The sequence below is a fragment of the Anarhichas minor genome, unplaced genomic scaffold, assembly GCF_050575085.1.
Source record: "Anarhichas minor isolate MPS153535 unplaced genomic scaffold, ASM5057508v1 ptg000002l, whole genome shotgun sequence".
Taxonomy (NCBI): Eukaryota; Metazoa; Chordata; class Actinopteri; order Perciformes; family Anarhichadidae; genus Anarhichas; species Anarhichas minor.
The window spans coordinates 7,433,812-7,505,900 of NW_027466448.1; the positions used below are offsets into that span (position 1 = coordinate 7,433,812).

The 72,089-nt window shown below is 42.5% G+C and overlaps 2 protein-coding genes across 16 annotated transcripts; one reads left to right on the plus strand and one right to left on the minus strand.

Moving 5' to 3' along the window:
- Positions 1–384: 384 nt before the first annotated feature.
- Positions 385–36,455, minus strand: LOC142946412 (putative E3 ubiquitin-protein ligase HERC1). Of its 15 annotated transcripts, none has more exons than XM_076087647.1 (80): positions 36,379–36,455; positions 32,557–33,595; positions 31,667–31,762; positions 31,391–31,573; positions 31,069–31,281; positions 30,772–30,870; positions 30,573–30,669; positions 30,334–30,477; positions 29,971–30,098; positions 29,289–29,433; positions 28,974–29,145; positions 28,637–28,771; positions 28,199–28,364; positions 27,815–27,940; positions 27,135–27,368; positions 26,776–26,928; positions 26,555–26,687; positions 25,990–26,193; positions 25,607–25,828; positions 24,981–25,154; positions 24,663–24,777; positions 24,425–24,542; positions 24,016–24,217; positions 23,578–23,878; positions 23,417–23,465; positions 23,289–23,334; positions 22,475–22,728; positions 22,011–22,208; positions 21,735–21,855; positions 20,777–21,017; positions 20,479–20,645; positions 20,177–20,329; positions 19,987–20,084; positions 19,771–19,866; positions 19,331–19,498; positions 18,967–19,206; positions 18,779–18,862; positions 18,343–18,559; positions 17,891–18,185; positions 16,834–17,537; positions 16,470–16,683; positions 15,662–15,831; positions 14,950–15,033; positions 14,206–14,392; positions 13,953–14,080; positions 13,540–13,763; positions 13,105–13,364; positions 12,907–12,959; positions 12,606–12,803; positions 11,051–11,216; positions 10,728–10,959; positions 10,162–10,390; positions 9,780–10,081; positions 9,511–9,638; positions 9,106–9,233; positions 8,672–8,899; positions 8,027–8,154; positions 7,729–7,928; positions 7,443–7,557; positions 7,122–7,253; positions 6,850–6,948; positions 6,434–6,607; positions 6,058–6,342; positions 5,864–5,929; positions 5,581–5,706; positions 5,340–5,478; positions 5,006–5,187; positions 4,723–4,878; positions 4,502–4,624; positions 4,247–4,349; positions 3,763–3,932; positions 3,520–3,658; positions 3,252–3,421; positions 2,937–3,106; positions 2,570–2,735; positions 2,379–2,455; positions 2,005–2,257; positions 1,747–1,899; positions 1,026–1,331; positions 385–931 (listed from the first exon to the last, which is right to left on the minus strand). In XM_076087647.1, the coding sequence occupies exons 2-80, from the start codon at positions 33,562–33,564 to the stop codon at positions 746–748; spliced, it is 14,448 nt and encodes a 4,815-aa protein (XP_075943762.1). In that variant the 5' UTR covers positions 33,565–33,595; positions 36,379–36,455; the 3' UTR covers positions 385–745. The 15 variants fall into 15 exon arrangements, with proteins under 15 accessions (XP_075943762.1, XP_075943801.1, XP_075943781.1 ...); XM_076087686.1 differs by having other exon boundaries at positions 30,591–30,669; positions 36,337–36,445; XM_076087666.1 differs by having other exon boundaries at positions 24,031–24,217; positions 36,337–36,445.
- A 1,370-nt stretch (positions 36,456–37,825) lies between these two features.
- Positions 37,826–39,621, plus strand: esm1 (endothelial cell-specific molecule 1). The gene is given in 4 exon segments (XM_076101806.1): positions 37,826–37,863; positions 37,865–38,307; positions 38,769–38,912; positions 39,008–39,621. Coding segments are annotated over 4 exon segments (720 nt in total). The 3' UTR covers positions 39,103–39,621.
- The last annotated feature ends 32,468 nt before the right edge of the window (positions 39,622–72,089 follow it).

Consider the following 72,089-nt stretch of genomic DNA (forward strand, 5'->3'; position numbering starts at 1 on the left):
ACTGCCAATACATAGTAGATTACTGATAAATAACAGCAGCACCTAAGGAATGTTTTAATGTCATGGTATAATGCAGAATTGTACAGTAATCTTTGATTACTCTGTACCACCAAAACCACACTTTATATTGCTGCCAGCAGGTGTGGCTTTTGAACTCTATTAACAATTGCCATTTCCTTTTTTCTGTTGGTCTTCTGTATGCACAATATAAAGTTGGCATGTATGTGAAAGCCCACCCACTAAGACAAGCAAGCTTTTGCATTCACTTACTTAATAGAATATTCACTTAATTCATAATATGAATGTAAATATATATCTTGTGTATATTCTTCAGAAAATAATTCACTAAAATTCTCATTTGGATGCAGAAATCAAACCAAAATACTTATTTAAACACTCTTTTATTTTACAATAATACTGTCTGTGTTGGACAGGTCATTCAATTATTACATATTTTCAAACAAACAGGCACGTTAACTCCTTTTTTGTGGCTTATTCACCTATATATTTTAAAAACTCTTATTCCGTATCCCTGTAGTGTTGATTCAGAGTAAGCACTGCATTAATTACAACACCTTTCACATTTGGAAAACCAAAACTACACATTTCTTTAATTTCAACCAACATATAAACAGTACAGTACACTACCTTACAGGTTTGGCGAATAAAAGTCTGTGTTCAGTGCATAATGTGCATGGCATGGGAGAAGATACATTCATCACCAGGTTGACCACAGCTGGCCGCTTCACTCCTCTGTGTCGGAGCTGTCTGCTGCGTCGGTGTTGTGGGTCAGCATGTAGTTGTCCATGTCGATGGAGGGGCAGTTGTGGATGGAGTAACGCAGACGCTCAGCGAGGACGGCCTGGCTCGTGTAAGGGGGCAGGCGAAACAGGAAGAAGCAGGTCTGTGCAGTAGGGAGGCCGTTGACGGGCTGAAGGACATGATAGTGGGAAAAAGTTTAGCAGTTTGTACTATTGATATGTTTGCCCTTGTCAACTTGTTATTTTCATTAGCGATGACCTCACCCTATCGACCTTGATGATTTGGAACTTCTGTGTGATATCAGCTGGGTTGGAAGGCAACCTGGACCGGCCAGAGACGAAACGGAGGAAAAGCACTCGCTCCTCATTGGTGAACTCCTCCAGGCTCTGCCAAAACCAGCCAATGAGCTGGTGGCTCTCGGTGATGTCACGGTACCGCACCAGCTTCTTCAGCATCTCAACAGAGACCTCTGGCAGGCCACAGACCAGCTGCTCCAGCTGCTGTGCTGTCAGCAGAGAGAGGAGGGGCACGGGGATGATGGTGGACATGCCCTCTCTGACTGCTGCCACCTGGACACAACAGAACAACGTCAGCTTTGATGCTTCTGAGGACGAGATGAAGGGAACACCAGCAACAACAGCACAACAAACAGTCTGTCTAGTGAGCCATAATGGAAACTGGTGGGCAGACCGGTGCCCACCTGGTGCCCACCACTCAAATACATGAGTTTCAGCTACAGATACAGTAGAGGGAAATACACACTCATTTCATATTGTACAATAAAACGGTGTATGTAGGTCAGGTCTGTTTGGTGAATTTAGATGGTGGAAATTAGTATAATAACTCTTATTTTTTTTTTAAACCAGCCACTGTTGCATATTTTAAAGAAATAATATGCAACGGTTTGCATGCATATATAGGTTATGTGGATGCATTTGAAGAGATCGGCTAAATCCACCAAAATCAATCTCCAACATTTCAAACCTGTGAATCCATTTCATGGAGCCTGTAGTCCAGAGCTCTCTCAACATATTCAGTCCGGTTGGCGTAGGTCAGGGAGATGTTCTGACCTCCAGGAACTACAGGTACCAGCCTTCCATCTGCACTTTGGGCCATAAACAAGTCCAGCGGGATCATCTTTATACAGAGATATTGCAGGAGTGTAAAAAACAAAGTGAGGGGTTGGATTACAGAGAATGAAAAGGTGAACTCAGCAATTAGAGGATGTGCATGGTATCTCACCACATGGAAATTGTCCTCTGTGATTCCACTGTTTTCCAGGTGACGGATGCCGTGCAGGGCGCGGTAGGTGAGCAGGTCCACCTCCTCCAGGTCAGGCTCACCCAGTGGCATCGAGCAGAGCTGTTTCCACACCCAAGGAGCCAGATGTAAGTCCAGAGGTTTCTTGGTGCGAATAGCCACAGCCATGAGGATGCCCAGGAAGCGAAACTGGACCATGTGATCATCTGAGAGAGACGCTGGGTTCAACAGGAACCTATCAGGGTACACAGCCAACGCCAGAAGTAAAGATGATTTTTTTAAAGGTTATGTTAAGTTATGCTTAAAAAGGTACCGTTTTTGTTGGGGTTATTAAAAGATAAGTACAAAATGTGCACCTGTCAGTGTTACTGCCCACATCTGCAAAGCTGTTGGGAGTATGAATCAGAAGATCCACCACGCCAGACTGCAGCTCCTGGTGAAAACATATTTTATATCGTCAATTTAGAAGCAGCAGAGAATATTCCAGGCTTCATTTCTAGCTCGTCTCTGTTGCTCTTAGACCTTCTCTGCGTGGTTTCCGTCCTACCTGGCACATCTCAGTTATGGTGTCATCAAACACTCCCCCGGCATCGTCAGCTCCCTCTCCAACGAGCTTGACCTTCCAGGCCCGTGACGGAAGCCGCAGCTCCGGAGGATTCAGGCTCACCACTTGCTTGGCGATCTGCACAAAGATGGGCTTGCTCGAACGCCCTCTGTGGAGTGTAAGAGAGGGGGGACATCGATCAAAGCTTCGAGGAACAAATACTATCAGATATAAAAGAAATAGAAAACTGCAATATAAAGAACGGACGGAAGTCTTGAAATGCTAATATTCCCGTTGGCCAGTTATTTTGGTCACCTCCTGTTTCTCCACCAGCTGACCCCTGCAGACTGAATATCATGGTCATCCTTACCTTGTGGAAATCCGTTTCACAGTGATCTGTGGCCCATACGTTTTGCCCTGGGTCATTGTCCTGCCAATGGAGCGCACTAGAGGCAGAGTGTTGACCTTGGGTGATAGAAGACCTCTGAGATCACCCCGGATGATGGCTGTCGTCCCTGAACTATAGCGCGACATGAACAGCTGGATAGAGTGCAGGACAGGGAATGAAATAGGAGGAAGCGAATGAGGCATTAAGATGAAAAAAAGACAGCGAGGCACAGAGAAGGCTAACAAGCAGCAAGTGAATAATTATGAGAAAGGGCGGAAAAATTAGATCAGAGATTACCGGATTCTTGGCGTCCAGGTTGAGCAGCCTCCAGGACTTGTACATGAGATCAGAGAAGTGGTAGAGTACCCTGAGGCGCATGCTGAGGACATCAGGGCTGCAGTCTTTCAGAGTGTTGTACTGGGGAGGAACTGACTGGGGAAGGCCTAGCTGGAAACTTCCAGGGCCACCTGGAGATGAAGGTGACAAACGGGGTCCTGAGTGTGTTGCCTTTCATGGATTATAGCTACAAAGAGTATTTGCTTGCACTGCAGGACTGAGTGTGTACCTGAGTTTTTCATTGAGGTAGAGGGGGTTGTCCATGCTGAACTGTGGCAGCGGCCACCGGAGATCTGTCTTATGTTTTTCCCCTGGAGGGTTGTTACGAGCGTGGGCTCTTTCACTGGGTTGGAGTGGCCAAGGCCAAGCTGGAACACACGCATAAAAGTCAACAATTGTGCTTCTGATGTGCAATGAAAGCACACTTCAGATTGTCAAAGTGTATGATTTCATTCCAGAGGATGTTGTTTACCTGTCCCTCACTGTTGCAGCCCCAGGCATAGACGTCTCCAGTGGAGGACAGGGCGAGCACATGTTCACAGCCCACAGCGATGTCTTCTATGAACAGCCCCTCCAGAGACGGCACAAGCTGGGGGCGGGATTTATTCCTCAGCATGGAGTCCGGCAGACCGATCAGACGCTCTAAGTGACGGAAGGAAGCCAAGTAACACACATTGGCATATACAAGTGTGCTCAAATAATAAACCAAGAAACTTGTATATTCATTTCCGCATGCAGCTTTCATCGTGCCAAGTTAAGTTGGTGAATTGATTTAGAAGAGAACATTCCCTCCCTGTCACGCATCAACACTTGAATTTCAGATCAAGTAATTTATACTTAAAAAAAATGCTGCATAGTTATGACATAAATAAGAAACACTGTAGGTGTCTCAAAAGCTAAATGGAGGCACAGTACAACAACACAGTTGCAGAATCCACCTTCACAGTAAAACGTACCTTGTCCAAATGTGTAAACATGTCCATAACAGGCCAACGCCACAGAGAACTGAGTTCCGCAACTGACCTTCTTAATTCCTCTGTTGCAGAGCTGTTCCACTTTCTGAAATTATGAACAGCCAAAAATAATATTTCATCTATACTAAATAAAAGCACTCAATTAAGATAAGTGAATACATACTTAAAGCAATTGGATACAATAGAGGGAATAACAAGCATGACTTTGGTATTCCCCATAACCAGGTAATAGCATACCTGAGGGTAGTATTTCGCTGTAGAGGAACCAGTTCCCAGTTTGCCATAGTCCCCATCTCCAAATGCCCACACAACCATTCCATCGAGGGACAGCACGAGTGTGTGGTTGAGACCGCATGACACCTGAGAGAGGTAATTAAGTTGTCGTGTTATATTTTCCTATTTTACTGTGGATACTGTATAACCATCCGAGTTCAAAACAAACATAGTCCATTTCTCACCTGTCCCACATGATATCCCTCTAGGGCAGCCACCCTTTCAGGCAGCATCTTGTTGGATGTTGACCTTTGACCCAGGCGACCAGATTCACCACTGCCGAAGGTGAACAGCTTCCCGTCTGCTGTTACCACAGCTGAGTGCCGGAAACCACAAGCAAGCTGGGAAGAGGAACAAAAGTCATCAGTTCAGAAAACACAGAGATAAAATGATTTGTCTGTTAAAACTTAAACTTCTTTTAAAACTTTTTTCCTTTCCCGTCGGAGTTCAAAGCAGGTTCATCTCTACCTGAATGACCTCTTCTCCTTGTAAGGCCTCTATCTGTTTAGGTCTCCTCTGCCTTTCACTGTTGCCGTGGCCCAGTTTTCCAAAATCTCCATCGCCCCAACTGAACACCTCCCCAGTCTCAGTCAGGGCCATCGAGTGTCCGTCAGATCCACAGGACGTCACCAGCTGAGTCACCACATACCCTGCCCACAGATTAGAGAGTCAGTACAGCTCAACTTCTAAAGCTGAGAAAAATAAGCTACTACATTAAACTGAAATACTGCAATATGTTGCAATACTGTTCTGTTTTGGATAAAAACATTGTTTGAGGCACACATTTGGATGAATACTGTACCTTGAAAAGCAGAGATGATAGTGGGGACATAGACATCATCAGAATTTCCCTGACCCAGTCGGCCATACTGTCCTTCTCCCACAGCCAATACAGTCCCATTGGACTGGACCAGGAAGGAACAGTTCTGTCCACACACAACCTGAACGACAACACCCGCAAAAGGGAGAGAAAAATTAGAAAACAGTAGAAATCCTGGGCAAAGTCTGTGTCCTGTGTAAAAAAAAAAAAAAAAAGTTGCTACCTGTTGTGTCTGTAACAGAGAGGGTGCAAGAGTAGGCATCATGAGGTTGGTTCCCATTCCTGCCAACTGTCCGTAACGTCCGTTCCCCCACAAGTAGACTTCACTTTTCCCCCCAAGTTGCCAGTCCTAAGAAACACAGCAGGTGAAATAGAAATTACAACATATTAAAAACACTCTCCAGCTAAGATAAAATACGATCTTAATGTGCAGATGAGATGAGAGAGACAGAGAGAACATTTGAAGACATTATCGTGTGTGCTGTGCACCGTTTCAAAACTGTTACCTCTGGTCTGGTGGTGGCCCATGACATCAGCTGTTCATCCATCCTGAAGCTCCACTTACTGTTGTCCTAGTAAACAGAGAAGTCTCTCAATACCTACATTGGGAAACTTGTGTATATTGCAGTCAATTCAGATTCCTGAAACATATCCAACCATTTTCTAAACAAACTATAGCTCAAAGACGACCATCACTCACTAGTGCCTTGCTGATTTCAGTGACATCCACCTCCTGAAACTCAGAGAGATTGAAAGATTCTGGGAAGGCGGTACCGCTGGCAATAGCCTCAGCGCTGCGGACAGTAGTGGCGTAAGTGGCGAGCCAGCTCCACTCTGGCGGGCAGGAGTGGGCATCAGGACTTGTGTGGTGCGGAGGGCGAGGGTAACGGCACAAGTGTTTCTCTAAGGACAACCCAACGCTCAGGGAGGCCAGGCTCTGCAGGAAGGCACTGTGGACCAGCTGGTCACCGGCCGCCACATGGGTCTGCATTAAGAGACGGAATTTAAAATCAGGTCTCAGCCGAGGCCCACAAAACAACACAAAAACAACTTCAAAGCATAGTTGCAGTAATGACCCGCTCGTAGCTGTACTGCTCCTGCAACAACAAGGGCAGCCTCTCCAGAAAGACGGCCAAACAAGGCGCTCGATTTAGACCCAGGATGTTCTGGCTTCTGAGGACCATGCGACAGGAAGCTAGCACGTGATTTTGACTGATCCAGTCAGGGGTGCAGCAGATCAACAAAACATCCTGGAAAAGACACAATGACAACAGAACTGTAAAGTGACACAGGAAAGAGAAAATGTTGCAACTGCAAACATGTTTTTACAACTCCTCTTATTGTAATTAACTGATAAATAACATTGAAGGTAACATTAGTATAGAATAGTATGATGTATGCTAAATATGACGTTAAAGCCAGGAGACTGTTTGAATTAGAATAAAACAGGAAACGAGCCTTGGAAATTAACGTTATGAGTGATCCACATTACCTTTGACCTCCCAAAGCAGGCAGCTACACCCAAATTTGGTATCCAGGTAGTACCGACGACCGAACCCAAACCTGTAACAGTCTGCAGGACTGAACCATCCTGCAAGATGCACAGAGATGCCGGAGGGTTAAAACTCTGAAATGAGACCTCTTGACAGACGTATGTTTGAATAATAGACAATCATGGTTTAGCTGTCTGGTAATGTTGACTGTTAAAGAAAGTAATCTTCGCACTGACTTCAGGTCAAGCAAACAGTGAATGTTGCTTCTGACCTGTAAGGACCAGATGTTGAGCAGTCCCCCGATCCCTCCAGAGACCAGAGCCAGTCCACTGGAGCAAAATGACAGCGACTTCACTGCTGTGATGTGGCCATGAAGCACAAACACACACTTTGCACTCTCCTGCTGTAAAAAGAAACAGAACTGGATGATTATATGAGCTTAAATCAGAGGCGACTGTTGCAAACACCAGCAGTAAAAATCAAACTAAATGAGTGACTGGCACATATAATCCTTATAAGCTTTAATCATACTACAATTTAAGGTTATTTGTAGCACCAGGGCTGCAAAAAAGAAGCTATAATCCAAACTGACCTTGACTTCAGTGCTTTTATCTTGACGCTGGGAGCTGTTCAATATGTTGGGCGAAGATACAAAAGTCCCGCCCTGTGGCAGTGTCCAGACATGCACAGAGCCATTCTGACAACCTCTATAGAAACATGGAGAGAAATAAATGAGAATTTACAACAAACATACCACCATTAATCACCCTGCAACTAGATTTCCACTAATTCCATCTCCTTCTTTGTACTGTAGTGTTGTTAAGTTAAGGGTAATGTTAGAAAAGAAGCACAACATTCGATTAGTTATGTGAACTCACGCAGCCACCATGAGCCTGGGATCAGGTACTCTGCCGGAGAGTGGGCACCATTCGGCGATGTTAACGGTGCTGGAGTGGATGAGGGAGTGGAGGGTCACCCAGTTTTCCCCAGAGCGTCCCAGTATCTTCACTACCTCTGACCTCCCCAAACAGAGCAGCAAGTGTCCTGTGGGGTCCCATTTTAGAGAACCCACACTGTCCTGTGTGTGAAGGAGAGGGGAGTGGTCAATAAGAGGAGAGTGGGAAATGATGTACATTTTATGTCACATATGTCGACTGACATACGAGACAGACAAACCTGAAAGACAGACAGCACGACAGGCTGCTCATTCTCATAGGCCTCAGTTGTGGACAAAAGGATCATTCCATTGGGGTAGCCCACTGCAAAAGGCTGGTCCTCACTGTGCCAGGCGACACACTGGGGAGCTGGGAAAGATGGGAAGAGAAGATCAATCTCTTTGATATGTAGTTTCACATTTTGAGAAATAAACTTGTTCCTGACGAGACTTGAGATGTGAAGATTGATACCACTCGCTTGTCTGTGTAATATTAAGCTACAGCAAGAAGGCAGTTAGCTTAGCATACTGAAAAGAGAAAGAGTGAAAGTAGAGGGAAACAGCTAGCTGTACAAACCTAAATAAAACTCCAGGAAGTCACTGTGTCCAGTCAAAAAATAGTTCCAGCATGTAACTCACTGTGAACCTGCTACTTGATGTTTCTAAATGTCTGTTTGTGTAAACAAACAAAATGTCACGTGTTAATGTGAGCTTTAGACGTGCTGGTTGGTGAAATTGTTTGTATCCTTTGCTTCCAAATTGTATTCTCGGGCTATAGCTTTATATTCACTGTACAGACATGACAGTGGTTTCAATCTCCGAGTAAGAAGCTATAGTTTTAAACAGTAACAGTATGTGTGTGTTTGTGTGTGTAGCAGCCTCCTCACCCTCTTTCCTGTGGCAGCGGGTGAGTTCGGTGCTCGTTACATGCAGGTCTATCTGCTGCATTGTGACCTGCAGCCAGCAGAGAGAGCCATCCAGCCGGGCCACCAGCAGACTCTCTGCGGGTCTGTTCTGACCGGCCGTTGACTGGTCAAGAACCGACAAGCTGAAGGTTTGAGCCCAGCAGAGGGCTGTGACCCGAGACACCTGAGCCTCCACATGACAATGAGATCCTGAAGTAACACAAAAAATAAAAAATATATTGTAGAAAGCACTGTGCTAATTAATGGGCATATTACAACATTTTGTAAATAGTTTAAGCAGAAACATTTCAAGTTACAACCGAAAAAAGTTGAATTACAAACGTGGGGTAAAGCAGGGTCCTGCTTCGATAGTTAAAGTTACGCCACACTAGTGAAGAGACAAAAGTCAGACTTACCCCTGATGTTCATGATGGTGATGTGTTTGTTATCTGGGGCAGCCAAAAGGTTCCCCCCTGTGCTCCAGTATACAGGAGCCATGTGTTGACATCTACCGGGCCTCTCGCTGCTTGATCTGTCCATCTTACTGGAGAGAGAGAGAGAGTCAGAGGAAGGAAAAGTTTACAACTATAAGTCATCCAAGTTCTTCGATAGAATAGCAACATCTCTGCTCTTCAGAAATGTCTTAGCTTGTTGCTTCATCTACAAGAAACAACAAACGTATTATGGATTTGACTAATACTACAGTATTTAATTTAAAAGTGACCTTCAATTCACTGGTATAAATATGAATGGATGCAAAATGTGCATGCCGCTGTAAAATTCTCACTGGACAAAACACTACTGAAAGAAGCAGACCAAACCTGGTAATGCAGGAGAAGGTGGTATGTAATTCCACATTGTTCTGGCTGATGCTCCACAGTTGCACCACCTTGTCCTGAGAGCATGTAGCCAGCAAATTCTGGTCCCTGTTCCAGGAACAGCTAGTCACCTGAACAGATCCGAAATAATAGAAAGCTCCTTTTAAATCTCACCTCTCATGATAGGTTGTGAAATACCAGGCATTTTCCCACTTTTTTACTGAAATGTAACGGATGAAGTTATAATGCGGATGACATTGCGAGTCCCTCACCTTGTTGTAATGTCCTTCCAGCCTCTTGAGAGAACTTTTGCGCAAGTCGCCAGCCAGGTCGCTGTACGTTTGGGGCCGATTAGGACCGTCCCTCCCCGTGGCAGCCAAAGCCTGCACCAGCTGCTTTGCTGCCCACTGGCGGTGTTTACTGGTCAGCCTGGCAGACAGCACACATGCTGCCAATGCATTAGCCAGCTCCAGAGGGCCCACTCTGGCACTCAGGTGGGGTAAAGGTGAGGGAGGCAAGGACGAAGAAGACACCCCTTGGTTTCCTGTGTCTAGTTCACATATGAAGAGGAGAGCTACGATGAATAACAAACTCACAAGATTTCAAACACTGTAAGAAATAATTATACATAACGGCACAACTGCTTCCTCTCACCATTGGCCTCGTGTTCTGTCTTATCTGGGCCGTGGCAGATAGCACCCTTTTCGGTGAGCAGGGACACCAGGTTTTGTGTCACCAGGAATGTGGGAGGCGTCTGCTCATTGAAGTCCTTCTGTTGCTGGGCTTCCTGGGCTGCAGCTGTTTGACTGGTGTTCAGACGACTTCTCTGCTGCGGGTCAGTGATGGCCCCGATGTTCACCCCTGTAGCTGCTGCCATCAGTTCCTACAGTACAGGCAATAATGTGAAAAAGATATTTAAGAACCTCCATTCATTTGCTAACAGTTACATTTGTTCACAATGTATTAATCCTTCGAAAGCCAGGATAATTACATGTTTAAATGGATCTTAATTTCATAATTTATAATAAGTAGGGCTGAACAATAAACCAAATGTATTAACAAAAAATTGTTAAACTGAACCTACAACAACCAGTAATATTTGAGCAGGTTTTCTACCAATAATTAGTTCAGTCTAGAAGTCCACTGAACCATATCTCCCAGCCCTAGTAATTAGCATAATAAAATGTCTATAATAAGTGGATAAACTGAAGAAAACTGACCTGAGTGCATATCTTCACTAGCTGCCTGTAAGCAGTAGGGCTGTGGGACACCACAATGCCGATGGCTGAGGTAAGAAAGCTGAGGCAGGGGGAGTTGTTGCGCTCTGCTGGCTGTCTGTCCACACAGGTGTGAGCCCTGCCCCCTGCTGCTAGAGTCATCAGACGAACCAGGATACGGATATCTGCCAAACCCAAGGACTCTAGTCCGTTAGAGTGGCTGCACACTGATGAACTGGAGAGGAAGATTAAAGAAGACTCTTGAAACCACGTTGAATTGATGGAGGGAAAACAATTTGCTTTAAGGCGATTCTGGTGGAATGTACCTGGAAGCAGTCTGAGACAGTGCTCTCATCACCATGCTGTAAGCTAGCAGAATCTGGGCCGTGGAAGTGACTCTTCTTAAAGCCTTTAGTCTATCATGAGAGTCCCTCAGTGATACTGCCTGCTGTCCAAGGCTCAGAGAGGCCTTGTGCTCAACAAGGGCATTCCCTGGTGAAGAAAAACACATAACAAAAGACATGCTACTTTGGTAAATCGGTGGACGAATACCTTATACATCTCAATAAACTCACACATATCATGTGGGCATGCAGAAAAGTCAGAATAATGGATCACATGGGACAAATGGGAGTACATTGCTGTGTGCTTCAGATGCGCAGCTATGATGAATGAGTGATGAGTCACCATGCTGCAGTGAGTTTGACTGTGGTTGGACAAGCACAGAGGGAATGTGGGTGGGTGTTACAACAAGTGGGCTAAATCTTTCAGCAGAGCTATAGTTACAGAAACATTCACTGCAACATGAACAAGAGGACAGTTAGCTACAGAGTCATATGGCCAGCAATGTGATATTCAGAGGTGTGTGGATGATTGTGATTGGCTCGGTGTCACACTGTCCTAGACTCAGGGCAGACCTGCAGAAAAATCATGCGGAGGCAATGTCGACTGATGCCAAGGTGTGTGTTTTGTTCACATTGAGATCTTTAGGTTGAAGGAAGCTATTTTTCACCACATTTATCATTCAATTCTTTACAGTGTACTTTTCAAAACATCAAGGCCATGCCCCTTTTTGGGGGGATATAAAACTAAGGGTTGTCATTCCAATTTGTTTGGATTATAATTTTGACAAGTTTGTATGTATTTATTTCTTTATTCTATGTATAATAATCATTTTGCATCCTTGTCTGAACCTGAACATTCGCGATATATTAATAATTTAAGGTCGATCGTTCTGCCGTCTTCCCTTTCCAAGTGGATCAATGACCCAACACAGTCGCCAGATATTGCTTATTCGGACATATACATTCTATACAACCTGATAACAGCCAACAGTTTGATCTAGACTAGGTGAGATTAAGTTGGAGACGACAGTCTGATGCTGCTATGCTGTAAGACTTTACTGCAGCAGCCTCCCACTGAAGCCAACTATACATCAGCAGTAACTGTCACCAGCATCATTTAGCAATTTACACTGACAGCTAATATTCACCCTGGATTCTTTTCTCTCCTTATGCGACAGTGCGATCCTTCCTCTAAAAGGGGGCATGGCCTCGGTGAGTGGCGCATGATGACGCAATGCCAGTCTTTTGTCCTTGAAACAGCCCCAGCTCTGCCCTTTAAACAGGATACTGCATGTCTGTTCCCTAATGAACAGGCCTGCATAGAACTGTTTCTTTCTTCAGTACTGCACCATAGATATCCTCACTATCATGCATCATATATCAAAGCACATCATTTTAAATTGTGTCATCTTCAATTCTGTTTTAACTATAAACATTTTTCTGAATTAAATATTTTGAGACACTTTTGAACTCAAAGTGACTAGAATGCATTTGGCAAATGACAGGACTTTGGTCTTTCTCTACCAAAACGTAATACCTTTGGAAGCTGCCGCTCTCGTCGGGTCAGCTGAGCTGTAAACCAGGGCTCCGAGGGGATCCGGCTCAGTGAAGGCAATGGGGTCTGGCACCAGCTTCTTTTCAGTCAGCCCCAGTGGTCTCAGTAAAAGCCCAAAGTCCTCCAGTCCTGTCAGCTTGTCTGCGTAACACTCGTCTCGGTGGCTGATTTCCCAATCATCTGAGCAAACGCAAGCATCATTCATATAATGAAATTAACAGAAGAATTATTTTCAAGATGAAATTGTTCTGTTGTACAACTTTTATTCTGTGACCTTCCCTACCGTCAGACGTGCTGTCCAATTGGCCAATCAAATCAGATGTCAGGCCTTTAATCCTGAAGCAAAAGGAAGACAAATAACATGCTCTATAACCAATCTACTCTAACCAACTGAGTCTATAAAAGCATGAGAACAAGAACCAGTCTGGAGGCATCACTATTGGCTGCATGCATCCATAATTTCCTATATTATCTACTATACCGTTCATATTTAGAGCTTGGATCGCTCAGGTTTGCAGCCAGATACTTTTCCCTGCAGGAGCTGCAGAGGAGGTAGAAGGGGAAGTTGGAGCCACACTCCCCTTTGAACCAGACATCCACGTAGGCCCCGGTGCTGTCGTAACCCTTACGCGCAGCACTCTGACCGCAACCCGGGTGACGCCGCTTTATGTGATTGTTAAACTGCAGGGTAAGGGTGCTGCACAGCTCACACTTCACCATCTGACTGTGTTCTTCTCCAGCCTAAACGTTTCAAACAAACCATGAAACAAAAAAAAGGCCCACAAGCAACACAGTGTTTTGTATATTTTGAATTCAAAGTAATCACAAATGGTATTTTTGTTTCTGTTATGGCATGCAGCCTTGGTGATGACAACATGTGTGTGTGTGTGTGTGTGTGTGTGTGTGTGTGTGTTACCTCCACTATCTGGAGCGCGTCTCTCTCCAAGCTGAAGAATGAAGGGGTGAGCAGATCCTCATAGGTTTCTTCATGGTATGGGTCGTCCATGTAGCCCAACTCGGACTCCTCAGCAGAGTAGGGATGAAACTCCACCTGCTCTGGCCAATCACTGACTGACGTGTGCTGTTGGTACAGCTCCGGGAGGGGGTTGGGTGACGGCAAGTCTGAAAAGATGGTGTTTGCTTCAAATGAAAATGAAAAGAGTTAAATGTATAGTAATTGCGAGGTTGATCACAATAGTTCAATCAGGTAATGGGAGCTCGAAAAGCAGCATGTAGACATTTGTGTTGTTCTTTTTCCCTTTCTGTTTTTTACAATATCTGCTTTTTTTTGTGCACAAATTATTTCTGGGTCGAAGCTGTGACTCTGACCTGCCCTTCGAAAAGAAGTCCTCTGACTTGGGCCTGAGCGTCGCCGGCGTGCTGGAGGAGGCCGGTTCCTAGTGAGGTGGACATCCAAGAAATTCTCCCTCTCTATCCAATCGAGCCCAGGCAACAGACTATAAACAAAACAACATACAGCCCATCATTCTACTGCTTGTATTCATAACAGTGATAATATCATAATGCCAGTGTCAAAGAAATAAAATAAAAACAATGCGAGTATGTTCCTCAAATCCCTGACCTTTCATTGATTTGACTGGTGGGGCGCTCAGGACATTGCACCGTCTCTGGCCCATCTGGCGACGGGGTGTCAGGAGCACCCTCCGGTCTAGCTGACTCAGCTGCCTGCTGCTCCTCCATCAGGGGGTGCTCTAGCATCCAGCTGGCCAACACCTCGATGGTTTGCGAGTCCAAGTCACCTGCTACATCTGGGAGGGACCACAGGGAAGGTGAACTGTCAGAGTTCAAAAAGAAAAGATGGATCATGGAGTGTTGCATCTCTAATTCGTGTTGGACATCACCACCAGATGATCACGCTTCTGTGTGCTGTCTGAGGTCAGACTGGCACATCTGCTCTGATGATACAGAGTGTTTGACAAGGGTTAGTGTGTGAAATGATGAACAAATTAAAGTGAGAGAAGGTCTCGAATTTGATTAATGTGGAGGGTTTGTGATTTAAACATGTTGAAAACATTAAAATGTATAATGATTGATATAAATATATATATATTTTACCTGCCAATAGCACTTTTCAGAATGAGAATTTGTTCACAATGTAGTTAAATCGCAGACTTAGAAGCCGATATATTCTGTGAGCAACATTTTAGTGAAAAGCCTAACTGATTTCCACCATGAGCAACAGCATCATGTTAATCTTTACGACTACAAAAAAGGCTGCGGCGCACAGTGAAGGACAGATGTTAAAACACAGAAAGCACATGAAGCAAAACGATTTTGTGATATCAGACACTCCACAGAGCAGTACCTGCTGCCTCCATGGCCCAGTAGATATGTCTCATAGAGAATCCCATTTCTAGCAACCGACTGGTGACAAACATTTGTGTCCGTTCTGGTGATTGAGGAGAAAAGAAAAAGTACACAAAAAACAGAAAACAAAAACAAGCCCACGGCTACATTTTGAAATGTTCATACTGTGCATGAAGACTGTCGTGAAATAGTCAGAATGAAAGAAATATTTTCGCATTTTGTTTTATTTTTTCCCCCCCCTCAGTTTATGCTCTGCTTCATTAGTTTAAAGACTTACAACAAGCAGCAAAAGTAAGCCAACATAACTGATGATGAAAAAAAAAAATTGTGCCATTTATGCGCGTGAGGGCACAAACTGTGTCACGCATGCATTTGATAATATAAATATCATATCTGTGCAATAGCAAAGCAAAACACGTGCCGTGTTGAGACATAGAGCAGGACATAAAAAGACCATGCAAGAGACAGACAGATCCCACCGAGTAATCATAATACCCCTTAGTTTTACAATAACTGAATTTTTTCAAATCATATCAGTAGCGTGTTTGAATATAAGGGAAAAAGGTTGTTTTTTAAAATCAACTGACCTGCAGGACCGCAAGGATTAGCAGAGCTATTCTCTTTAACACAGTATGTCGTTGGTCACTCATTTTTCAAATTCGATTTCTTTGTATTGATGTCCGACAGATTATCTCTGCGCTTGTTCTTACCCAGGCTGCTTCTGGCCTGTGTGCTGCAGGGACCTGGTTCCATGAAGCTAGTCTGCTGCTCTGTGAAGGCGTCACAAGAAGCAGAGCTGGCCAGGCTGAAGCACGGGTGCAGCACGGGGGGAGCGCTAACCAGGCCGGTAAGCGTGGGGAAACGAGTTAAGACCATGTGCCTGGAGGGGGAGTCAAGATACAGTATATACAGTAGTAACACAGTGCACGTGGTGCTATACTGCCACTTTTCAGACCTGACCTGACATTTGAAATGTAATGTTTCCGAAGGAATAAGGTGAGATGCCTACAAATCACAATGAACCAAGCATGCATCCCTGTATATCAAATATTGAAATGCTCAAGTCCGGTATTTGCTTTATGAGAGACTTCTCACTATCTCTGGGCTATTCTTGTCAAAACTCTCCTCACTGGACGGCTTTGATTTGATTTTCTGTTTGATCATATAGCACTCAGGCTGTTTGTTTGCCACTTGAAAGCATGACTAACACCGACACTGACTCAGCTGGCCGGGTTAATAGAACAACAAGCAGGCAGAGCTGCAGCTGAGGTTAAAGACAGTGCAGGCAGAATCCTAACTCTCTCTTTTTCATATACATCCTAACTCACCCACTCCCTGGACTTCAGAAAAGCTGCTGCTGCCAAAAGATACAGGTCTGTAGCAATCAGTAACAACACGAGAATGGAAGATAACTTTGGTTGCTGTGTTTGTGTCTATTCAGCAATGTTCAGTACGAATTACTCAACCAACAGTTACATCAAATGAAAATCATTCATGGTTAATCCATTCTATACTCACTGGAGGAGGCTGATGGGAAAGAAGGGGTTGAAATTATCAAGGCCATCTGCCTGCAGGTTTGTTGGCAGAGAGGATGCCAAGTCGGTGTTAGAGGACGAGGCAGAGGCTCTGTTTGATTGGCCAAAGATGGCGGTGCCTTCTGAACCCGCGCTGTACAAGGACACAGAGCTGGAGGACTTGGAAATGGGCTGAGAGGACAAGTGGTGGCCTGATTCTGCAAGGAGGAGAGGGAGGCCAGATCACACCCAATAATTGACAGAAAACTAACTGGCAAGTCTGACAGTTAATTATTCCAGCTTCTGCAACACAGAACTAACGAACTAAAATAACAAGTGTCTTAAATATAATCCATAAATCTAGATACCTTTGTGTTCTTTGTCCTCCTGCAGTCTGCTAAGGGCTCCTTTATAGATCATGACCTGAGCCCTTTCCAGGTCGACCAGAGACACGCTCTGTTTGATGGGACAGGGCCTGACTGCCCACTTCACCATGCTCTGCACCACATACTGAAGCACTGATCTCAGCTCAGCACTCTCATCCCACTGGTTGCTGCTGACCTTGGCTTGATCAAGGTTTGAGCTGGAAAGGGGACTCATTGAAGAGGAAGGGTCATGTTTAGGCACTAGGAGCAAATCGGATAGCTTCTCACAACTAAAAATGACAGTCAGGGATTTCAAAGCTCCAATGAGTAGGTATGAGACTCTAACTGCTCTCAGTTCATGTGCAAAGGCATCCACTTTGGAGGTCTGAGATGTTTGGGGAGGTTGGGGTGGACAGGTCAACTCCTGATGGTCAACAGTCTTTGTGGCATCTTTGGTTGTGGACGGTGACGGGAAGGGGTCTGTCTCGACCGCCTCACTTTCTCTCATGTTCTCCTCTGAGTATTTCCTTTTGGAGGCTGGGTAAGCCCCCTGCCATCCCTGCTCCTCCAGCAGCCCCATCAAATAAATCAGGTCTAACAATACCGTCGGTTTGAGGCCTCCGAGCGGGGTGACATCGCAGCGGGATATGTCACAGGGCTCCAGTGAGACGATTGGCGTGTCGCTGGGTGACCAAGAATTCATGGAGCTTAGTTATTGGGAAGGATGGGAAGAACCCACAGATATAGCATGGAGTGACACCAGGACGGATTCAACAGGGGTTAATGGGTTTAAGAATGAAGAGGAAGAAGCAAAAAGAAAGTGAGATCAGGGGGGTTAATGAGGAAAATAAAGTAAGATGTTAGACAGATTGCTTGGAGGAAAATTAAACACTGACAGAAAATAATTATACAGAGTAATAAGAAACATGCTGAAAGGACAAAGACAAGAAAAATATAAGAATTGTTTAATGGAAGTTAATGAGAAATATCATTTGAGAAACATATGCAATGACATGTCGTGTCATAAAGTAGGGGGCGTATGAATATATATTTGTAATACCTGACAGAGAGGTCTGCCTCCTCCCACTGGAGCTTGGCTAGAGAGCTTCCTTCTTTCAGGACTCCCAGCAGAATGGCCGTGCGCCCACTAGGCTTGTGCAGGCACAGACCTCCAGCCCGGAGACCGCTGTCCACTCCTCCGATCAGGGCCAGGACCGGCCACACTTCAGTGCAAAGAGCAGCCAGCTTGGCCTCCGACAGGCACCGACGATGTCCCAACAAATCCCCTGTGTCATCTCCAGCAACGTCTCGGTCTCTTTCATTCCCTTCCTTCTCAGGGTGTGTGGGACTGACGCCTGAATGTCAGACAGCGAGTAAAAAACAAAGAGCTGAAAATAGATGACGATATAAAGGTTTCCTGTGCTAGCAAAGTGTTTAAAAAAGTAGAGCAAGGTCTATTAAAGAGCAGTCTAAACGGGCCTGTAAGTGACCACTGCCGAAGCTGTGTCTGACCTGGATTGAAGTCATCCTCTTTGAGCAGGGGACCGATGAGCTCCAGGTGGGTGTGGATGTACTGGTTGATGTGCGAGGCCCACTGGTCGCACTGATGGAGCCTACGGAGGAGCTGCACTGTTGACTCCAGCAGCACCGTGGTCCGAGGGCTGCAGAGAGGCTCCCCGGGCAGAAGGTTACTGGGCATGCCTCGCATCTTGAGGTCACGCAGTGCCACCTGTGAGAAATACAGAGGCACAATTCTGTAACATGTACCCATTGTTTCCTCGCATTCACTCTGCCTTCATTTCACTGTATGAAGGGCCAGCTGTCTGTGCTCCTCTAATCTAGTTCTAAAATGACTAATGCCTGCCTACACAGAATTAAAAGATGGGGGACAAAAGTGCCACTTGGCCTATTGAGTAAGTGCCTATAGTATGCACAGTATATCAAGTACCTTCTCTCCGGGATTACTGCTGTAGAACAACACACAAGGATACAGCTCGGAGGCGACCACACCTTCAAATGCCAACTTTGGTTCCTAGCAGAAAAACACAAAAAACGCAGAGATTGCAAAAAACTACAACCCACATCAGTCAACAAGAGTAAAAGCCCTGAATACTGATTGTGAATATTTGGTCAGACCTTGTCATTCTTAGCAAATGATATGGTGTGAGCCTCCATGTCCAGGATGCAGGTGACCGTGTCACCTTGGGTAAAGGAGGGAAGTGTGCGGACCAGTTCCCCTCCATGGTACAGGTTGCCACTATAGGCCCGATACAGCCACATGTCAGTGGTGGTGTGGTGGTTGTGATCTCTGACTGGCCAGCGTGAAACGCCAATACATGTGGCCTCATTGCCTCTGTTCTCTTTGGTAATATAGAACTGAGGAGAGAAGTATTGATCAGTTTGTTAAACATGTTCTCCGTGCACATTTCAGTGGTACAATCTGGACAACAATAACTGTATCAGCGTTTTCATTCTTTATGTATATATATCAGTTCCTTACCTTCCAAATGAAACAGCCAGCTGTGATGGCAGTGGTTGCCAGGCCGTACCCTTTGCCTCCCGAGCCGTGGGTGAGGATGTTCCCGCTCTCCAAAGAACAGCAGATTATCTTGTGTGGGTCGAAGGAAAAATCTCCAATGGGAATACATTCATCATAGCTGCCAGGGTTCTGCAAAACATGAGTTGGAAAACAACTGGTTAACAACCAATGTGCAATACCAAAGCAACACAATATGACAACCTGGGCTGCACGGTGAAGGCGGGTCCTGGTTGGATCCAGGCCCCCTTCACACCCTTCTGAGTGGAGTTTGCATGTTCTCCCCTCGTCAGTGTGGGCTTCCCAAAGACATGCGACTTAGGTTAATCGTTAATAGTATTATATAGTGTTCTTATTGTAAGAATGTCTAAGGAGCTGACAGCGTTGTAATACTGCTGTATTACCCGCTTTTCTTTTTCAGCCGTCTCCTCGTGGTTCTTCTCAGCCAGTGGTTCCTTCCACATATAAACAGACAAGAGCTGAAAGAGTTGTTTAACAATCTACAAGAGAATGGAGAAAAACTACTTCATTATTACATTCACATTTTCAAACTCACAATTGTTGATTGTCTTCATTAGCTACTTCACTTGCATGTTGCATTTAACATTTTAACATCATACCTGTTGAATTTGAACCGGTTCAGAACAAGCAGGTAACAATCTTTCTAAAACATGGAACGCCAGGAGCTTAGTGCGGAGGTTCTGGAAGCACGAGGATCCTGAAGAGCGGACGGTGGAAATAAACAGGGAATTAAACTGTTCTGCACTTTAAAATCACATCAATGCTGTTTTTTTATTTAAATCGTCTTACCTGAAGAGCACTTGTGTGAAATAATGGCCATGATTGGATCAATCCATTTGACAAAAGTAGAAAGTCTTTTCATTACTCTTAATGACAGCACACGCCTCAGAAACACCAAGAAATCTGCAAGCTGAGATTCAACCACTTTGCTGCTTTCCACTCCTAAAACAACAAAAACTATTTTCAATGAGGCTTCACAAATGCATAATTTGTCCTGAATAACAACAGACTTCATTGTGTGGTGCTATTTGTAAAAAAAATATACATATATTTCAATATTTCAAAGTTTAAAATAGCTTAATGTGCAACACCAGTTAGATTTGTGCTCTTGCTGCAGGAGTCCAGATCTGCCCTCTCAGCAGTTCCTCTCTCTGCTGTCTGCTGCTGGTGGAAAGTATACAGGATATTTTGGAGCTGCTCACACAGCACTTCCATTAGAGCATGGGATACATCCATAGGCAGCAAATCCTCACAGGAGCTGAGAACACAGGACAATTTGTTTCGCATGGAACACTAAAGTGTACTTTCAGTTTTGAGTCAATGAAAGTAACAGTAAGATAAGTAATGAACACTTGTTGTTGCAGCTGTTTGCAGTCTCTTCATTCTCACCTTGCAGCCACAGTCAATATCTGAAGCAGACGGGCACAAGCTAGTCTAACAGCCCCACTGAGCAGCAGGGATCCAGATTTGGAGGCTGCAAACCAGCCCTGGTTCATCAGTGCACAGCTGTTGTTGGTCAGCATGCAAAGGATCTCCAGGATGCCACATTTGATGACCAACACCAGGTCCACTGGTTGGTAGCGGACATTCAGTGCAAACATTGTGGCCAGGAGAAGGTGCTGGCAGGAACCTGGTTATGACAGAGACAACATCTCAACCACATGCAAAATTAAATTTAAAAAAACTGCTGCAGCATGGAGTTGTGCAGGGCAGTATATGCAACATACATGAACACTTAAACACACAACCCACATAAGTCTAACATAGTCCGCTATACCCACACAGAACCCTCTCACCTTTAAAGGGAAATCACATCCACAACAGTCATAACTCTCACAATAAACAGAGCAAACGAAATTTAATAAAATAGAACGAAACAAAACTCTGTTTCCATCCGGAAGGAGAGCACTCAGTGGAACAAAATCAAACGAACAGAACAGACTAAATACAATGAAACGAGATCCCTGAGGAGGTTCATGCCAAGACAACAAAGTCCGAAGGACATACAGCCATACACAAGACATCCCATTCTTAAACAAACAAAAACAGCTTAGTTATTTATCTTTAAAGAATATCATTTTCTAGTTGTTTTTTAAGGCGTTTTCCGCATTGAATTAAGTGCTGGGCCTATTAAATGACCTAGTGTAACCTGAGTGGTAGTATGAGAGTGTCTGTCATTGAAATATGAAATCTTTGAGTGTAAGCTTTTAGGCGTGGCCAAAGTAAGTATATCTGTTTGCAACTTTAAGCCATGAGAGAGCATCGTGCACGCCCTCGGCCCTCGTCCAGGATGAAGTGTGAAACGGTAGACAATAATGAAATCCCTGAAAGTAATTAATGAACAAACCTGGATGTTCTCGCTCCAACAGGACCCTCTGCTTGAGGACCCGCACCACCTGCTGGTAGAATGTGTGGGCTGCAGATTGCAGCTCTCTTTGCGTATCCATAGAAGCTGAACGCGTACCAGACTGGATTAAGAAAAGAGGAATTGGAGATTAATTCATACAATATTCAGTGATTCTCCTCAGTCCATCTGGCTTGAATTAAATATTGATTGTTTCTTTCTTCCCAGCTTTCACCAACATCGTCACAAACATTGCGAGAGCGAGATTACTAGATGTACCATGTAATGCTGCGTCTCATAATTAGCTCCAGAGTGAGAGGCGATGATTTGTGTTCCCAGAGCAAAACATCCAGAGAGGAACTGAAGCTGCACGGACTGCAACAATGCAGGAAACTGAGGGGAGACGGTGAACCCGCTGCCCTTCTCCTCCATCTTAGACAGGAAGGACGACATCTGACAGAAGGCCTCCAGACGCAACTGAGCACAACAAAAGGGAAAAGCTAGTAGTTAGTTAAGACCTTTAAATGCATTCGCTGAACGCCCAGATCAGTTCCAAATAATGTCCAGCACGGCATTTTTTTTTTTGCAGATTTTCAATAATTACCTGTGTGGCTGATAACTTCTTTAAAAACACCAAAAACATGAGGAAACCATAAATGATCAAATAGCTGCAGGTGTTACAGAGTTTTCATTCCTCAGCAGCAATAATGAACTATTGTGTAAAAGGGGAAAGATCATATTACCTCAGCCCTCTGTTGCTGCTGCAGTATAGCAAAAGAAATGGCCTTCGTATCTGCCTGAGTGCATGTCTGTCCACCTGGCAGTGTTGGTGAGGAGGATGACGAGTGGATCAGGCTCCCGCAGACAAAGTGGAACACCTGGTTGAGAATAGGCAAAGTGTTGTTGCCGTAGTGGGTCATAGTTGAGGTTGGGCTGATACACTGGCGGAGGCGATCCCAAGCGTCTTTCATGATGCCCAGAGAACAAAGAGGTAAACCTGGAACAGACAGACCAGAATAATAAAGGCCAGTATTGTACTCTTTTCTGATCTCTCAACACCTCTGACAGAGTTAATAATCCAGTTTTGATTTATGTATGAAAAAAATACTTATTTACAATAAGAGACTAAAAATATGACTCTTTATGCACGCTTTCTGTCATGCTACAACATGCTCCCCTGGAATTAATGCAGACATGATGTCTAACAATCTTTGCTGACCCAAATAGACAACTCTGAGAACACAATAAGAAGCTTTAAAAAAATGAACAGCATACACATTAGAATGACACATTAGTAAAAGTCATAGTTGGACATTTTGGGAAATACGTTAATTGGCTTTCTTGCCGGACCACAGCCAGGCCATGGCTGTTTCCAGTCCTTATGCTAAGATAAGCTAACGGGTTGCTGACTGAAACCTTACTATGAGAGCACGGTTGATCTTCTCATCGAATTCTCTAAACTATTCCTTTAATACATGATTGTAGGTAAGACTCGTTTTTTTTTTTTTTAAATGCATTAATTGAAGAAATATTTAGGAGTAAACATATTCCACCTACCCATTTTATTCTTGGAAGATCCCAATGAGGTTTTGGATTGGTCAGACTAAGTAAGGCAAAGACAATACATTAGCACTAATAAAGAGGGGGGGGGGGGGGGGCACATTCTGGTTGAGTACGAGACTCACCTGTTTTCGGCCATCAGCGGCCATCATTAGGAATTCTGTTGTTGATTTCCTAAAAGTGGGATGATGAGGACAGTTCAGTGCAACAACAGCCAAAAAACACAAAAACAAGAACAAACGTACCACAAAAAAAGAAAACATAGCTGCCTAACACAAACTCTAACCTTGCTCCATTGTTCACGGCCTGACTATTCTCCCTTTCGCCGGGTTCCACACAAGCAGGCCTGACCCCCAGCAGGAGGAAGAGACAGCGGGACACCACCAGATGGCATGCAGCAGGGAAACCCAAGCTATCCTCAGATTCCCTCTGCTTCTCCCTCTGCTGCTTTGGATCCAGCTCCCTCTCTGGGCTGACGGGGCTCTCCATGCTGCTGGGGAGGGTGGAAGTGCCAAAGGATTCGTACACTGTCACGTTCTGCTGTACTTGCATGGCCTCCCGGGTGGCCATAAATGATTCTAGGACTTCTGCAGGCAGAGACATGTGGGATCAGATGTATCGTAATGTTGTGCGTGTATGTGTGTGTAATGTGTATTTCTGTCTGGGCCTGCCTGCTTTCAACGTCACTGGAAGAAGGGAAGAAATACAGACAAGCATTTCTAACCTGACAGGTACATACGACTGTTGCCAAATGCGTCCTCCTCCGCAACCTCTTCCTGGTTGTGGTTTGCTGTGGGGGGTGGAGGCACCGGCGCCTCCCAGCTGCAGGGACCTCCTGACTGCTGATCGTGATCCTTTCCCACCTGCTCCGCTGACGTGCCTGGCTCTTGCCTGTCTGCATCGGGACTTTGGGGAGCTTGAGTGGTCTGCAATACAAGAAATGTCTTAAATACACCTGTGTTCTCCCTCATTTTTAGTCAAGATTATGTGTGAGTCAGAATAGTGGGGAAAAAAATGCCTCTTGAATAGAAAATACAATACAATGCAATAATTGTTAATATTAACACAACAAAACGCAATAGAGACAATGCATAATATTTGGAAATGAAATAAAGTAATTTTAGTAATGATACCTGTTTGACAGCAGTCTGCACCTGTGTAATCCTTGGAGAGTTTTTATGGCCCAACAGAGTGCTTCTGATTTTATGAACCGTTTCATAGACGTCCAACAGCATCTCACAGGGCTCGTATCTGTCTCAAGGGAAGCGGAAAAATAAAGGAAATCGTTAGCATTGCAGTATGGATCTTACACAATTATGAGTTAATAAAATGCTCAGGAACAGGCCTTTCAGTACATAGTACATGTCTGACCTGTCCTGCAAACAGGCCTCATTCTGCAGTCCGGTGTGTTTCAGAAGAGCAGCCAGACAGCAGCGACAGACAGTCTGCAGCAAACAGTCGCCTGCAGAGCCTCCACTCTCCCATTCTGCTCTCACAGCAAAACAACACAGAAATGAAAGAACATACAACCTAAAGACCAGAATGTATTAAATGAATATATGATATAATTGTGCAGCAATGATTAGAGCAAGTATATTAATACAGTTTGTCAATAGTCATCTGGATATTTACATTCTAGACTTTCAAACGCAGGCATGCACTCACACACAAACATGCGAGTCAAAGCACCTTTGCTGTGAGCATACTCCTCCATATTCCGCCACAGGCCACCTGCAGGTCCTCTGGAGGATCCCAGCGCCAGTTCCAGTAAAGTCCTGGTTTCCTCATTCAGACTGAGCTCTGCCAGCCTGGCATCACTACTGCCCAGCAGTACCACCTCAGTCAGCCATGTCATGCCGGAGTCTTCAGGACAAAGAATCACACGGGACATAAGACGAGTAAACAAGTGAAAACTATACACTTAGAAAAGTTTATTTCATTTCATTTGCATAATAACTTGATCTTCAGGCTATCCCTGTGTTCTCATGTTCTAAGATGTATATAAGGTAAACTAGGTAGCTTCATGTTTGTCATCCGATTCACCCTCTTCCTATTTTTTTTTTGTCTATCTCTTCTGTCAACTACCTAATAAAACAACAAAGAAAATCGCAAACATTACTCTTAACTCATTTGTAGTCTCCGTAACATCCTCTTTGCCCATTGGCAAACACAGCGGTTTTATTATTAGTTGTTGCAAACAAAGTGTGGACACATTAGTGCAACATTAAACTTGGGGGTGAACATTGCATGCAGTTTGTATCCACTTGCCAAAACATTGGCTCATATTATGAAAGCATGCAGTATGTTTTTCCTACCCAGCTGTTCGAAGTCCATCTCGAGCCCGTTCCTGAGGAGGACATTTGATAGCCAGAACTCTGATGTTTTCTCCTGAAGCGAGGGCGGCGGGCCTTGCAGCATACCACCGAGGCAACGGCCGACTGCCAACGCCACAGACCGTTCCAGATCCAACAGCCAGGCCCACTTGCTCTCCTCCTCCTGTTGCTGCTGACCAAGGCATGTGTTTTCTTCACTTTTATCTGTAAGGAAGATCCCTCGTCACAGTTAAACTCTATATTTTCCTCCTGTAAGAGGAATCTTGTGCCATCCTTTTATTAATAACTACACCTGTGACACTGCTGTAGCCGCCAATATCAAAAAATAAATCTACGGGTCAAGCGTTAATCAAAACTCCACTGACCTGAACAGGTCTTCTGAGCCTCCATTCTCAGTTCTTGTTCTTCCAGGACGCCGGTCTCTGGTAGCAACCTGTTGAAATCATTGAGTTGTTCCAGCAAGGCCAGTAAATGGCTCAGGAGGGGTTGAACTGTGCCCAGGGGCAGCAGGAGCAAGGAGTACATAACTTGGCACAGCAGGCTGCCAGCCACCGAGTTGTACAACACCACTGAGACAAGGGTTGAGACGAGAGAGGGGGATTAGAGTGACGGACCATAAAAATAACTGAGAAATACAGATGGACACATTTATAGAATGTGTATAATGTGCTGGTCCTCGGAGCAACGAGTACAGGTTTAGCTCAGAGACAGTTCACATACAGATACAGTTTTTATGGCCTTGTTGTTCTGACCTATGTTTCAAGGTGTCAGAATAAAACTAAATGTTACTAAAAAGCACACACGGTCTCGTTATATTTGATGAATAAAAGCACTGTGCAAACAACATAACTAAGTAAAATATATTTGGGACAATAGATAAACTACGGTAGGATATAATGGGACACACTTGTTATCAGCCATAATTCTTACCGTGCAGCTTCTTGATTATTTGTTTATCCAGTGAACTCTCCTTCAACAGTTTGGTCGATCTCCTGAGTGTCTCGGCAGCACAGGGAAGCAGCAGGTAAAGGTGCTCATGAAGCAGCGTTACACTGCTGTCGTCCTACAGAACAGATGAATCATGGTGAACATAAATGAAACTATACGACGGCGGAGCGATTAGGTTTAAATATATGTGAATATAAGTGTACCTCGGGGCTGGGATGGATATAGCAATGGGCGAGCAGGTGTTTGTGTAGTCCAGACAGCAGCTGGTGGAAGTGACAGGGAGGCTCAGTCTGTCCCTGGCTATCACTTGATAGCTGCTTGTCACTGTTTTTCTCCAATTCCCCAAATGCCCGCTCCTGTATGTACACACAAAAAGAGAAATGGTGTAAAATAAACAGTAACAATGTGTACTAAAATATCCAGAAAATATAGAACATTTGTGAAATTGGCAACAAGATTTGAGTGAGAGAACAATGCACTTCATTTGCCTAAAAGTGACAGCGTAATTCAACACATAAGACACAAAGTTGCACACAAACGCACGGGGATCCTCTTTCCATACCGTGTAGAAGCCGATGCTGAGGAGCAGGGTTCTGAGCAGCACCTCTGCTAAGTGCAGAGGGTTATAGGCCTCAACAGAGCTGGAGGAGGAGGAGGAGGAGGGCGGCCGGGCGGACACAACGGGTGTCAGAGGGGTTCCCAGAGATGTCACCTCCCCAAAATTGCTGTAACCTAGCAGAGAAGATACATGGCTCTGATCCTGAAGGCTGCTGAGGACCATGTCTAGCTGCAAGCGCTTTTGAAAGATACGGGGGAAAGAAAATGAGAGAATGGTTTATTTATTAATTAATTTTTTCATTTAAATGTGAGATGACCAAAAACATCTCTGAGGAGAAGAAGTGTCTTTCTTTCTTTCTTTCTTTCTTTCTTTCTTTCTTTTTACGGCAACAAATTTTCACAACATTCAAGCAGTCTTCGTATTGCTTAGCAACACTCCAAGTTGGTTCTGTGATTTGGACAAACAGTTTTATCCATCCATCCATTTTATAGCCAACTATTAGTTAGTTATATTTTAAAAGAGGACAGTCATGCAGCAAAGGAACAACACATGTCCTTCTTTAAGGCAGCTTAAATGTAATTGTTTATGCGTGTTATGTATTTACATAAACATCTTCGTTAACAAAACCCCCCCCCCCCCTGAATGGTGATTTGTTGAGGCACAAATAGGCAAAAATGGCATACCTGTCCTTTGGAGGGGACATTTAAGCTCTGAGGGCCCTGAGGAAGGAGGGACAGGAGCAGCTCTGTTCTTTCCCTCAGTGGAGGAAGCAGCAGGGATGCACCAATGGACAGCGTGTTCAGAACTGCCTGAGGATGGACAGGAATGTCAACACAACATGAAAAGACACTTGGAAATTGATGGTTAGCATTTACTGCAAGTGAATAAATTAATAAATGAATACATAAAGGCTCCATCAATCTACTTCACAGTTTATATTACACACAAAACTGTTCTTACTATCTTGGTTCTTACACCTGCAGACAACACCAACAAGTTCCTCCTGTCACAACTCATCTTAAAGATATTACGGAAATAATCTAGTAAGAGCCGGGCTGTTAGTTTACCTGTTGTATGGAGTCTGGCATATTGGTATCTATGAGCCGGAAGAGCAGGTTTCTGAGGGGCCTGCCCTGAGCCCCCAAAACCATGGCCCCAGTGCCGCCAGCATGGGCCAAGGATAAGTGGATGGACAGCAGCTTCATGCACAGCAAAAGAAACTGATGGTGGTCCCTGAGGAATGTAAACAGAGAGCATTAGGAATGTTGGTTAAGTGGATAGGAGGGAACATTACGGTGTGGGATTCCATGTGGCCTCCTGTGGGTGGTGATGTAATGGGATAAAAACACAGATTCAATTCATTATAACTGATCAGAGCTCAACGCGCCACGAAGACAGATCTTTGCACATGACTCTATACTGAATGAGATCTCAAACACACAATTTTCTTTAAACAGGTTATATTATCACGACTGATAGAGTGCTATGTTCATTTATTTGCATACCTTTTAGATATGAAGGGGGCAGGGGGCGTGTCATTCCCGATGCCGTCACAGTAACTCTCTAGGAAGTTGCGTAGGTAGGTGAACGTACTCTCTTCCAAGTCGACACAAAAGGGCCTGTGCCACGCCACCAGTTGCCTGGAAAAGAAGTAAGTCTCTTAAAAAGAGCTGTGCAAGCACAAACATATCAGAACTCATAAGACAGGGGGGGGTGAGAAAACAAGAGTTCAGCGGTATAAAACAATGACCAACAATCAAGGGAAAACCAATTAAACACAACTATTACATGGACTTCAGAAAAGAAACACTTGAATTAGTTTGAGACGAGATTAGGCTTCACCTGTCAGTTGGATCTGCGGTCCAAGCCAGGCTGTGAGAAGTGCCAGCAGTGATTTGCTGGATCGACACCCCCTCTAGACCGAGCACTTTCTTGGGTTTGGTAATTGGTGTCGAAGTGTGGCCTTGTCCACATTGGCCCATCGTGTTGTTCCCCCAGGCATACACCTCATTCTCTGATGGAAGGAGTGCAGCGTACGTTGCAGTCAGAGCATATTCACAATTGTAATATCCCATTAACCCCTCTATAGAAATTACAATTCTTACCCAAAATACTTTTTTTTTTTTAAATGACGATTAACTGTTGAAGGTCTCTTACCATGTGTCAGAGCCAGACAGTGGCTGTCCCCACATGAGATATCAATGATCTTGGTGATACTCAGGTCTTCTATGAACCTGGGTCTCAGAGAGGTTGTCTCAGAGGAGCCACATCCTAAACAGGAGCCACAGCCCCATGCAAACACCTAAATGAAAAAAAGAATAAACATGAGTGTCTTTTCTGTATCTCTTTAGATGTCACTGTATTCCATCCTTGTATTTAGGATGTAATTGAATACAGATACATTATTTAGACCACACACATCAGGAGCTGATGAAGAACGAGAGTGGCATTTGTTAAAGTGGCATTATCAAAGACTTTCATTTAAATAAATGTCTGTTAAGTCACTCTCTATCACTGAAGGAGGTAACACAATGGTGATTGAGCCTATTTCCCACTGAAGTATTGCAAAATTCAAATATCTGCAATATTAAAGTGGGTGTCAGCAGCCACATTCCCAGGAATAAATGCTGTATTACAGTTTTTCTCCATTGTATACAAACAAAAAAACTGCTAAACTCTGAGGACAATACCATTGTTTTCACTCAAATAGACAATCTCAGTTTAAGGTGATGTTAGTATGCTCCTTCAGAATAAAAGCTTTCCACAAGGAGAGTGTAGAAAGAGCCAAGTGAGCTTAGCTCAGGTTAGTTGAAAGTTGACCCACGATGCTGCACCTCACCTGTCCTGCAGAGGTAAGGGCCAGAGATGACTGGCTGCCAGCACACACTTTCCTGATGATGAATCCATGCAGGGCCTCTATGACTTTGGGCCGATACACACGATTGGTGTCTCCGTGACCCAGTTTACCTGCAAAAATGAGTCGTGTCCGAGAACCAGCATTAATTCACTCTACCTTAAGCAGAGGCATTTCTGTTAAGATGGACCACAAACAATCCTTCTATGGTACTGTCCTTTACGTTAACACAACAGACATAGTGTTTGTTATTTTCAAGCAATTTATATATTGTACAGAAGTTATAATCTTTCACACAGACGCTGCATTATGGGCTTAAATCAAGCTCTATGTCATCTGCCAACTTACCATTGTCCCCTCCCCCAAAGGACCACACAGTGCGTCCATCCTGCGCCACAGCAACGGTGTGGGAGCTGCCACAGGCCACCTGCCCCACACCGCTGATGTCCTTCACCAGCGTGGGCACGTTCCGACTCTGACTGTCACTGTGACCTGCTCGGGGGGGAGAAACACAGCACAACAGAGGGTTATTGCATGACATGCTTCACTGAAATGGTTGAGAGCAAATTGAAAAATAAAGTGTGTACCGAGTCTTCCAAAGTCACCTTCTCCCCAGGTATAAAGCTCTCCATCATTAGTCACAGCGGCACTGTGTCTGTAGCCAGCAGACACGCAAACAACAACCTGGCAGAGACACCATAATGTATGCAAAATTATGGTAAATCGCATGGCTTTGCAAATAAATATACACAAATGAATAAAGTATAAGGTTTTCTGAATGTCTACCTTGCCAAACAGCGGTCCTTGTATGATTTTGGGGTATTTCTGTGTCGCACTGTTGCCATGGCCCAGTTTCCCATACTCTCCATCACCCCAGCTGAACACCTGGAAAACAGATTTTGAACATTTTAGAATTCATTATGAAGAAAGGGAAGAATTTGATTTGTCATTTAAAATCTTACTAATACCAACAGAGGAAGTAGAAGTGAGGGAAAAAGCAGTTAAAATGTAAGTTTGACTGATACAGTCTGCAGACCTTTGAAATATGTATCAGTACATATAGTAGTAATATTAACTTGTTACCTCTCCCTCTACAGCGATGGCCAAAGTGTGACCATCAGAGCCCTTGGAGGAGGACACCTTCTTCATGTTCCTGTGTGGCTCCAGCACAAGTTTCTTGGGCATGGACTGGTTGTTGGAGTCCCCCAGGCCCAGGCGGCCATAGCTGCCTTTTCCACATGCTTTAACTGAACCGTCTGCAGATACTGAAAATGTACAGTACTGGCCTGCCTCGATCTAAAAGACGGACAAAGTGGATTAAAAAAAACAAAACAAGAACGTTAAAAGCTGAGATGTAAAGTGGCAGAGTAATATTATGGGTTATCAGTATAATGGGTAGCCATACCATTTGGGCATCACTGAAGCCCTGAGTCAGCTTTGGCAGCAGGATTTTCTCCAGAGTCCCCTCTGCCAGCTGATGGCTGCTGTTGCTGCCCCACACATACACCATGACCGTGTCACTCTCTGAACCAGGAGCAGCTGCATTAGTGCCGCAGGAGCACAGGCAGTAGGACGCTAGGTTACAAATCTGTCAAAAAGGAGAGGAGGGTGAGGTCCATAAAGTCAGTTACTGGAAAGTGCATCAGTTCTTAATAGTGCCTAAATGTTACAGAGTAAGTACCTCCTCAAACAGGCAGAGAGCTGCCTGGGAGAGTCGACAAAGTCCGTCTGCATCCTTTTTCAGCACCTGAGAATTGACTGAATCCCCTCGGAAACCCTGGGGGAGAAAAATACTTGTTTATCCATCAACATAGTGTGTTTTTACCTTCACCCGAGACTCCCGGTGTGTAAACATGAGGTTGGTTTGAATGTACAATACATCTTGTTTTATCACATGCCTCACTTTTTACTTGCACATTCTTTCTAAACCAGAAACAAAAGCCTCTATTCCAAACACAGTGACGAGTCACTGCATGATCAGGCAGAACGTGAAGTCAAGAAAGACAAAGAGGCACACATTTTAGATCCTAGCCTTTAGATGCAGATCTCAAGTGTGTTTTATGTTTTGTGACTTTCTTAAGCTATTACAGAGCTTGAAACTGTATGTAGGACGGGCTAAATCAATCATGAGGATGTTGGCAATACCCAGTCCTTGTTGTCATTTGTCTAGAAATATTGCAAAGCTGATTAGCCTGCTAAGGGATGACTCAATACGAATACAGAGGGAGGGAAGGAAGACTGGCTCAATCTTAATCCTTATCTGCACACTAATGCATCGCTCAAAGTTTCAAATGAGACCGTTCAAACAAAAAGAACAGCTTAGAGCCGGGATGGATGTGGCGGCGAAGAGCAATTATCCTGCTTTACAATCGATGGGCCTCATTTACCAGTATGTTCATAAATGTGCATGTAAGTCAATCATGCGATGTAAGGACAAAGGAGTTGCTCTGACATGTCATGTCTGAATAGAGTTAATGGAACAGTAAGAGAAAGATTACTCCAAAATCACCAGAAAAGACTACAAGGCAACAATAGACAAAAAAAAACAAAGGTCCAAATTTGAAGACCTACCGAATATTGCTTCATTTGGAGAAGCGTTTGATGGATGACATCAAAGCCCACGCCAGCTGAGTTCTGGGAGCTCAGTGAGGAGGAGGAGGAGGAGGAGGAGGAGGAGGAGGAGGAGGAGGAGGAAGACAGTGTAGAGGAGGATGAGGACATAGAAGCAGCCAGGGCTACCTCCACCCACTCCAGCAGAAACTTTAGAGAGCCTCTCTGCATGGCCAGGCCGAGCAGCAGCTCCAGCGCTAGCCTCCGGCCGGTCGGGTCCGCCCCGCCGGTCCCGCTGCTCACAGACGTCTTCTTCAGGAAGTCGGACACCTGTGACAGGCAGTCGAGCCCAACTGACGGGATCTTATTCTCGTTGGCCAGAGAGAGCGGCGGCAGAGACGTCAGCACAGAGGACGCCGTGGCGAGCACGTCGTTGCAGAGAACCGACTCCGGATGCACGGAGGCCGCGTACCTCCAGTTCTGCTGCAGCAACGAGAAGAGCAGACTCAAACCCGTCCGCACGCCCATCTCGATCAGAACATCCGTACCCGACTTGACTTTGGATGCTCCCCCTGGCCGGCAGGACTGTGAGGCCAGCTCAAGTTGCCCACATTCGGTGCCACCGTCTGTGGACTGGGAGGGCAGCTGCACGCGGAATTTGTCATGGTATTTTCGGTGAAGTGCGTAGTAGATCCTCTGGAGGACTACCAGCCTGTGGTGGAGGCCCAAGGTGTAGGAGGTCTGCGTCAGCATCCGGTGAGCCAGCCATCGCTGGCTGTGAAGCAGGGATGAAAGGTACTCTTCCTTCTCCGCCGAGGCATTGGACTCGCACTCGAAGTCTGGCAGGCGTGGGCCGACGAGTTCTTGCACAGGTTGTGCCAGAGTCACCACTTCCTTGTTGAGAAGGAGCTTATTGTAGAGCACAGCGGCTCCGTGCCTCCTGGCTGTCTGGACACTGTCTTCTGCTGCCCAGGAGCTATTGAAGTGCTCCTGCCACTTCAGCAACACATGGGTCTGACAAGGCACCATGTCTGAGCATTATCTAGACTCTGATGTACACCTGAAAAAAAAACAGAGAGGGAAATGCGAGCTGTCAATTGACAGATTTAGAAAATTCACACGGATCGTCCCACACACTTGATTAACATAATGAAATGGCTTTTTCTTTAATCTCGGTCGTAAATTTGCAGTGAAAGCCAATGATCAAATGCGTTTTCCTGCCAAGTAAATTCAGAGTAAAGGTTGTCAAGTTTCTCCTTAGTGTTGGAACTCTTCCAGCATACAGTGCATCCAGGCTAGTGGCATAGGCCCAGTGGGTATCACTGAAATAGGTCAGCTCACCCTTTGATAACAGCTAACCAACACACCCACGCTAACGACGAGACTTGTGTCTCACAAGCTGATATGCTACACAATACAAAAGGGATGTTTTGGGTTTTATTAACATTTGAAGGTATTGATTTCACAATATAACCTGTCAAAAGAATTAAATTAAGCACATGAGTGATGATAATCTGTTCCCCTTTAGAAATTCATTCATACTCTCAATGCGGTTTTCATAGTTATTGCCTCCAAGATGGTGAACTGGTGCTCTGAAATACAATCCCATGCAAAGAAAACCTAACTCCCTGTCTGTCTGCATGTTTGTCTGCTTTCTAAATAAATAAAGAACAGGTCTGCTGTTGCTCTTGAGAGAAAATTTTACATATTTACATTAACAGCTTTCCTGGAACGAAAATACAGATTTGTGTTTATATCATGTGCTATAATGACCCCAAAAGAAATGACTTGTCATTCCTGACAAGTCATTTTGAGGCTAAACTAACTGGCAAAATACACTGTTGAGTCGTAAAGTAGAAATCCCCATACCCGTGGGTAATGATCTGAGACTCTTTCTATGATTAAAACTTATAAAAATATGACCCGGTGTGAGTGAGAGAATGCTAGTTGCTGCTAAACATGCGAGCATGCCACCATAGTCCACAGTCATCTCCCTTGCCTTGCCTGAGGCCTGTGGGGCTATATGGTTTCCACTCTAGGACAAAAATAACAGCGAGCATTGATATAGCAATGGACTCTCCGGGTCAGACAACCAGCAGCAGTGTAAGGCGCAACTGTCACCGACTTCAAACTATCTGTCATTTTAAGACACAGATGTTAAGGACACACACACACACACACACACACACACACACACACACACACACACACACACACACACACACACACACACACACACACACACACACATAGTATTACTTCTTATTACAGATTACAAATTGAGCCAAATACCACAGCAAGTTATCAGTAAGCTTTAGAAATTAAATAAAAACATAAAGGGTTCATGTGTAGGCCTGGAAGCTGGAATGATACAACCATTATCATTCATACATTAAAAATCCATATCAGTGAGTGTCTTTGAATGCATGCAGCATGATTGATCAGAGAGGAAGTGTTGTCTTTTCCTGGTTTTGAAGGCAGCATCACAGTAGAGATGTCATTTTATGAACTTATCATACTGTTCAAGCTTTGCCTTTAGCTACTTGGTCATTATATCCTCATTACTGATGAAATATCGAGGTATTTAGTCGATAATATTGCGATATTTGATTTATTCCATATCGCCCAGCCCTACGGAAGGGTGACAATTTAGAGTACACAAAGCTCTGTCAACATGTTCCTGAACGGCACATATTTTAAGTCTTGTTTTAAAAAAATAAAAACACATGTGCACTTTATTGGACCAAAGATATGAAATTTCAACATTGGCTACAACGAACGGTACAACGGTTGTTTTCCTTGTTGATTTATCTTACCTATACTTTTTCTTTTCATCGATAAATATTTTATGTAAAATGAAGAGAGAGCTGAAGAAAGAAATGTTAAAACACTGAGCCTGATTTCACATTGTTTAATTACTTGTACTGTCCAAACATGGGACCCAAATACATTAAATTAACAATGAAATGAGACTGATAAAAGTCCTAACACTCATCTGGCTTTTGATAATGTAATAGTGAGAATATAATGTGGCCAATGTTACATGTTTCTTCTGCAGGATAGCTGGCCTCAGTCTACAAGAGAGTGAGGACCAGCTGGAGGTGATGCAGGGGCATGAAACTCATCCACAATAAGCTGGAGGAAGTTGCTGAGACAACGGTCGGTTGGGTTGCTCTGTTGCCACGACAAGCATTTAGGCAACGTCTACATGAATGGCTGTTGACAAACCTTGCTTAACGTTAGCTTTGGATGGAGTCACCACAACACGAGCTCCATAATGTCGGACAGCAACGTGATTATCTGAAGATGCTGGAGGAAGAGGTAGCGAGATAAAAACACACCGCAATGTGTCACAAGTTAGGGATTGAATCGGGCATTCATGCTAAACGACATTTAATTCATGTTACAACTATAGCGACATTATACAGTGTTGCTCTCTGGCAACATTTTGTAGCGTTACGCGTTGTTTTCTCGAGCGATATTAGCTACTGTGTAACGTTTACCGTCACGTTGGCTGTTCGATTCACCGACATAAACGGCCAAATATGTGCATTAGAAACGCAGTCTCCTCCCCCCGGTGTCATTGACAAACACCGGGTAACATTAGTATAGCATCTGCGGTAACAGCTGAGCTAACGGTTGGCTGCAGCAGTGCAGTTGCTAGTCTGGTCCATGGCTGTCAAAAACCCGACCAAGCCCCTCATGACAGCTCTCAGCAAAACACTCCTGGTTATAACGTGGTATTCAGATATGAATATGGCTGATATAATGAATAAGATACACGGCAGACACGTGAGTTACCTTGACTGTAAAACGCCCCGCAGATAAAGTGGTTTGCGTTACCTGTCCCGTCCCGGTGAGGTCTCCCTTGGACGTGAATATCACATCAACCTTCTCCTCTTTCTTCTTCTTCTTCGTCTGATTGAGGTTTGAGGTTGACGGGGACATCAAAGTCGGACGACGCCACCTAGTGTCTCGGAGTGGACCATCATCATCATCATGTTTTTATTCACCTATCAATTACTTTTCTTCTATTTTTCCATGTCTGTTAATAATCATTATAAGAAAACAAAACAACAACTTCAGCACAGCTTCTTTCTTATTGATATACATATTAAAGCAGCAGCATTAGGCTACTAAACTGGATAATAAATAAATATATATATATATAAATAAGCTATTTAAATGAGCAATCCAATTATTGCACATGTAGCTTACTTCTCATGAGGTTTATTACAGAGCCTGTGAAAAGAAATGATGTCCTCTGTGGCTCAGCAGGGAACTTTGTCAAGGCAATAAGCTTGATGATGTTGCATTTTGGGAAATGTAGGATCCAGTGTTTTGAGTAAAAGTCAGGATGTGACCATTTCCCTTTTAATCTTGTGAGTACTCCAACTTTATGGAATTGCAATACTTAATTGCTGGAGTGCCACTTTGAAGTACTTTTGTAATCTTGTTGTTTGTGTTATCTCATGAGAAGTCTCTTTTATGCCCTGATAACATTATATGTTCCTGTAATAGCCTCTCAATCAATTAATTAAAGCCAGAAAAACGATTTACCATTTTAAAAGTTACAACATTTAAAAATGGAATAAAATTCTAAAACAAAATAAACATAACTACAACACATGTTAGAAACACTCTATATCCAAATACAGGTTTAAACTGCTGTATTTTAAGGTAGCCTATGTTTTATTTTTAGCCAGTTCCTTCTTCTTACTTTGGCCTATTTCAAATAATGATAATAATATGCAGATTAGTAAACAGCTATAAAAGGGCAATTTTTAAGAGAATCGAAGTGTCCATAACTTCATGCTTTATTTTTGTGTGTATAGGCCTGGATGTGTTATACTAAATAAACGTAGATTTTTATCTTTCGTTTCATTTTCACGTTTAAACTTGAGACACAGCCTTAATACAAGAAAATCACCTCATTAGCTCTCGTGACAAGATGATTTCATTAATTTATTTATTCATTGTCAATATTATATTCCAATCACAGGATGTTGTGACTGAAAAAAAACATCCTAACTTCAAATGGGATTCTTCAAAGCCAGTCACGAGTTTTCTTTCGTTTTTTTTTTTTTTTTGGGGGGGGGGGGGGGGTTCCGTCAGTCACTAACACAAAAACAAACTAAACATAATTTATGACATCAGGTCACACGCATTTCAATTCATGGATGGCGGTCCAGAGTTAATCCCACTTCCACGCCGGATTTCCAAAAAAAGGGGGCTGACTGGCAAAAAGGACGACAACACCGGAATGAGGAAATTGTCGAGAGGCAAAGCCATGTGCAAAACAAAGTTGCTCATCGCTGATAACCATACCACCTGATGAGCCAGAGGGTCACTCCATTCAAGTCTCCCAGAGGTGGTCCGCTTCTCCGTCCCTTCTCTCCGAGACGTCCAGCAGACAGACAGCCACGAGCTCCCTGCCCCACGAGCTCCCTGCCCTGCACCCAGTGATGTCTTTCCTCCTCATCACAGTGTTGTCCTCACTCATAGTGCGCGATGCTGCGGCGTGGGGCGCCAATGTCAAGTACGCGGTGAACTGCCCCGACCGGTGCAACGTGGAGCGGTGCGGCGGGACGCAGCGGTGCACACGGACGGTGCTGGATGACTGCGGCTGTTGCCAGGTCTGCGCAGCCGGCAGAGGAGAACACTGTTACCGCACGGTGTCGGGGATGCACGGGGTGAAGTGCGGACCGGGATTGTTCTGCGAGTTCTACAAAGACGAGGACGATTATGGAGACGAATATGGCATTTGCAAAGGTATACATTCACATTCAACATTTTTGTCTGTGCCCTACAGTGTGCTGTTTCTACCTGTGTGCTGCGTTTTGTGTATGTGATGCCCCGTTGCACCAAATGCACTATCCCAGCTTGTTATTTCAGTCTATTTAAGGCTCATATTTATAGAATTATCACAATGGAAATTGCCATATAATTAATGGTTTTACATGCACATTTGCAGACATATACAAATTGGACATTTAACTTGATATTTAGCCCATAGAGGCTTGGAGTTGAGACATTCAAACATGAATGCTTGTGCAACTACCCACTTGCAGTTTACGCATTTCTCTTAATCACTGATTTGGATAATGATTTTGACTGTGAATATGAATCTTTGACACTATAGAATATGGCCCCATATCAGATCCAGTCAGGAACACTAACCCTTCTGCATGACAAGGCAGATAAATCTAAAGTCATGTTTTCTTTCATTACAGACTGTCTGTATGGAACCTATGGGATTGAGTGCCGCAAGACATGCAGCTGCAAAGGTGGCATATGTGACAGGGAGACTGGAGCTTGTCTCACGCTCAAATTCTTTGCCAAAATCGCCGGCAAACTCAAGACTGATCCTCAAGAAGGTAAAAAAAAATGAAGATTGTTCATAATGTCATTTGTGAAATTGTCCACTTGCATGAATTGGAAGAGTAATGGATTCTCTCACTTGTATTTTCAGGGGGAGAGGTGGGCTCAGGAGAGGTCAGCACTGCCCAGAACACAGATCAACACACGGACAGATCCGCCGCTCCGAAGCGGCTCAACCCTCGCTGACAAGTGCTGACAAGACTGAATCTATTCAGTGTAAATGTAGCATTAACTTATAAATGAACTGAAAGATATATTTTATTATGTTAAACAATGAGAAACTTTTTTACAGCATTTGGAAGTTTTGTTTTGTTTGTTTGCTCCTCGTCTGACTCAAGCATCTTTTCTAATGAAATACACAGGACTATGTTATTCTCTTCAAATTCTCTTTTTCTCTGTTCTTCTGTCTGCTTCTCAAGATTATCCCGGAGTCTGTTCCCATGAGCTGCAGTGTAGACCTCATTTAGTGTGCCTTCATACATTATTGTTGAGAAAAAGAAAAGTTAATGTCACAAGAAAAGGAGCTTGCATTTATTTGCAAACTGGACACGGCAACATTTTTCATGAATTCATTGTAGTCCACTGAATATTTTGAAGTTTTCCATCATGATATCTTATTTGTACTGTATTTATGAAAAGCGGACATGGAAAATATCATGTATGTGACACCAGCCAATGTAAAGAATGCGCTCACAATTAAACCAAAGTTATCACGGACTCGTTTCATTTTGTTTCATTGACTAAAAGTGGAAGCTGTTCAGTCAAAACGAGACGCATATTGTTTTATCTTGTTATATTAAGTTGCATGTTTTGTGTCTGTCTTTTAACATCTTGGGACCATGTTGGAATGAATGTTCTCACTTAAACATGTTATAGATTGATCCATAAATAACTCAAATCAAATCAAATGCTTGCTGACTTTGAGTAAGAAGACTGAAGAGGATCTATGACATGTGCGCTTTAGAACCAGCGTGCTTATAATACAGTATTTCTAGAAGAATTTGACATATCTACATGTTGCAGAGACACATTGCACCTTTGAAAAAATAATTTGCCCAGAAACTGAGGCAAACTAAATTCTGAATAGGAATTTCTGTGGGAAAAAAAGGAGGAGAAAACATTGATATTCTCAGGATGATATTACAGGGATTTATTTATGGGAGGTTGAAAAGGCTTCTCTGAACAGCATAGAAATGTCTGGATAGAAATATGTCTTCTGAGTAGAAGGAATTCTTATTTCCCATGATGATGTGAAGTGGTATCGTACGTCCAAACTCATGAGCAGAGATTGCTGAGAACTTATCAGGCATGCTTGACTCTTAATTCTTGGAACAATCTACTTACTCAACTTCCACAAATGGCCAAATATTCTTTGTTCCCATGCAAAAAAACATTTGTCAGTCATGGAAAAGATACTCTCACCACAAATAGCATGAGAAGAAATGAAGTGCAAAGACTGGATTTACTGGGTTTACTCGCTGTACAAAAGATCACAGACGGGAGAGACTTTGGGGAAGTTTCTCATCCAATGCAGCAACAGAGAGAAACTTCTCAGCTCAGCTTTGCCTTCATAGCTGAACCAAAATACATCCACTGCAGACAGGACTTACATTTGTCAACATGGGAGGAAAAAGCATGAATACAAATGATTTCAATTTTGAGACATTGGTCTTTCTTGAGAAATGCACATTCTAACATTTCCTACCTCCAGGACAACATTCATAAAAGCCAATCAATCAATGCTACTTTACCAAATGAAAGAATAACAAGTACTCGTGTCTGCATAAAGAATACATCCTTCAGATAATATTTTAATATAATAAAGTCACAAATCCTTCAATAATCCATTGTCTTTGAAATACAGGACAATAGCTTTGTCCTGTAAATCATGTTGTATTTCAATGAACATGTTGATCACAGATTACTCTAATTATAAGTTGTGATCTTCAGAAATACATTATCCGAGTTTATAATGCATTTTGTAAAGATACTCAACAAAGTTACATTGTGATCTACTGACCTTTAAAACATGAAATATGTACATAAATTGGTCTGTGATAAATGTTAATGGTAATCAGTTAATGACAATATTAAATATTCATCATCTTTGTAATTTTGACTTTCTAAAAGTTGAAACATAATTCCAGATAGATGCTTTTTCTCTCAAGTCCCCTTTAATATTCTGTATCACCCCACAGAATTAAAGTGCGACACATCAAAATCATATCATTCAACATTTTGTCAGAATTTGGTCCCAGCTAAAAATATCCTTATTAGCCTCACCTCTGACTCTTACAAAAAATGTTTTCCAGTATTCAGCTTGTTTATTTCCTGTGCTTCCTGACACCTGTGAAAATGTCCCTTCTTCCTGTTGTTGTTGTGTCTGCCCAGGACAGGAATTTAAAAGCAAGGTTTTTTTTCTTCTCCAAGAGACAGTCTTGAAAAAGCAACAAAGGCTCCGTCCTCTTGTCGAGAAATCGAGGAGGACACTCTTATTTTATCCGATTTATATTCAAATGAAAGCTCAACACTAAATCCCATCAACGAACAAGCTGCCCCTGAGTCAAATTCCAAATTTGAATGTACTTGATGAGTGTTAGTGACAAAGTTTTATTTTATAACTGTGATCCTCAATGTGTTTTCAAATCATCTCTTCAGTAAACAAAGTGGGAAATGACAAGTTTTAAATTTGGCCGGAAAACATACTTTTTGCTTTTGAAAAACCATAAGTTGCAGCTTCTGCATCAAACTTTGAGTGAATGTAGGTCATTTCTTTCTCCTCATTTCCACGTTCAATATGAATGATTATGAATTCAAACCAGATCATTTTTGTATATTAATATATACATGGTAGTATTCAAAGGCGTATAAAGTTTTCTGAAACAGACATAATTCACATGAATTTACTGTATCACCTCAATCCAAGGACAAGGTGACGCACACACACGCACACGCACACACACACACACACACCCACACACACACACACACCCACACACACACACAGTGATGCAAACAGGTATGGGAGCAGTCTGTGTATGAGGAGGAGGAGTGTTCATAAGCGCTCAAATGTTGCTCTCGTTCCCCTGAGAACGGACAGGCCGAGGCCTCGCAACCAAACAAAGGAGCCTGGAAAACAACAGGAAAGCGTTGGTGAGAAATACCCTTTATCTGACTCCCTGAACACGTCACTGCCGCCTCTGCAGAAACAAAGGTGCGTGAATGGAGTAGTAAATAACACTGATTTACTGCAAATAGATGTTCTGGTATTTACAGTTTGGCCCCGCCTCAACAGGTTGTTTATTGTAGCTGTGTAGACTGACATGGCTCAACGGAGACAACACGTAAACACTGTGAAGGACATTAAGCGGTGAGATTGATTACATTGATGGCAGATATCTAAACTGAGGCTTATGAACAAGGAGCACTTTGACTCTCAGGCTGTCGTGTCATTTATTTCAAAAAATGTGAGGCGGTCTAATTAACACTTTGACTCCTTTTCCCCCCCACTCCTTTTTTTAAATAGTTCTCAGGAACAACAAGAGTCTGGAGCCTCGACCTCAGCGACCGGACAGATTTCTGTCCCCTGGAGGGATTGTCTTGTTTCTTGTCAATCAGGAGGTTCATCCTCACACATCAGAATTAGCATATGTGGCCAGTCAAAAAGGTAATCCGTAACTGTCAAATGTGATTTGTCTTTTACCTGTTAAATGGCTGGAGCTTAAAAAATTCCTCTCTGTGACTTTGTCTTTTTTTCTGTGTTACTCCCTGCGACATAAATAACACAAATACTTTTCTTTTCACACATCCTGCTATTTCTACTACGCACAAAATAGAAATCAGAGAAAACACTGAGCCAATAACTTTGAGACTGAGTACAATATCATGTCATGTGATCATATCCACACAAGGCAAATTATCATTTCTGACTATTGGGATGAAACCTGTTATAATGGGATGTTTTTAGAAAGTAGTTGCAAGCAGACATTAGTCAAAGGGTGCTATAAGGGCTAATTGCTGAATTATAATACTAAAACGTATAATTCTTTCACAAAGCTGTGAAATTATACAGTGATTTAGACAGGATTAGGTTTTTGAAATGAGTGTACATATTTGTGAGTGCCTGTTTGGCTGTAACACATGGACCTCTGGTGGCTCCTTGATGGTATTGTATCATATAGTTATTTTGCATTTATTTTCCATCAGTTTGTCTTGATGCAGTGTTGCAATACGAGCTTTTACATTCGCTGTCTGTATTTGGGTTTAAGTCTCTGTCTATTTATAACAAGTCTAATAAAGATTTTACAGCACTGGCCCAATGTTAATTGTAGGCTACTGCCATAGTGCCTTACAACGTAATATAAATAACTTCCTCAAACAGAATATTAAAGATGTGAGTGTTAATGTTTGTGTAGAGTTACAGTTTAAGATAAACAACTATAAATAGGCTTGTTTATGTTCCCGATCCAAACGTTTTAGAAGTAACCACTAGAGAGCAATGTTGCATCAAGAAAAAGAAGGAGATGATCTTTGGTGTGGAGGAAAATATACCGACTGAAGAAAAAAAATCTATTTTATCAACCTCGAATGGAAAATGAGACTATTGCAGTAGTAAATAATGGACTTTATATAGGAGCAAAGTAAAATAACTGAGGACTGAAAATAAAGCATTGTTACCATGCCGTAAGTAGAGGGTAAGTGATGTTTGCAGTTTACATAAGTCAATGTTAACTGGATTTTTTAATTAAATGCAGACAGAAGGAAGGAGGAAGGGTGGTGTTTTTGCAATGACCTTTCAAAACAACAGCAAGTTAAGAGAAGGAGCTGCAACATATTTTTCTGTCTCCATTGAGGTCAAGACACAGAATGGAGCAGACAGTGACGTGTACAAAATAATGTGCTGTAGAGAGTGACCCTGACCTCCAGAAGCAACAGAGTGTAGTCCGTCACACAGACGCTTACCATTAACAATCGTACTCAAGCTGATGACCTCTCACTTCTTACCTGAACCTTTACAGCTGGCTTACAGTGGATTTTCAATCTTTTTCCGTCTGTATTTTATGCTTTTAGAGAGTCGACAGTAGAAAGCTGACATTAGATAAGGATTGGGGTGACATGCAGTAAAGTTTCCCACCCAGACACAAAGAGGGTTAATGGTTCAGGGAGCCAATTTTATGTTTTTATTCACTATTTTGAGTTGTGCTGCTGATGGTCTTGCGACTAAAAGCTTTTTTTTGGTCACCGTTTGGCTATTAAACCTGCAATAGCTGATTTGTCCACGTAGAGGAATCAGAAACTATAGTTGTAAACACAACACTGCTATGTTATCACCTAATTTAAGTTGACACTTGCTGTATTTACACATCCAGCAGATATGGAGAAACATTACCATTCATGTTTGTGCCCACCTGATGATTGTAAGTCAAGTATGCACTCTCTTCTTTTAGCTCTTGTTTTCTCTCCACCATCTCCTGAGTGACATATCTGCCTCTTTAGTTGCTCAATGCTCCGTTATGTTCACCGGCTGGTCGATCACTTTGACTGTCTGCTGTTTGATGTTGGGTTTTTAAAGCTTTTTCATTGAAAATAAATGTGCCTGCTGCGTCCAAAATGGATACTGATGAAAGCATGGAATTGCAGGCAGTAAAGCCAAAGACAATGAGCTGAAAGAAGCTATAAAGCTCCGTCCGGGCGCTGCAGAGTCAGGTGATAACTATCTAAGTACAGAGCAGTAATGGATACCACATGTTAATATAGCATTATTAGACGTCCTAATCAAAGTGAATACGTTCCAGTAAAGGAGAAAGGAAAAGCTTTTTGTCGGACTACTTCAGGCCTCCAAAGATTTTCACTATCTTCCCCAGAAGTCACCAACTGTCCGAAACCTCTGACTGCAAGGCCATGAGAACAGCAGACCCATAGAGAGCATTTCAATTCCCAGAGGCTTCCTCAGTGAAGATTCATCCATTCTTATCTCATGAGTTATCTGCTATCGGATAAGGTCGCCCAGAGCATCTCATGGGAGTAAAAGCAGCTCCAGTTTGTTTACAGACGGCCACTTCTCACGTCACAAGGTCGCAGCGTTTCATGTTCGGCATTCCACGTCCTACAAATATAATAAAACATGCTGAAGGATGTCTGAGGACAGATGGCTCAGAGCCCACTGTTGTTTGTTTTTAACATTTAATTCAAGCTTTGTTTCAGCTAATGAGGCATTTCACAACTCCTGGAAAACTCATCTTCTGTGTGGAGATTAAAGTTTATTAGGAGGAACGAATATTACTTTTTTTCTCTCACTGTTGAATAATAAATATCTTTGCATAGCTGCAAATAAAAACATAATTGGAAGATTTACTCTTTTTATGACATACCATTCAATAAGAACTTTTTATATGGGGTAACAAAAAGTAAAGATGAGGACTCCGAAGCAAAAAGTGTTACCAAGGGCAGTTAATGGTTACTGTGCATTATTGTATCAAAGTCAGTATGAAAATCAGATTTTTAAGCTGTGCTGTAGCAACAAATACTGCATTCTAAATAACCAGTAAGTTACATGTAGGGTGCACATTTCATAATGGTGGCTAAAGAGGACATGCACATTGACCCAACCTAGGGGTCGGGACCCTCCAAAGGGTCCCAAGATAAATCTGACAGGTCTCAGGATTTTAAAACAAATCAAATAGAAAACAAATCTGTATTGCTGCGGCTGCAAATGTGCCATCAATGCCGGATGTACGATTATGATCACTTATTTCAGGTAGCTCCAGAGTAGCGGTTTAAACATGCGAAACAAAAGTGGAGAAAGGTTATCGTGCACCTTGACCAGATAAGGCGCCAGATAACCTTCTGAAAGGAGGAAAGCATCAGTATTTAGCTTCGGGCAGATTCATGTACTGCTGCTGCCACTTTGATCAATCATTTGACAAATGCCGATAGAAGGTCCAAGTGTAATGTTGACCTCACTCCTGCCTGTAGATCAAACAGATCAATAGATAATGTGTTGAGCCAGACCCAACCACCCCGATAACCCAACCAGGGTGGAATCACACCACAATACACACACACACCACCCATTTACAATCTCATATGTGTGTGAATCTGTAAATAAACTAAATCTCATCCTGGTGATTTGATTTTGAGGAAGTAATTATTGTTGACACATCAGCCACCTCCTACATTGGAATTTCCCTCCCTTATTAGTGATGAGTACATTTTCCAGGACCAGGTGCTTGTGGGTGACAAATTGAGGTTGTGTGAGGCTTCTGCCATTCATGTTTCAGTATGTTAGAGATAGGAAAATATTCAAATTTTGAATACATTTTTTTGCTTTGTATTTGTTTTTATATATGTCTTCGCTAAAACAACATAGAAAGAAAACCCCCTTCCTCTATTCTGTATCATATGAATTGAAGTCTCTTCCAACCTTTTCATTTTTTATACAGTTCTTTCTTTCCTGCAACTTTTCTGAGGTATATAATTACACACAAAAACCTATTTTTCATTTTTACAGCTTTCATGACAACCACGCGCTGGAATCTAAACGAGGGTAACATTTTTTCATTTTATTTGCCTGCTCTCTCGTCATAAATCAATAGTCTAGGTCCGGTGATTAAGCAGGTTGTGAGGAGCCGGTCAGGAGCCTAATGATTGCATGATTGAACTCTGGAATGTACTACACATGTCAGAATGTAAAAGTAAATTCCTCACATCCATGACTACAGTGTAAAAGATTTGATATTGTCTCCATTTATTACAGATGTTATTTTTGTACACAGCACACAAAATGAAAAATGGCTCTTCTTCAGAAGGAACCACTGCAGGACTATAGAATAGGAAGACATTTTAGACCACTCCCACGTAAACAAGATGCACTTTCCACTGGTGTGTGTACAGCTGGGCTTGCACCAAAGTGTCATTAAATAAATGTTTGTCGAGCTGCAAGCACGCAGTCATCTGTATACGACATCTTGAAGACGCTTTAAAACTGGGGCAGCTTTCTGTGTTTGTATGTGAAATTACTCACAGATGATTTATGGGGAAACTCATGATTTATATTCCACAATATGAACTATAGGAAACTTTGGGAATTTCTTGGCTGTTAACATTTTGAGAAGAGTGGAACACAATGTGAGAGTTTCAAAAATTGCCAGTTGCTTGTGTGCAATCTGAAATACAAAAGAAATTCAGCCGCACTGCTGGAGCTGCTCAGTCAGAGAGCTCTCATCTTGAGACTTCCTAAAACATGCTCACACACACACACACACACACACACACACACACACACACACACACACACACACACACACACGCACACACACACACACACACTTCCCCCTCCCTCTCTCCTCCCTCCTCCTCTAACCAACATACACAGTGTTCTCAGACTGAGTGTGAGTGTCTCACCAGCCAGGATGACTGGAGGAGTTGGGTCTGCATAGGCTGCAGTGTTAGGGGAGAGTGAGTGTGTGTGTGTGTGTGTATGCGTGTTTGTGTGTGAGTGAGCGCATGTGTTAGTGTGCATGTGTCTGGGAGGGACTCCTGCTGTAACGCTGCCCCGTATGTGACTGTGCTGACCGCGAAAGCCATCCTGTTCTCAGCGGAGACTTTCTCAGCATGCAGATGGTGTGAGCAGTCAGGGGAAAAGTTTATAACGGCTCGTCTGAGCCTCAGCTTACTCAATCCACTCTGCATACACTGAGTTGGTTTAGTGTGGTGGTGGTGGTGGTGGGGGAGCAGCAGCAGAAGCAGCAGTTGAGCTGAAGTGCAACTTCTCGCTCGCGTCTTAGCAGGATCTATGTTGACTGATTACCTGACACTGGATTGGATACCACAGGTGTGCATCACCACACGTCAGAGCTGAGGGATTCAACAAGGCTGTGTATTTGAAAGGTGAGTCTGCTCTTTGAGTTCCACAGTATGCTTTTTGCCTCTGAGGTGTTGTCATATTATGTGGCAATGTCCCCATCGCTCTTGACATCTCTACTCACTTTGGCACGGAAGAGGAGTGTGACGATGCTGTCGGCAAATCGTCTGACTCACTGGTCCAAATCTTAGAGGGGTTGATTGACACTTTAAGTTATGTAATTCGAATTCTAAGCAGGTATAACTGGAGCATGAACTTCATATCAAATTGCAGAAGTAACACCACCATTCTCAAGCATATAGCAGTGTTTGGTAGTTGCGATGACATTTGCTATGACACTATGGTAAGAGATACGTCTGGGCTTTTGATGACATGCATACTTCCAAACATTTCTAATGGATTTGATCACTAATGGTTCGTTTAATGTGATTTATCTCCACTGTGTAGCGACACAACTCCTCCAGCTGTGTCGTAACTGTCCTGAGATTGGAGTAGAGATGCACCAGAGGAAATAAGTTATTTATAGATGTGTCACACCTGGGTGGGCCTGCTGGGGATCTGAGAGACATAGAGAGAAAAAATACTCATTGCTGCCATCTTCATCTAAAGTGTATTAGTTTCATTGTTAGCCTGAAGCAGCATAACTGAAACACCGACTTACTATAAGTCACCATAGCAATAACTGCTGGACAGCTGGATAGCATCAATTTTCTCTACTTTTCAGGGTAGCTTTTAGTCATGTAATTAAAATTCAGTGCACTCATTGTGCTGCTGCTCTGTTACACTAGCATTTTGTAATTCTAATACAGGACAATAAAAGGATGGAAACGAAAAGGTGGTTGATGAAATGGCAGGGAGGACAGAAAAGACATCTCTGCAACTTGTTCCCCCCACCTGCCGTGTTAATGGAATGGGACGATGTGAAAGCAAACAAGGCATGAGCTGAGGTAGACCCCCGAGTGCCAGGAATGTCTGCAGTGCACAAGCTGTGCTGCTGGAAAGACCAGGGATCAGGTTCCCCGTGTCAGCTGCTGCACTCCACCTTTTCCGCGGTCTAACTCTGTGATATCTGTTTATTGAGAAGGAGAGGAAGGGATGGAGACGAGGAGGACTGAAACTGCAGCAGAACTGGAGTTGAGATGAAATCAGTCTTTTCATTTAACTTTCCGCCGGAGTGAATTAGCGTGAAAATGTCTAACTACTCCTTTAACATTTGCTAGTTCACAAAAAGAATCCATAGTAAGGTGACATTTATGAAGGTTAAAATGCAGAGTCAGCTTTCCCCAAACTGCAATAACAGCAACAACCACTTCTGGGGGAAATGACTATGATCACAGAGTGATTTTCAGTTCGCCCTCTCACTTCGTGACCGGAGCATCTTGTATCTTGTTTTGTCCGGAAGATACGCCCCTGTATTCACCTTACTGCACGACAAAGGGCAGCCACATCAGCGGTATCGTTCACTCAGTTGTAGCAGTGTGTCAAACACATGTAGAATGAGTCAGCGGCCGACGTGAAGGCTTCTGTCCCGTTTCTCCACAGGGCCGCTGCTCAGTTTACCAGACATACGGTGACACATGGCGCGGAGGAAAATGGAGAGGGAGGGGCGGCGATGCTAGTGATGGGGTAGCGAGCGTATCATACCAAAAGGGTTTCATTGTAGACTATGAAAGGGGGGGGGGGGGGGGGGGGGGGGGCACATATGGCGTCTAAATCTGTGTGGAGACAAAATAGACACTGACTCATCACGTTGATTCACACAGGAAAGTCAGGGAGTTTACTTGGCGTTTCAGCAGCGGGAGGGAAAAGGAGAATTTATCTCTGAGAACCAATCCTTCTGTGTTTGTGATACATTACATCGCCCACCTTCCCCACCCGTCTGCTCTTCCTGCTTTCATCCATCCACCTTTCTCTTTGTGACTCACAGAGGGTTGTGTGGGTTAGAGACCGATGGTGGACTACCCCATGATGAAGGATATAGCTTCTCAGATCGTGACCTCACTTCAACCCCCTTCAGCATCGTAAATCATAACAGACCTGACTCGTGCGTGTGTTGGACGGATCAATGGATAATTTTTTTTTTTCATGTGTGTATGAGTACTTCCATCTGTGAGCACTCAGAAGCCCTTCCTCTTTCACATCCTATCCAACGACTAGCACACCAACAGCACGGAAAGAAACATGCCCTCCTCTCACCTCAGTGGCTATTCAGCAGGAGTCTAACAGAAGCAGACTGCTCTCGAGGTAGCAGCTTTGCTAGCGGAGGGTTATATTTGTCTTTAACACATGTGGGTCATTGAGGCCTTAATGTGCAGACTTTAAGGGGCAATGTTGCTTAGGGTTATTAAAAGGGTTGACATCAGTGGCTAGCAAATAGAAGTTCATGTTTCCTCTGTTGCATTTGAGAATGAAATGAGAATCCCTCTCTCTATGAATTGAACACGAACTTTGTAAAATTTGATCTGAATTAGCCTCGGAGAGATGGTCGCTAATGAGACCATCTTTATCAGACTTGATGAGAATGACCGGCAGCACTGTTCTTGACCATTGTACCATCTTGACTTTTTTGCTCAATGCACCATTGACCTTTGCATCATCCAAGAAAGGTTGGCACAGGCTTTAATGGCAAGCACCGGGCCCAATGTGGAGTACAGCAGCTGCTGAACATGCAAAAAAACTGGAGACTGAAGACGGACAGATGGTAATGTGGCATTATTTGCCACATGTTACAGGACAAGAATAAATGTCTGCTATTCATCAGTGAATCATTAAGCCTTCAGACGGAAAGATTATTTCCATCACTGTGAATATTGAAAACATTTATTATGATCACAAATTGCACATTACTTTGAGTTTTTCATCCATCAACACGTTTTGGAAAAAAATGTGATTTATTAAAAATCATCAGCAACAGTGATAGTCCCGAAGAGCTATTGTCCAGGTTAACGTCAGCTAGCAAGTTATCATTTCAGCCGATGAATCAACTCTCTGAAAGGACGCATTGCTCCAAAGATTACTTAAAATGTGCATGATGTCTGTAAAATTCACTTAGCACATTCATGTTTACCATTTCGGCCTGTGGTGGTTTAGAGCAACCACAGGATGGGAATCTGAGTCGGTTGAGTGCAGTTTTCTCTGGACAGAGCGCTCCGTTGCGGCTTTTTGTGACCGGCCACTTCCTGTGGTCCCAGAAGATTTCCTGCCACTGTCCCTACCCGACACCAAATCTTTTTTTGCAGTTTGGGCAACAGTCTATAAAGTCCCAACTATGAGAATTGAACGCTCTTCTTTATGCAGGCCAAACTATACGATTTGGGTAACTCTGTTGTATTTTTACTCCCCCAAAAATATCTTCCCCGGCACAACTTTAATTTCCCAAAGGATGAGCCAGACTCAATATCCTTTCCTCCAAAGCAGCTCAATTCAAACAAAGACGTGTCAAACAGCAGTTCAGGCATTCTGTGTGTGGAAAGCTTCAGTACTTTCCTATATGGGGAACAAACACAAACCTCCTGATGCTGTGAGACAAGTCCTGTATGGACAAGAAGGTCTGCATTTCATAGATTTTACAATGTCGTCAAACTTCTCTTCTTGTTCAGATCTCTATCCTTATTTCCTCTGTGTACGGGTATAATGTTACTCGTGATGCAGCCAACATATGGTGCTTTGGCATCAATTACACATGAGAAAAAAGACTTCACTGATGTTTAAAGGTTGCTATCGCTGCATGCTGAATTATCCCGAACAGTTTATCATGCCACACCACCCGACAAAACCCAGAACCCCCGTTTTTATCATGCGTAGGTTCATCATCACAAGTATCAGTTTACATCAAATGGCTGTGTCGCAGGAAACAATCTAAAAATAATTTATCGTACAAGTGCCTTCTTGGCTGTTCGGAGAAAAGCTTTCATCACTAAAGACACGTCCAGTAGCTGTATTTTATGGGTGCACTGACAGATGCATATTTTCAAAGCAGCAAGAAGGCGTCCCTGATCCCGAGACGGCCTGGCTCAGCACCCATTTTACTGATGGCCACAGACTGACAGAGAATACTAATACATGTGCCAAAATGGAAACAAAAAGATCTGCACCCCTCATAGAAAAGTCACACCATCCATTTTTTTCTTTTACTATTTTAATCTTTTTCATTCCATTGCCACAAAGCCGCAATTACAGTGCATGCATGCCACAAAACCTTAGGGGGCTGATTCGTGACTATCTTCGTGTTGTCCTTTCGAGTGTGTGTGGTGTGTGTGTAAGTGCGTATGTGTGTGTGGCTGTCTGTGCTGTATACTGAGCCGTTGTTTTGTTTTTTTTGTAATGAAGGTCAGGGTGTCTCTTCTCACTGACGTCTCTGAGTATGGTCAAAGTTCTCAGACGTGCGGTGAGAAAATTCTGGGATATTCTTGAACTGAAGAGACGGAATCAAGTATTAGGAGACAAGAGCAGATGGTAACGTAGAGCGTTAATTGCCGCTTTGGAAATGAAACGCTCCATCATGCTGCCACGGTCATTTTTCTAGAGATCAGACTTGATGTCATCACCAAACTTAAAGAAGAAAATTGGGCTCCATGTCAATCTCTAACTGTGTTTACTTCATCCCAACATTAGTTCTCTAACAATTTTGAATACACTTCTTGCTTAGTTAGTAGTTTAACATACATGTATGGATATTTTTTAACAAGCATCCTGAGGCATCTGATTTTAAACAGATTCCACTAGAAATCTTTCATCTGTCTTGTAAAGTTATATTTCTTTGCTTTAAGTGTTCCCTTTTCAACCTCGTTGTTATGATGAGGAAATGTTATTTTGGAGACTGAGGCGCAAGGGACAGCTCACACTACTAGCCGCACACATAGAGTGCACACACCTGCACACACAGGTGCTTTACAGGGAGACAGACTACACCTCTGGGAGGCTGTTTTCAATGTGCTGAATGGACAAAAACAGTCTAGTAGTGATGTGTTCTTGCAGAGACTTTACAGTTGCATCATAAATGTGCTTACAACCATATCTGGCATCTTCAGGAGGTTCACTGGAGAATTGTCTGCAAAAAGAATGGCATCACATAAAAGCCAGGTTTGAAAAATAGATCAGCTACCATGACTTTAGCTGGTTGGGTTGTTCCTCACACTAATCAGGTACATTCATCTATAGACACATCGATTTGCTTTACTAACTAGCTCACTGGGGGTGGGGGCAGTTAATAAAATGCTTCTTTTTCTTTTCTTGTTTTTGGCAAAAAGTAAACATCCAGAGTGCCTCTGTATCGCTCAACCCACCCTCCTCTACTTACATTAAATGTGTCAGTCCTGTTCCCAAACCAGCTGCGAACGGTGTTTTATAGTGACGTTGGAGCATTTTCTCTCAGCTTTGGGATTAAAAAAAAAAGGAAAGAAAGACAGGAGAAAAGTAATTGCGACTGTCTGTCACCCACTTTTTTTATATAGAAAAGTGGGTGTAGTTTGTGTGTGGGGGGAATTAACCTGTTGACTTCGTCCATAGTGTTTACATTTTGCTCTTCTTTTTGCCGACATTTAATTAATGCAGGCAAACTTTTAGCAAGATATTCATACCAAATCAGTTGTCCTTGTCCCTGTCTGGTGCCAGGTCCAACTACAGGTGCAGCTTTATTTAGCAGTCCTGTATCCCCATCCCCCTACTAATGGACCAGACATACTCCCAACTGAAGAAGAGGTGAGCAGCATTGTGCTGAAAGTTGGTAGTAACTCATATTTTTGTAAAGGTGTTATTACAAATGGGATTATATTATAATAGCACATTTCTTATAGAGGGTGTCAGTCTTCAAAAGCATCAAACATTGTATTTCACTGTTTGCAGAATGTTGCTTGCATGTCTGCACAGTGTTATATTTTCACAGCTCACCGTCACTAAATTGGACCGCAAGAGAGTCACAAGCCTGCAAAGGTAGAGTTATTTAAAGTTTGAATGAGTCGATGGTGGAGGTGTGGACCAAAGTGGTGGACAGACCGATCCACACCACTTGCTTGCCCAAAAGACCAATAGTGAAATTAAAAAGTCTGATATGTCTTCTCCCGTTTGTCATCTTCCAGTGCCGCTTTGAAAGCAGTTGCTTATTCCACCATAGTTCATTTTCATATCGTTCATAAAATATATGATTCATTCAAGATTCATTACTTCATGGCTGTTGTTAACACATCATTTCCCTCTGATTCTGTTTCATGATATTTCTGTTGAACTCACAGTGGGAACATCATATTTATAATGAGTAACTTTCTAAAGGTCACAATTCATCATGCCGTTCCTGCATGGGCTAAGAAACACTAACTTTTCTGCTAATCTTTTTCTACTTGTCTGTTGATTTATAGATTTATAGATGATTATGCTTCCTGTCCCTGTGTGGCAATTTATCGCCACTGGACTAGACCACAGTGTAATGTACATTTTAAATGGTGTTTCTACTCTTATAGCTCCAAGTTATTCACATTAAGAAACCCCTGAGTTATTTACCATTTCACATTTGTAGCAGCACAGGCCAGTCCTAGCAGTGCTGTTAACTAGGCCCTGTGCTGGAGGCATGAAATTGTAAAGGGACTGTGGCACCAGATTGGCAGCACGGCAGGTGACTCCATCAACGGATTGGCGTATCAACCCTAGACTGTGATTTATGCTGTGTGTGTGTGTGTGTGTTAAGGCTAAGAGACTCACATGTGTAAGAGGCAGTAGGGATACAGAGGTTATTCCCTCTAATATAAGTGTTAACTGCCCACAAAATGAAGAATTTTCCGTAGCTCAGATGAGAACTTTCACCGCTGTTGTAATGAAAGCACTGCACACTTGTTTTCCCCTCGTAGATCCAGCATTAAAGTGGCGCAAAGATGATGTAGAGAAGGACAAAACACTATTAGGTTAAGGCCTTCATAATGCAAAACAAGTGAAAAGCTGCTATTTTTCTTCAAGCAGAGTGGTGAGCGTGTCTGTGCATGCACATGCGTGCAGGACCCGCTTACTTGGACAGTGTGCATGGGACCAGAGAAAATTTTGAAATCGCAACAGCAGCCCTGCTGCACTTGCCCCACTGCTGCCTGGAACACTGCTGGGCTGCATCTGGTCCTCATCTGGACCTGTGGGCTGTTTGGACTTCCACCAAGGCAAGCTCAGCCAGAGCCACTGACAACATGGCAATGCTTAACGCTGACAGTGGCAGTCCGTAGCAGTGGTAGCATGTGTCACTTAATGACGCAGAGATTTAAACAATCTATTATGCGTGTGGAAACAATACGTGTACGGTGATTTAGTGCATGCACGGTGTTGTTTCTGAGTGCACTCATGTTTGTACTGTATGCATATGTGTGAAGGTTTTATGTATAGCCAAGGATATTTGTTTATGAGTATGTAACCGTATAGTAACCCCTGTTGACGTGATAAAAGAGATTAGAGATTTGGTCTGTGGTCTTGTTATCTGGTTTATGAATTCCTCCTCCCACACTTCCCCTTCTTTTCTTGTCTCCTTGCACTCAGGAGCAACACTCAGTGTGCCTCAAGTTTCACAACGCCCCATGATCATGTCTGTAAAGAAAGCATTTACGAATTCTGCAGCATCTGTTTGTAATATGTTGTATTTGTTTATCTTATGTTCATATTTTGCCTACTTGGAACTTACAACTTCTGCAAACCTAAACAGATTTCTTTGCTTTTTTTTAATTAAATTTTTTTTTACAGATTAGAGTCGCTGCAATGGACGACCAGTGTGTGTCCCACGGCAGTCCCCAGCGCAGTGGAGGTCAGGCCAGCACAGAGACCCAGAGGCAGGGACGGCCGAGTGTCATCAGGTGTGGGTGGCTCAGGAAGCAAGGGGGTTTTGTCAAGACATGGCACAGTCGCTGGTTTGTTCTGCGAGGGGACCAGCTCCACTATTACAAAGACGAGGAGGAGACCAAGGTCCTGGTAAGGCTGCAAACACACTGAAAGACTGAACTCAACTGATTTTGAAAGTATGCCATCACATACAACAAATTTCACTGACTGCAGTGTCTCTTAACGACAACAATTATTAAATGCCAAGTCCTTTAATCATGCAGGAACATACATAATGGAACATGTATTATTGTAATATCATTTATTCATATTAATTCATTGTGCATTATCAAATACCAGAAGTAAGTAAATGGAATTACACAAAAACAACCATTGAGTTTGGGCTGCTATACAACTATGTACTGTCTCAACAAATGAATTTAATCTCTTCTGAGCTGATCAAGCTGGCAAATTGATGTGGTTCCAGCAGTCAACTCACTTGTTAGCTTATAAAACAGGATGAACGTGCAGACATTCACTATGAGCAGCTGATCAGATCAGGACGGTGCATGCTGCAGGGGATAATATTTGGGAGTCGTTTGGCTCCCATGCACTGTGTCGGCTGCTGCACCTGTTCCTAGTCAGGCTATTTGATTTTGAACAAGATAAGCGTGCTTGATTATTGCCACACGGAGACACAAGAGGGAAAGAGTAACATCTGGACACAAAGCCCTTTGCCCAGTCCAGGAGATGGACAGATGTTAATTAGCCTGGCATTCATTGAAGGTTAGGAAGTCCGGTAATTGGGACAAAATTCGTATCATTATTAGAACTATTGATTCCGCTGGACATGTCCAGACATCAGTTTGAAACACAGAAAAAATGTTATTACGGAATATGTTGAAGTTTGTAAACCAAAAATATATTTCAAAAATATGTTTCATATCAGCCTCATGTCATTCTTGCAGAAATGCACAATGCCTCATGGTTAACGTTGTGAAAGATTGGTTAGGTTTAGGAAAATAAATCATGATTTGTGATTAAATTAAATGAAATGTAATATAACAACGTAACTAGTGTCAATAAATAACAAACGTCCTTAGTGGACTTTCTTAGGTAACGTAGCAAGCAGAAAGTCCTCGTTGACTTTTGTAATCATGGTATTTTGCGCAGATTTAGATATGTATATATGTTTTTGTAAATGTTTTGCCCATCACATGGAAAGAATCAAGAAACAAATTCAGTTTCTCTCAAACATTCAAAGTGCCTTGTCTCTGAAACAACGGACATGGGGGGGTTTACAGAGCAGATGCATCTCACAGCCAAATGAGAAGAAGACAAGATCCAACTCTGATCAAATGAGTCGGGTTGCTTCGACTGTGCGACTGTAAGTGAAAGTAAACTCTTGTGAGCTTGTTGTCACTGAAGTCAGCACACAAAGCTAGCCTGAAAGAAGAAGAGGAGACAATGAGTGATGCAGACAATAAGGCCGTCTCTAACGTTACTGTAGCCGGGCAGCCTCTCTCACTGAGCATGTGCAGACCGAACAAAGAGCCAGACAGACAGACTTTTCATTCTCATTACAAAGAAAAATCACAGACATGTGGAAGAGAAGGGATAAATGAGTCATTTTTTTAAACAAACAAAGTTGAATTTACAACTGGGACTCAGTGAAATTAGAATGTGTTGTCATTGATTTATGTTACTTCTGTTTTAAGGCTGCTCGGGGATCAGTTGGCTGGGATTAAGAGTCGGGGAGCTAGGGACTAACTGAATACAGATTACAAGTGATATTAAAGGAGTGGTTCATCTTGGGGAAAAGGCTTATTTGATTTCTTGCAGAGAGAGATGATGCTCACAAGTTACAGTGTGATTTTTGATTCAAATTTATTCGAAATCAACCTACAGATTTGAATAAATTAGCAGTTAATTCCTGATCACTGGGGACTACCCAGTTATTTAGAGTGTCACCCTTTTGCAATAGGCCCTTTTCACAGCAGCCATTTTGACACGTGATAGCAGAGTAAACACAGGTGTGACTGATCAAATTAATTATGGCCGCATTCTAATTAGCGTGTCACAGTTGTTCCAGTGAGCCAGCATGCACAATACCAGGAACCTGACCAACCTAAATGGATCAGGGCCATAATCAACGTTATTAATTACACCTGTGTTTACCCTGCAATGACTTGTCAAAATGGCTGCTGTGAAAATAGTGGAAGCCAGCTGTTTCACACCAGAAGCTCTGTTCTTTGTCTGCACGAAAAAGAAAAAAAAGAATACACAGAGGACCAAAACCATTTCTAGTATGTTATCCACCCAAACAATATCCTCTTTTTCCAGAGGAATCTTGAACACTTGAGCACAACCGAAATCTTCATTCTGCTCCTCTACCCACACATCTTTGTCTGGCTGATTTCCCAGCACGCTCAGCTCAGCCAAACCCAAAGCCACACCAGCAGCAGAAGTCTCGCAAGGTTAAAGATCCAGACCTGAAAGCGGGCCACTGGCCAGATACGTGGAGAGGAGATACTCTTCACTGCTATTTCTGGGTAGCTCCGGTTCTTAAGTTAAAACAGGAGCACCAAGTTGTTTTGCCTTAGTTGTTGGTGCTGTGAATATCCTGAGGGAATGATGCCAATGATGTGGAGCACTTCTTTATAATAATTTACAGACACTGACAGGAAGCAATTTGTTTCCCTTTTAAATAGTCTTGCCGTCTATATTCACCCACCCAGAAATATTGTTCATTAATGTCCCTAATGTACCTAACTTCAGCTACTCTTTGATATTTTGTCTATTCTCTCCTACTTATAAAACAAAGCCAACATAGATTTCAAAATCCTAGAACTGCTACTTTTTGGCAGAGAAAGGTACATTTGAATAAAACTAGGTCAGGCACATAGCAGTGCGTTCAAAGTCTTTAAATCTTTGTGACCTCCAAAGCAGCGCAGCATGGATATAGCACAAAAACAACACCCTATCAAGACACGGTACCCAGCACGGTACAAGATTACTAGTCTGGAGTTTCCGACATCCCGACAGAAAGAATACGTGCAGGACAAATAGGAGAGAGAGCTGAAGTTGTTCCCATAACCTTTAACACTGACGTTCAAGATCAGGGGACCCACCGAGGTACGTCTCTTACCTCAGCGTGTGTTCAGTGGAGTTAAATCTCCCTGTTCTGAACCACAAAACACAGTGGTGTGAAGCCATATTTGGATCTGCTATTAATTAGTTCTCTCACGTGCTGTGAAGTCTCCATTTGTTACCTGTCACATTAGCCTAATTGCTGCTTCCTCAGTGGGAGCAGGAACATCTGGCCCTCCCTGTTGCCCATGGAAACACAGATGATTAGACATGAAGAGTCACATACTTAAACACCAAGGCCATATTTTCTTTTCCTCATAAGTCACCCCTTGTGGTCTGACCCTCCCTACTTATTATTCATTTAAAGGGTAATACTAACACTTGAATTACTTGGTATGAAAAGTAATACTTACATTACTGTTTATATTATATTACTTTCACCTGTTTCTGATGAATGTAAGTCAAATGTCCACCCTTAGCTCTGTTTTTGGTCTCCACCAACTCATGAGGGAAATATCTGGCTCTTTAGCAGCTAAATGCTACACTATGTTCTGTTTTTGTTGAAAACAGCTACTACTACTAACAGTTATGAGTGAACCAAAACAGTAAAGGCACAAGAGATACAACCAACACAAATAGCTGAACGAAGCTGTTAGGTCAACCCTCTATGGGTTCGTAGCTACTAACGTCATTAGTAATTTGATTATTAGAATTAGAAAATTAATTATAGCCACTTTAACCTAACAAGAAAATAACAATGAAAATCAGTTGAACCAGTGATGGTATTTGTTGTAGGAATGCTGTATTGGCCAGATGTTCATTATGTTGTTGCGTCCACCATTTGTGTGTTCATGTGCAATACACATTAAATAGTTATACTGCTCTGAACTGGTCCTCATAAAATAAAGGAGGCAGTACTGGCACTAATAATGTAATACAGACACAAGATGAGATTTGGTCTTCAATGCTGCTGCTCAGAGGAATTCTGATGTTTGCAGATAACATTATTAGAAATAGTGCATTATTATTGTCAGCATGGGACCATGTTGTGTCCGATACAGTCTGGCCAAATCTCTCTGAGCAATGCCTGGAATCTGAAGAACGGGAGTCAAATGGAGGTGAAGGGTCACCGAAAAGCATGCGTAGGGTACGGCACGTGTGGGCTTAGCGTCAACATGCCATCTGCCTGCCCTTACTCGCCCGTGGAGATGTATGCACGCACGCACAAGCATGCATGTACTCAGTCACATTCTGACACACACACACACACACACACACACACACACACAGATGCATGCTCTCAGATTTCATCTGACTGAGCCATAAACAAAGACAGGATTCATTCAGTGGGTGAAATGGTTTTGATTATTGTAATTTAAACCACTTAGCATTAAATCTGTATTCCAGTGAAGTAAGCGAGGTAACATTATGAATGAATGAATGAGAGAATTGTGAATGAATACATTGAACCAATTTTATTATATTATAATGTAAGAGATAAAGCACATATTAAAATGTAATTAGGACATTACGATTCTAGTCACAAGTCTTGCAAGTTAGTTGATAAATATTCATAGCACCAGGTCTGAACTCAGACAAAATGATCTGAAGGAAAGTACTTTAATGAGAAATTGCAATAAATCAATAATGCAACAGCGCAATAATGCACTGAAAATCCTTTGTTTTCCCCGCTTGAGCTGGAACCGTTTGACCTTGGCATTTAACGGGAGTAAATAAAATGCCACTGCGATTCTGTAATTATTCATACTGCAAGACTGTGTCGTCTTGCTGCTGCCTTCTTGATGAAACATTAACACTGTACCATTTGTCTGACCTTCGCTGCTGCAGTTGCTCCGTAAGTCACTTTTGACTCTGACAAACACAGACGATGGTTACACTCGTGACTTCTACATTATCGCCTGATCATAAAACAGAAAAATGTGTACTTGTATGTGTACTTTTATGGTGTGAAGGTTTCAGTGAGTCACGTCACATCCAGGCGTGATCTGACTTGAATGTCAGAGGAATGTGGACAATAATGTGGACATTATCCAAACACCCCCTCTTGTGTACGTCACTAAACGCACGCCTGACATCATCTTCTGGTTACAGATCCAAACACAAACTTTACGTCTAAGTGTTACATTAAGTCTATGTGCACATGCTTGGGCTGGGTCACAAAGGTCAGCATGAGTGTCTTCTCTTCTCTTATTCCTGACTAGAATATTTAGGAACAGGCATTTTCTTCAGCAGGATTAATACATTAGAGCAAGAACGAAATTAATCTTAAAGCAGTTCTGGCTGTGAGTATTTCTAGTACGCACGCTTAATACAGAGACTGCTCCCTGTTTGGTGTCTAATGTATTGATGGATGGAAACGTCTCTCACTGGACACGCAACAAGTTCCTGCAAGTTCAGTTTTCTGAGCACATTCTCTGTCCCTTATACCTTAGCTGGTATTAGAGTACTACTATAAATTGTAGGTATGTGCAGGTGTAGATGTATTTGTTGGGGAGCACATTTCCTCACAGTAAGTGAGTGTGCAGCTGGTGCAGGAGCTCTCTGGAATTACATCAAAATTCTTCACACGCAACAGGGTTTTCAGTTGGTATCCCCGGGCAAAAGACCATGTCTGACTTACAATACTTCACTTTCAAATGGATACATGTATTAGCCTGTGTATTATCCCACAGAATATAATTAAGTGTTGTTTATTGTCTTTAGTTTTGAGAAATTTAACTGCAAGCGGCTATAATCAATTCATTTTTATGTTAAGAAAGGAAAACTTGGCAATTTGTATGTGAAAAGGGACTCACAGTTTTCTCTCTACTGAATCATTTTAAGATTTAGCTTTCAGAAAGGGATAGTGGATTAATAAATAAAAAATCAGCTGAGGAGAGATTACAAGTCTTCTCATATCCTAATTCAGCTGATGATTTGCCAAATGTTTCAAAGCAAACGTGGACAAGCTAACAGAGACTTTAAAGGTACTAGCTGCTTATTATTTTGTGTGGCACATAGAAAACGGACAGTCACAATGCACAATACACAAATCCATCAACTAAATCCAAAGATGTTTTGAAGGTAACTCAACATGTGACCTTGCTGTGTGGCAATACACCCATGCAAAAGTACTGGATCATAAAACTTCTATTTGCATCTGAAATATTTCTGCTGCAAAGAGATTACATGTGCTGTGAACAACAAGGGGAAGTACAGTAGGAACTCTATACTGATACAAAGTACTGTACCAAATTACTATCGCTGCTTTCTGGGATTTTGTTGCATCCATGTGTTTTGTAAAATGTATTTTTCTCACACAACCACAAGGTGACTTTTTATTTAGATCTCAATACTTTGCAAAATGGTGTTATAACTGATGGTATTATTCTATTGACTGTAAACGGATATTCATCTTGACCAAGACTCAAAAATATGATGCATTCGTCCGACATACAAATCTTGTTTCAATCTGTTTCATTCCTGTTCTTGAATTTTCAGATGAGCTAAATGTCAGATTATCACTTCAGAAGACATATCAAGACTTGATTCTCAGCTACTTTTTCTTCTTCTTGGTAGCCGGTTATCTTTAAGTCCCAGGGTTGTTTATCATCTAAGGCTCCAGGCAGTCTGCTTTGAGACATCACACAAACAGAATGGGGCACAACCACACACTACAGCGGAGGAATAGTAAATGAACATGAAACAGAAGTGTCCTCTCGGTTCTCTGTGGAGCTGTGCTTCAGTTTTAAAGGTGGGACTATACTTTAACCAAGGGTCCAGCTGAACCGGCTGCAAACTAATTTAACTGGAAAATAGCTGCTGCGCATGAATATGCCTCCTGCCTGTTCTGTGGTGGGTTATTTGTATACTTTGCGAGGCAAAGTAGTGACACTTCCTGCAGCTGTGCTCTAGTTTTAAAGGTGTAGATATATACTGGAAGTTCAGCTGAATATGCCAGAGATTAATTTCACAGAAAACATGTGAACTCATATCTTGAATTAAGAGGATGTACAAACAGTATGTGTCCATTGTATTATACAGTACTTTACATAAAAGGGTACCCACATGCTTAAGCTTGCACATTTGCAAGTGAAACGTCATCAACTGTCACGGTATTTTTGATAAAAAAACTTTTTGTCAGTCACAGATTATACCAACATAAAACTAATCATCATCAGTATGCAGTATGGTATATGGTATATGTATGATATAGTATGATACACTATGCCCTTGAATTGACACAGCACTCTGAACATGTTTATTATTAGCTTTAGAAGAAGATTAATCTATAAAACACAAAGTCAAGGGAGCCCTCGGACCTTAATAAGATTACATAAAGCCACACAGAAATGTATTTAATAAGGTTAAATAAAGACATACAGTACTGCACACAAGGAACCTTTATTAGTGAGATACTCTGTGTATCATTAGAGTGTACATTTTGTTAACATTCTTGAACCATTTCATTCATCTTCTGTTAAGGTTTTTTTATTTGGACTGTGTACCCTTCAATCTCTTTTATTTTATCTTTCTAAGTTTTCAAAGTAATTGCTTTGGCAAATAAAAATAAAAATGCTATATCTTATATCTTTCCTTACATTTCATGATTTGAGAAAGCTCAGATTTAGGCAGAGGGTATTTGATTAAACTCTGGGAGTTTTCCTCGGAGGAAGATAAAAGATGTCTGTATCAGGCCGGCAGCAACAGCAGCAGCAGCAGTGATAGGTATTCCTGCAGGAGAGTGACAGGACACCGTGCGTTTTCCAGCTGCTTGCACATAAATCACTGTAGGCTTTCTTATTTTGTTTTGTCGTAGGGATGTAGTTTTCGATGGATTTGCTGTGTGAGTCAAAGAAGCTTGCTTCAGATCGTTCTTGTCCTCGTCGTCTGCATCTTTGGCTCCTTGTCCCGGATTCTGTTGCACATTAGTTGTTTGCAAGAAGGTCCAGTGTTATCTTCATAAAGTCTGCCTGCACTACAAAGCCTGACTGTGATAATTCATCCAAAACACCCAGAAAGATAGTACAGAAATGTAATGTGCATAACCTGATCATTTTACTTTGGTTACGGTCTGCTACTCACTGTTTTTAGCAAACAGTTCACATACTCTGCTCAAAGGTTGCAGCCTTGTTTTGTGATATAACTTTTTAATTCCCCTCTTGTCAATTGAAGTCGTCTCTGTATCATCTTCTCATGGTTTATCGTGGATAACGTCTCACGTCATTAACACCCACAATAAATCCACCAGGTCAATAAAAATGTACGGAGAAGTCCTCTATTTTTTCCACCCTATTGTGTTTGACTGGCATATTCATTTTTGTAGCGACTGTTATGCAGTCGTAGCTGTGGGTTTACTGAGATTCTTTACTGTGGCTCAAGGCTCAGGCAGTCAGAGCTGTAGATCAGAGCTACCTGTTTTATAACTGTGAAATAATGATGACATTTATGGGATTGATGGACTCAGTGGAGTGATCAGAGCAGAACAACCGCTTGTAACTCCTTGCCACTTGAGTAGACAGGTCTTATAGTGGAGACTTGAATCGTGAAAATAATTTTAAAAAAAGATGCACTTACACACTTACTAGTCCACACAGGGAACAAATATAGGTAACGTCTCAATGGTCTCCCACTGAGTCTGACTTCCTGTGTCTGAGAGGTCACTGACGCTGGAGAACAGTAATTATTGGATGAAAGGGCCGCTGATCAACCAGCCAAGGTTTAACGAGCACTTAAATGACCTGTTACACCAATAACTTCTGCTTAATTGACTTCAGTGTGAGCATTTATCTGTTCGCAATCTAAAATCAATTTCTGCTACGCAATATATTTCTCTGTATTTCATTATTGTGTCACCTACAGTCATTCATCAAACCAGATCATTAACAAAACCAGGGTTATCTCTCAATTTAAACGTCATACTTGCTAAATTTGATTTAGTAGCCGCTGCTAGAGACTAGAGACAGAGTTCCAGTGGGGCAATCGTTTTTATTCTTAAAGCAGCTATAATCAATGTGTTTGTATTAATAATTGATTTACTTACATGGAGAGGGGGTAGCTGACAGTGATGCATGCCCAGAGAATTATCACACATTCATGCAGTTAACCTTGTAGCAGTTTTGAGCTAATGCATTTCTGATCTACAATATCACTGTATTGGTTCACTCTTACCGCTCTCATGTCATCATTCTCTGTTGCAGCAGGCTGCTGTTTCTTTTGTGAAGAAGTTCAAAAACCCCACCGTACACTACCTGCTCATAACAAAAGAGCACACAACGTCAGCAGCTGTTGAACATTAGCGTTTAGTAACTAAAAAGCCAGATATTTCCTTCAGGAGTTGGTTGAGAGTGAATATTGAACTTACACTTATCAAGTTGCCAGAAACACCATTTCAAATGAATGATTATGTTGCTCTATACATGCTGGATGAGCAAAACTTCATAACAAATGACCGTTGCAGATGAAGGTAAGCTTGCTTGATAGATTAGATTAGGTATCTGACTCACCCATGAGCACATCTTCTTTATCATGCAGAGGACACAATGTTAAGGGTATTCTTAACTCATTAAAAGATGTAGACATTGACAGTGGATAGCCTATCCTATGTCATGGTGTACAAGCTGGTTCCACTGTGTCTTCCTATCATTTTATTGAGAAAGCCAATCTGACCTATTATTAAAACATCCAAAGCTGCAGATAACAACGAGGCACACTACGACATTCACCCTATAACTGTCAATATACTCCAAACAAACTTAAGAAACAAATGTCTGGTTTATGACCAAAACTGGCTTCACATTTGGATTTAATTGCCACAGTATGTGCAGGTTTTCTGGTATTTGCCTGCAGTCTAAGGAACCGCTCCAAATTAGATTTCATTTGGAGCGTACTGTTGGACACGGCCTCAGAAACAGCCTTCCTGACAGGCTGGGCTGCTGCTTACAAACCTGAGCCTCCCGCTGTCGCTTTCCTCGGGCAGAATCCTCTGAGCCTCCTCCGTCCCAATTGTGTGTGCACAGCTTTCTGGTTGAGAACAAAAGATAAGTGGGTTTGTGTCATTGCAGCTTTTCCAAAAGAATGACCTCATCCTTGTTAACAACAATATAAAAATGCAGAGAAAACCCCCAAATAGTTTTTTTTCTTCTTTTTTTTTTGCCCCGTTGGGTTGGGCCAGGCTACCGGACTCTTTGCTCGGCAAATATTACTCTGTCTGTGGTTGGGTTTGTCTGCAGCAAACAACAGACCACCAGGGAGGATGTCAGTATGGAAAGTGTTGCTGCGGCTTAGAAACAGAGGGAAGGAATATCACACTGGTGTTGTGGCTTTACAATATAGAGGGACTACACAGTTATTTATTAAGAAAGCACAAGTCCAAACATTACATAGTCTATCTCACCCACACACGTTTCATTCAAGTCATCTCCCGTTTCCCTGGAATCAGTACATGACAAAATAAATTCGCTTTTCACTGAAAAAAAAATCCCAAGATACTGACGCTGAGCAGATTCTGTCGCTGACAACAACATCAAACAAGATTTCTCTCCCTCATTCCTCCAGTTGGGAGCATGTCTGTCCCGTCTTTACAACCCCTTTGAAAGCACTTCATCATAGGGCTTCAGGTAGGGTTTCTACTTCCTGGATGTCACAGTTACGGCTCATTAAAGAGCTCTCTTTTTCAGTAGGAAGGAAACCGACTCCCTTCAGATCTTGTTAATGTGTGTGGGTCCTTAATACTCGTGCTGTCACCGATGGACATCTTGTCTGCGTTAACAGTAACCCAGATAGAGGGCACTCTAATGGCTGTCAGATGCTGCATTGTGGCTCTGACGTCCAAGTTGATAATCGGGGGGAAAGTCACAGTTTGAATGCATAAATGGTCTAAGTGTAATTCTTTTCAACACATGCAAGCACTTGGTAAGGTTACCACAATGCTGAGTGTGAGGTGAGTTTATAAATATGTAGTCTTTCTAATATTCAGATCCTTTACTTTAGTAAGGTTGCAACTAATGATTAGTTTCATTATCAACCAATCATTCAAATTGTGTGACCAATAGTCTAAAACCTGAACACGTTCAGTTTGCTATCATAAAATACTAATAAAACAACCAAATACTCATATTTGAGGGGGTGAAATCAGAGAGTTTGGAGTTTAAATAAATGCATTTAATTAAACAATGAATTAATTTCGGTTGATCAGTTCAAAGATGAATTAATCGATCGTGCCTGTAAAAAGCAGCAACACCACAATGAAAATAACACTTTTATTCTATCACAAGTAAAAGTCCGACATTCATAATTTTACTGAAATAAAAATACAGAAGTATTAAATACTTAAAGGGACAAAAGTAAAAGTAATAATAAGGCAGCTGAATGGCCGCTATCATTTTTACATAATTAACATGTAAACAGCTGGTTGAGGTGGAGCTCATTTGAACTGCTTTATATCTTGTTGGGTCATTTAGTTAATAACAATGTATCATATTACCTTATGTGACCATGTGTTTTGTGGGTAAATTGTTAATCATCAAAGTAACAAGTAACACTGCTGTCACTCTGGTCCAGTCAGTGAGTGCTTCAGTGCTCTTTGATGACTACAATACACAGATGTGGCCCACAGCCTTTCTAACAGACAGGAAATCTCACCGGTGAGGTTATTGAGAGGTTGACTTTGGAAAAAGCTGATGCTGATGCTCCTGCTATTTAAAGCAGAGTACCGTTGGCCTTCAGTGTCACACAGATGATGTATCATTGTGGACAGAGCTGAGCAGTGAGACGGCGGTCCTCGATGCTCAATGCTGCCACTTTGCCACATTTTATAACTGCTGAGCTCCATCATCCAGACCCGTCCCCTGGTGATCTTATTGCACCAGCGTCTCTGCCAGCTCATACACATGACAATGCAAAATCCTTTAACAAACATGTCAGTGTTTTAAAGATACTTCTCCTGTGAGTTGGTGTGCTGCTGAGCTCAGGAACAAGAGAACAGCCGGGAAGGTTGTGCAAAATACATGTAAAAAAACTAAAATGAAATGCATATATGAATGAAATGTGGACTGTGTGGTCTTAAACCAGGGACCATTTTAAAATCAAACTGTGAAAATGTAACAATATCATGATGAGAACACATTGAATCGGTACCATACAGTGAAAGTATAGTATGTTGATGTATCTGCATACTATATATCTGAAAAATATCAACAAAACAGGTTTACTTTCCAAAAGACAGACAGTGTGACTCAGCATTCAGTCCTAAATATTTGAACTAAAAATACTCTGTTTGGGATATTGCATCTGATCAGTTTGCTCTTTGTTCTCCACAGGGAGCCATTTTATTACCTGGAAACAAAGTTACAGAGCATCCAACCAGCGGCGATGAAGGGGGGAAGTTTCTCTTCGAGGTCATTCCAGGTAGGAAAAGATGAGAGCAATTTCAATCCCTTGTTATCTTTACTGAGGACAAAACGATCATAGCAATGCTGACTAGCGGGAAATAGACTGACTTTGTACAAAGGTTAAACAACAGACATAAGTCTATCAGTCCCTTTGTATGTTGAATGTAAAAACCAAGAGTTAAAATGTTTTGTTTAACAGTGACATAACACCCCATATTACCCCTGTGTATAGCCTTTATGCTAAGCTAAGCTAACTGGCTGCTTTCCTGTAGCCTTGTATTTAACGGACAGATATGAGAGTGGTATCGATCATCTCATCTAACTTTCGGCAATAAAGCACTTCCCAAAACTATTCCTCTAGTTCAGGAGCTTGGCTCACAAGCTGACTTAAACCACTGACCACACACACACACACACACACACACACACACACACACACACTCACAGACGAACACTGCCACATGGATGCCAGGAGACTGTATGGAAACGTGTTTGAATACAACACAGAGGAATAGTGTGGTATTTTCCCAGGCGGAGCGATGCCAGGAATGTGAGTCTATGGAATAGATATTTAAAACACACATACACTGGGGACATAGAGACAGCTGGTCAATACAGTAGCACCAGTTGATCCATCCGCAGTAAAACACTGCAGAAAATGCCGGATGTGTGCAACAACTACTGCCTTTTATTTATCTTTCATTTCTCTCCACTACACTTTATCTCAGAGGAAACCAGATTATATATATATAAGACATTTTCTCACATGATTTGTGGACCACACAAACTCGAAAATAGTGTGACCCGGCAGATAATGGTGCAGATAACACTCAGAGGCTGAGACTGAGCCAAAACTAAGTCAGTAATTTGGACAGTTGGCCAGAACTGACAGATGAAAAGTCCAGGTGTGTCGCAGGTTCGCTTGAGAGACTTTTGATGGTGTTTTTGGTTGTGAATGACCTTGCTGTTGTTGTTTTTTTTATATAGTTTCCACATAAGATGAGGATTAACAGTTCCCTGCAGAGATAATTTCATGCACTTTCGGTTGCAGCCACTTCATGTTCACATTGAAATGAGGCAAAGTCAACTTGTCAACTTGTGATTAATAGTTCTCATGGTTGTGTTATAGAGAAACAACACAACAGTTGAGTTGCCGTATGCTTGTGTGCGTATGTCATGGTAGAATACATTTTGATGTATCAGCACACACATAGTGGAAGAGAGTTTTCTATCCGATATGATTGACACCATCAATCATATCATAAGTGTCCAAATAATCATTTATGCTTTTGCATTTGGGCAATGCTTGGTTAAATAAAAGCTGTTTTGCACAAAACACGTACTGTCAAAAAATGAATTTGTCATCTAAGGAACAAAAGGGAAGTTTCACAAACAAAACTTTATATCTTCAATTCTCTTTTTTGATGTACTCCAGCTGAAAATAAATAAGTGTTAAAATTGTATTTTTATGCTGTTGATGTAACCATTGCTTAGGTCTATAAAAGAAAAATGTGTGTGCCACATAATTCCACACTCAACATTACTTAGAGATGCACGCAAGAGGCTTTGGTGACATCCAGAAAAAATACTTTTCTCTTGAAACATAAAGATGACAATTTTTATTTTATCGCTGATCTGCACCCTGTTGCCAGGTGACATCAGTCCTACTCCCATGCAATTTGAATTGAGAGGTAGTAAGACTTCAAAACAGTACACTAAAGAATTAAACACATGCCTCGCTGACTCATTGTGCCCCCTCTGAGTCTCAGTTTCATTTCCCCCCCATTCCAGGTGCTATATGTGCCGTAACATTTTAAGCATGTGAACAGAAATTGGTTTTGTGGTTACATCTACGTACGTTTGTTTTCCCTCTGGAGAAAATATGTGTCTTTGTATTGTCAGCTTTTCAATTTCTCTTGACTTATGAGACTCAGTGATGTGTTTACCGGCTCTCCGCCACTACAAACTGTTTTCATCTGTAAAAAAAGATACATGAAAGAGGGGAAGGGAAATTTGAAATCCAGTGAGTCAGTTTTCTCTATAGCACTCAACATTATTTCCACTGTGTGCTGCTCCCAGCTGCCATGTTCCTCTCACCTTAAAGGTTCTCATCTGTTGGAGTGTGTTGGTCATCTATGTTGGATACAAAGGTTTTTATAGCAGCTTATTGAATGGTTTGTGGCACATTGTGATGGTGAATGTGGTCAAATATCTGTCAGGGAGCAGTTGAAAACAGCAGCTCGTGCCATTGTTTCAGTACTGCATGACTTCGAGGCATCCAAGATGATCCTACTTTCTAGTACAATTACTGTAAATTAAATGTTAACGGATTGATATAGCACAATTGTTGCTATCAATCGTGCCCATGTAAATAGCTTCACCTCAGTGTATTGTTTAATGCAGGGAAGGTGATTGAAGTACAAATAGTTGTTGAACAAAAGTCAAGAGTACTAACAAATTAATACAGATCATGTGTTTGAAGGATATGCTAATATACCAACACACCCTCACTCCCAACTAGTCAAATACTGCAGCTTGGTTTGCAAACTGACGGCAATATCTCGCTTGCGTCTGCTAATATTATAGCTCAGATTAGCCACCAGAAGCTACTCCAGACCAAGTAAGGCTGTAGTCTTCTTTTCACCTGAACAACTGAAATTTAGTTATTTCCTCTTGCAAAGGTTACTTAGTCTCATTTCAAAGAAATATTTTGACATTTCGTGAATGTCAAAATATGAAGGATAAATATGAAGCTACAGTCCCCAAAATGTCAAATTATTCAAAGTACTGTTCTTAGAATTATTGTGTAGTTCCAGTACACAAGCTCACAGCTATGGTTCCTCTATTTGCTCACACTTCACTCCATTGGCCACAATGTCTGTAGTCAACTTTCTTCTTCAAACCATCAAAGGCCCGGCTTATTATGGCTGTGTCTTAAACGCTGTTAAATTACTCACTCAGGCTAAAATGTGACTACCAGCATGTTCACTACAAGGGCCTCACTGGTTGTTAAAACGCAGCGAGGACTCAACAGTCTTGAAGAGAGTTTCTTTAAAATACCACTAATACTACTAAACTGCTTTTGCCATTCGGCAACATCCACTACGCCCTCACACTGATGGAAAACAAGAACATGTCTTGTTGTGAGACGGCAAATAAAGAGGTCTCAGAGAAGCAGAGTGAGCAAATGAGAGGAAAACACAACACATATATTCCACTGGTCTAAATGGGGCTGTGCAGTTTGAACACAACACACGGACAGTCTCTGGCAGACAGACAGACGGGATGTGTTGGGGGGGGGGGGGTTTGAGCAAGGGAAATGGGATGGAAGTCGGAGTTGTACAGAGATGTCCGTTGTCTTTTAAGAGTGCTGGTGAGGTCTGAACACGAGCCGGCTATCGGGTGACTGCCAGAGGCTTGAATAGCAGCATCAGGACAACTGCATTGGGAGGGAGACTCTGCTCTCAGATTAACACACAACTCTGTATTTTAAGCTTTTCTGGAAAGTTTTACTCCTTTACTCCTTGTGCTTTGAAAAGCTTGAAAGTACATGAAGTGTGCACAATCAGATGGGGGTTTTTTTCTGTTCTTCTCTCTCTTGTCTTTGTTTCTTTCACTGTGCAAATCCACATCTGGAGGATGTGTGTTAAACCTGCAGAAAGAATCGCTGAGGAAGAGAGGAGGAGGGCTCATGAAGCAGATTCACCACATGGCTAACAATGTTTAGACTGGAATCGTGGTTATGTCTTCATTTGCAAACCATCCGACTGAGACACACAGGTACAGACACAATGGGGGTATTGTTTTGCTCGCCCACACTTTGAGGCTTAAAGCACCAGTGGAGTTCCTCCCATCACACGTTACAACATGTGCACGCACACATGGGCCTGAGCTAAAGAGAAGAGGAATAACAACCAAAATGCATGAATACAGCTGTCAACATTTCTGTTTATGGCATTGAATGTTTAATTCCCAGATTATCTGTGCAGGAGTTTATGCCGTGCTTGAGGATTACATTAGAGGACATTTTCTGTGTAGCCATATTT

Bases quoted from the DNA above. Each gene is read 5' to 3' on its own strand.
- LOC142946412 (XM_076087647.1), bottom strand. From the start codon at position 33,564: ATGGTGCCTTGTCAGACCCATGTGTTGCTGAAGTGGCAGGAGCACTTC. The intron at 2,258-2,378 runs GTGCACATTTTG...GTACCCTGATAG, and splicing joins GTGGGCAGTAACACTGACAG to GTTCCTGTTGAACCCAGCGT. The intron at 1,900-2,004 runs GTGAGATACCAT...CTCTGTATAAAG, and splicing joins CAGAGGACAATTTCCATGTG to ATGATCCCGCTGGACTTGTT.